This window comes from Coenobita brevimanus, chromosome 91, assembly GCF_032717465.1.
Source record: "Coenobita brevimanus isolate Jiangsu-jjx chromosome 91, ASM3271746v2, whole genome shotgun sequence".
Taxonomy (NCBI): Eukaryota; Metazoa; Arthropoda; class Malacostraca; order Decapoda; family Coenobitidae; genus Coenobita; species Coenobita brevimanus.
This window is the reverse complement of record NC_137044.1, coordinates 34,274,395-34,346,483: the sequence shown is the minus strand read 5'-3', so window position 1 is coordinate 34,346,483 and position 72,089 is coordinate 34,274,395.

Below are 72,089 nucleotides of genomic sequence, written 5' to 3'. Positions count from 1 at the left end.
TGATGTAAGATTTTAAAAACAACCTTTATCAATCCCTTGAGTATCAAAATGGTAAGAAGTCGACTAGTGCTAGGCTCAAGAATGAGATGGGGAGGCTGTGCACCCAAGCCTGGTAGCAGTGACGGAGAAAACAGCAGACTCTACAGTAGTTTGCAAATTCAGAATAAACGCCTGCAATTGGTGGTTAAGCAGCAAATGAATGAAAACTTCACGTACAGAGTAACCGAAATAATTATGTGAATGAGTGGTAGGAAACCTCCAACAGCAGCAGCACGTCTAAGAGAGCAAATGGAACTTTAAAACAAAAGTATGAAGAGGATCGTTAAGGGCTGGGAGATATTTCATTGAAGCAGTTCAAACTATCAAGAGAATATCTGAACACAACCAATAGTTCAACGTAAGAGAAACTGAAAAGACTTTAAGTAATGGCTGGCGCCTGAAGACTACCAAGCAGAGGCTTCATATAGGAAGAAACCAAATGTTTTCTGTGAGAGATTTTAATAAATAACGCACGTGAAATATGAAGGAATTACGGAAACTATCATACCAAGTACTGCACTAAAGGAAGCAAAGGAGGCTCTGAGGGGAATGGAGTGTGGTAAGCTGTTGGAGCAGTAGGGAGGAACACGATGCAGGTGGCTATGCATTAAGAACGACCAAAGCTATGTACAGAAATTTACACGTCAAAGAAATAGGCATTTCATAGAAAAAAACACTTCTACTTTTCACTTATGCAAGAAATAAAACATGGAGGTTTACTTAAATATCATCCATTCAGTGTTCTTGCTATGTACTAAATTTTTACACAAATTCTCCGTCCATCTGTTTATAGCCAGACGCCTAAATGCCGTAAGAGGTGGCAACAAGCAGATCATCTCATGTTACCCTGCCCTCATTCATCACGCTACCCTCTCTCTAACTCACATTCCTTTCTCTCATGCATCAGTCCACCCCACCCCTCCATCACGTCCTTGGACTCACCCTTTCCCCTCGCCTCTCCACCTCACTCACATGCAATTTTCTACCCAGTCTCTCAATCTCAGTCCTCTCCAGATGCTCAAACCATCTCATAGTATTTCTCTTAACACTTTTAGTCACATTCACATCAACATCACAGTCTCTTCACCTGACTCCACACTCTCGTTTCAAATAATTCATATTCATTGCTCTCACTCTTGACTTATGTCCTTCCAACAGGGTCCAAACTTCACTCTCATACGTTAGTGTAGGTATCACAGTGCTGTCATGAGGCAAGTCTTTAACTTTCATGTTCACGTCCCTATTACTTTTCACTGATTTCAGAGGTGCTGAATAGGAGTAAACACGTGGTAGCGCTGTGCATTCTTGCTGCAGTAGTTGTGGTTTCCATCTGGAAGCCAAACCTCCTCCTATTTTCCTGCATGTTACGGTGGAAAGGACCCTGGTCCGATCCTGGTGAGACGCTGTCTACCACAAGGGGGCACAGGTTCCCTACACGGTGCTATGCACTGCATTGTACTTATAGGACGGCCACACAATAATTCTTTACATGTGCTCGATGGCCCTGCTCGGCCACCCAGGCCGGGGTTTAAGCAACAACAACAACTGGCTTCAGTGAACGAGTAATCTTTTTTCCCTGCTCATGGTTACCTAAATTGGTACGGTCTGGCCTAAGTCATACCTTGTGATGTCACGGGAGCGGGTGGATGAAGTCCAGCTACCGCTTGTTTCTTTCTCTTGCTTGTGTGTCTTATAATATCAGTACAAAAGTTATCTAATTAAATCGTTCAGTCACCCGGTACCACTAGTCCATCTCAAAAATATTACTGTCACCAAGTGTAAGTGCCAGATATCATATTGTAAACAATGCTAAGTTAATCATGGTTGCATCATTTTCTCTTAGCCAGGGTCGTCACTATACATATGAATGAACTGTACACAGTATAAACGTATTTAGGTGCTATTTTACTGCTTTGGTGTATGAATATAGTACTTTAATATGATTTAAATATTAGTGTATTGGGTTCTCGGTAATTTTCACTCCGAGCGCGTATTTTTAATTCAGAAATTCTCCCATACCCAAAATTCCTGTCCTACCCTCTCCCATGCATTCAGTTATCCCTATGCTCTCGCCTTCTCCGCGGCTTAAATGTTCCAGATATCCACTCCCTTAATAGACGTTTTTTCCTGGGGTTTTGGTCTGACGGGGCAAAACTTGTAAAGAGATAGATCGGGGGAAAATAGTGCAAAAAGAACCCAACGAACCTGTCGCCTACGTACTGTACTTTGAGAGTTGTAGAGAGAACTGGCCTGAGGGCAAGAAATTTAAGGTTAAAATCAAAGATAAAAAAGATAATATGTTGATTACGATAAAAAAAAGAAAAGAAAAAGGAGAATGACGAGGAGTACAGCAGACAGCGACAATGGTCACACCAGAGCTGTAGGATTCAGCTGATTTTCCATTAAACGTTTCTCTCTCTCTCTCTCTCTCTCTCTCTCTCTCTCTCTCTCTCTCTCTCTCTCAATAGCCAAACACCTTCACCAGGTGGGGGTGGCCATGAATAAACCGATTCCATGTTACCTTAGCTGACATATGTCACTCCACAGCATTTCTCCACCTCATCCTCCGCGTCCTCCTCCCACTCTCTGCTTCCACCTCACTTTCGTATGGTCTCCTTGTCAGTGCCATATTCTCCATTACCTATAAATGGAAAACATCTTAATGTACTTCGAGTCCTTTCTAACACGTCCACATCTGTGTCCTTCCAAAAGAGCCGAAGCTTCCCTTCCATACGTTAGCTAGAGCTCACAGTACTATCGTTCAAAGACTTATTTACTTCTTTGCCCACATCCCTCGTCCTTGTCTTTTCCTGTGTACCTGTAGCCTTCCTTTCCTGCTGTGTCCTTTCTTGTACTTCATTCTTTAACACCCGTACTTGTTTATCACACTACCTATCTGAAGACACGTTCTCCGGATCATAACCAGTCATCCCAACCACGTCCAGTGTGACTTAATTGCTCTCAAATATTTTATATCGTTACTCCTTCTGTTTTAACTTTGAAATTTCGTTTTTTACACCTACAGACTTATTCACAAAACCTTGCAAATCCCACTTACGTTCATTTAACATAACAGCATCATCAGCATATAACGGCATACGTTATTTACAGGCCGTGTACTCTCTCCCTAAAGAGTCTCCATCATCCACTGTTCTACCTTGTATATCTTTTGCAACACCATCCATGCATTAGCTTGACGCACGCTTGTCAGTTCCATTAAACAAATCGAAGAACTTAGTAAGTTCATTCGCCATATACATTTCCGTCCCTCCGCCCTTATAAAACTTCTTAATGTATGCAGTCATTTCTAAAGTTCTCCATATGCACTGACTCACTGTCTCCGCTTCATATCTCAACATTTCTCTACGTTCTCCATCAATTTCTGGTCATTCCATTGTTTTGACTGTATAACACCTCACACACTTGGATCGTACAGAGCCACACTTCTTTTCCTGTTTTCTTCCTTCGGTAATTTCTCAACCACCTATACTAGCACTACTTTAGTTCTTCCTATGCAACAAATCAATTAAGTACTCTTCCAGTCTTATCACTTTCCGTATCTTCTTCACCAGTATTCTGCCATTTTAATCTTTCAGTCCTGAACTATTTCCTTTATCACACTGTCTTACTCTCGTGAGTTCCTTCCAAATCATTTTCTTACATTCCCTCCATTTTGTAGTCAGGTTTCTTTTAAACTCTTCATTTACTCTTCTTGTTCACCGTCACTACTCTCTTCACCGTTTTCATCTCGACAAATAGCTCTCTCTTCCTTCTGTCCACATCCTCAAGCCATCTACTTCTCACCGAAACACTATTATATGATTTCTGCTTCTTTTCCACTGCTCGATTTACCTCTATCCACACACACCCTTACCTCTTCTCGTAAACCTTCCATACAGCACCCGCTATTCTTTATTATTATATCATTTTTTTAATATCTTACTCACACGTTGCACGTCATGCTACTCCAGATCATAAATTATCCACTTATCGTTTCTCCATTTCTCTCTTATAGTCTACCCTTTTTACCTTCTACCTTACAAAGTCAGAGGAAGGTGTTGTCATCACTGGGATCAATAAAAGTCCGCCCGTAGAATTCGGCAGCAGGGCGGCTGGCCGGATGTCGAGATTTCGTTTCCGGGCCAGAACTCAGAAAGTACTCACTAAAGAGTTATGAAATATCAAACAATTATGTGTCCTACAGTATAGTGGACTGGCAGAACGCTGTGTCTTAACTAGAATTTTTGGAAATAATGAAAAAGTAAAAAAATATATATATATATTTTTCGGGAATTTTCAATGCGACCTGCACTAGGAATCTGAAGGGCCCAGGTCATGTGTCCTCGAGGGGTTCTCCTTTCGCCCACCTTTAATAGAAAAGATTGGAGGGGTGAGGGTGAGGGCCGTTATGAGCTTGGTTAGGTGTGCAGGGGGGTGGGATGTATGTGCTTGGTCAGGCAGAGGGTTGCAGAAGCGTAGCATTGCCTATGTTTTATCATCTTTCAGCCTTTACACAGTCTTTATCAAAAACTGTTTCCGACTGTATTCCTCCATCTCTGCAAACTCGTCACTTATTCACGTGAATCTAGACACTACTGCATACTGATCAGACAGGCCACTCACTGGTCTCTGTAAACTAATATCAAGTTCAGTCTTCTCAACCATACATTCATAACTATTCGTTGTTAAGCCATATTGTCTCTCAACCTTCTCACCACCAACAACGTATACCTTTGCAAAAAAATTTCGTGAAGATCGTATTGCTGTTATCAAAGTCCTTCCAGAATTAAATTCCACCAGGGTACTACTATTCTCATCCACTTCAGTGGCTACGCCCCATTGTTCAATCACCCCATTAGCTCTAGCATTCCTCAAGTAACCATACCTTCAGTCAGAAACACTCTATATTCTTAAACTTCTCCAAGCACGCATCTACAGTCTCCCAGTGCTCCTTCGATAGAGTAACAGCTCAGTCCTTCGTAGGAACATGCGCATACACAAACCCAAGCATGTATTTTTGTCTACATTCTTATCCATGCGTTACTCAAGGAACCAAAAGTGGTGATGAGACTGAGAATACCTTGAATCACGATATTAGTGGTTCACAGCTTTGTCTAGAGTCTTTGGTTCAAAAATTGTGCGTATATTTTAACTCACAACTAAACTGCAAGGAACCAATTAATCACGTTGTCAAAAACTGTAGTGTGCACATAAAAACCTGTACGCCAAAAGGCAGTTTGTGGACAGAAGTTGCCTTTTAATAGTGCACACAATGTTTTGTCTTGTGTTCATTACTGTAATGCATTATGGATCGATCTTCCAAACGATATATAAAAACATTCTGTGCTAAAGAGAGCAGCAAGGCTTTTGTCTTCCGATGAGAAGCCCCACCATAATATTTATAACTGAGTTGCACTAGCTTGCAACACAACCTAGAACAGAATTTAAACTGGGTCGGAGTAATTTTCAAGATTCTTATGTTAGGTGCCTAATTGGTTATATGGTTACCACCCAGCGCAGTAAAAGGTTTCCTGGTGTACAGGAAACCATTTGGCTTGTCACTCATAGGCAGAAAGAAGAGGAAACGATGAAGGAAAGAAAGAAGGGGGAGCGTAAAGTCACCCATAAGCAGAAGGAAGAGGAAAGAATGAAGGGAAGAATGAGAGAAAAGGAAGGAAGAGAAGAAAGGGTAGACACCCAAAGCAACACTACATCGAGTGAGTGGATGGTGAGCGCGCCCATCTACCGCAATGTTTTAGCATGCGATCTCTTGTAACCAGTTAGTCCCAGGATATCAGTACTTCAAAGCTTTGCTGACTCTAGACGATTTTCATCCTTTTAGGAAAGACTTCGACTGGAGGGGCTGCATACAGCCTGCACTACTAAGTGTCCGTCCTGACCTGCATAGGATTACATGAAAGCAGCAAGACTAAACGACAACACATGATTATATTTAAGGCATAGATATGGCTACAGCTTTTTGTCTCGCCAGCAACGAAAACGGCAACAGAAATAGACAAAAGATCGAAATGAATAAATGGAATATATTTTGATAGGCAAATGGTAATCTCTCATCCTTTTTTAACTCAGCAGTCAACTGAATGTCTGTTTCATTCCAGTATGTGAAGGGCAACTATGAAGGCAAATCCCTATGTTTTATTCATTATTATCATCTCGCTTATTTTTTGTTTTTACCTAATTAAGGATGTGGTAAGGCAGGTTCCAGAAAGCTAGAAGAAAGGAACACAATGGGGGGAAAGCTAATTAACAGAATGCCCTTGAAATGGGCCCAGACATCCATTCATTCACTGATCAGTTCCCTCAAAATCCTGAGTCAACCACACAGGCTGGATCATCAGCAAGTAAGATTTTTACATCTGCTCTTGTTTCGTGAGTGATGATGTTTTGCCCTACTTGTGTGTGTGTGTGTGTGTGTGTGTGTGTGTGTGTGTGTGTGTGTGTGTGTGTGTGTGTGTGTGTGTGTGTGTGTGTGTGTGTGTGTGTGTGTTCTTACCTAATTGTTCTTACCTAATTGTATCTTTACACTTTACAGGAATGAGTCAAGCTCGTACTGTCCCGTGTCTTAAACCATATTTATCGTACATATCCTTAAATTTGTGAATTGTTTTGGCACACACTATTTCATTCGGTAGTGCATTCCATTGATCAATTGCTCTGTTTGGGAAACTGAATTTCCTTACGTCTTTATCACCTCTCTTCTTATGCAGTTTTTTGCAGTGTTCTCTTGCTGATGCTTCCCCATATGTTACGTAATCATTTATGTCTATTTTCTCCTTCCCTGATATGCATTTATATAGCATTATCATGTCACCTCTTTTCCTTCTCTCCTGTAGTGTTGGTAGATTCAGTTTATTTAGTCTTTCTTTGTAGCTTAGATCCCTTAAGCTTGGTATCCATCTTGTAGTGGCCCTTTGAACTTTTTCAATCTTTATGTGTTTTCTGAGATGAGGACTCCAGACTACTGATGCTTTCTCCAGGGTTGGTCTGATGAATGATGTTATTATCCTTTTTAGCATGTCTTCATTTATGTATGTGAATGCTATTCTCATATTTGCAAGCAGTGTATACATGTTCCGTACCTTCTCACTGATGTGGTCAGCCGGAGATAGTCTGTTATTGATAATCACACCTAGGTCCTTCTCTCTTTCTGATGTGTGTAGGGTTTTATTTCCTAACGTATAATCCCAATCAGGTCTTTTTCCACTTTTACCAAACTTGATTACATGACACTTGTCCACATTGAATTCCATTTGCCATGTATTACTCCACTCATGAAGTTTATTTAATTCTTCTTGTAGCTCTTTACAAGAGTCTGTGTTAGTAATTCTCCTTTGTATTTTTGCATCATCTGCAAACATATTTAGATAGCTTTCATTTCCTGTGTTACTGCTTATATCATTTATATACACTAAAAACATGATTGGTGCCAGCACTGAACCCTGTGGTACTCCACTAGTCACTTCTTTCCATGATGAGTAGTTTCCCCTTAGTACTGTTCTCATTTCTCTTTTTATGTGAAAATCTTGCATCCAACAAAACAGTTTGCCTCGAATTCCTCCTTGATGGTACAGTTTCCATAAAAGTCTTTGGTGTGGTACTGTGTCAAATGCTTTCTTGAAATCTAAATAGATACTGTCCACCCATCCTTCTCTTTCCTGTATTGTGTCTGTTACTCTGTCATAGTAGCTCAACAGATTAGTAACACATGATTTTCCTTTTCTGAAACCAAACTGTCTTTCTGTTATCATACTGTGTTCTTCTAGATGATTTACCCAAGCTTTTCTTATAAGTTTTCCTAATACCTTGCTTACAACACTGGTCAGTGATACTGGTCGGTAGTTGAGTGGATTTTGTCTATTCCCTTTCTTGAATAAAGGGACAATATTTGCTTTCTTCCAAATATCAGGTAGTTTACCTTGACTCAAGGATTTCTTGAAAATTAAAAATAATGGTTTACTTAACTCCTTTGCACATTCTCGTAGGACCCAACATGAAATTTCATCAGGACCACTTGCTTTTCCTCTGTCTAATATACTTAACTCCTCCTGTATTACTTTTTCTGATATTTGTGTATCTGGTAGTATGTGTGGACATGCATGTTCCACATAGTCCCTCTCAAAATTTTTTTCTGCTGTAAAAACTAATTGGAAATTCTTATTTAGTGCTTCACAAATATCTTTCTCTTGTGTATAGGTGATTCCCTCGTCCGTAATGGATTGTATTATATCTTTTACTTTGGTTTTGCTTCTGATGTAGCTGTAAAATAGCTTTGGTTGATCACTACTTTTATTTATTATATCCTCCTCAAACTGTTTCTGGGCTTCCCTCCTTATTCTTGTATAATCGTTTCTTGCCTGTTTGTAATTATTATATGCCCTTTCACTACTGTGTCTTCTGTATCTATTCCACAACAAATCTCTTCTTTATTTTGATTTTTTACATTCTTTATTGAACCATTTCTGTATTTTCTTATCTGCTTCTTTGTGCTTTGGGATGTACTTCTGGACTCCTATTTCATAAAATTCACAGAATTTTTTATATACAGCATTTAAATCTTGTCCTCTAAGCTCATTTTCCCAATCAACTTCTAAGAAATACTTCTTTAGGTCTTGATAATTTCCCTTTTTATAGTTTAGGCTCTTTTTGTAACTGTCATTGCTGTTAACTAGGTCATATGTTATCCTGAAGTTGTAATTTAGTACTGCATGATCGCTTTTGCCGAGTGGAGGGTGATATATTAAACTGTCAATATCATTTTCTTGCCTAGTAAATATGAGATCTAGCATTGAAGGTACATCGAGTCCTCTGTTTCTGGTGGTTTCCCTCACATGTTGCGTTAGGAAAAACTCTTGCACGAGATCCAGGAGCTTTTGGTCCCAACAGCTTTCTTGGCTAATTATATCTAGAGTATTCCAATATATATTTGTATTAAAATTTCCAGTTAGTATAATTCTTTCCGATTTCTCTTCCATTTTATGTAGTAATGCTCTTAAACTCTGAATTGTACTCTCTGCCAGGTCCTCATATTCGTCTCTTTCCCATGTGTTTGATCTGGGTGTCATGTACAAATTGGCTACAATTACTTTCCCTTCAGATGTGTTGATCTCTACTGCAATCAGTTCTACTTGTGAGGGTATATCTAGTTTTATTTCATTGATTTTTAGATTTTTCTTAGTTAATAGTATAATTCCTCCTCCTTTTTTTTTTAACTTTCTGTCTCTTCTCCATATATTGTATTCCTCTAAGTTTAGTATGTCATTGGATATCCTAGGTGTTAATTTTGTTTCAGTTAGGCATATTATATGTGGTTCATTTTCCCTGACATAATCATTCATCTCTAGTAATATAGATACCATTCCATCCACATTTGAGTACATCAACTTTATCATCTTGTTTATATACTTGTCATGGCATGGTTCTACTACCTTCCTCCTTTTTGTTCCCTCCTGTTTGTGTACCACTTTCGTACCTGCAATCCAATTACTTTGTAAAAAAATGTTTTCTTCTCCTCTTCTGATCTTCCCTCATTTTTGTTTTTGCTTCCTCCCTCTTCTCTTTCATTAATTCCAGTTCCTCTTGTGTTAGGCATCTTTTTATCCATACATTTTTGTGTTAGGAAGAATACTGCCACCGTATTCCCTGCGTGTCGTAAAAGGCGACTAAAAGGGGCGGGATGAGGGGACTAGGGACCCCCTCCTCTGTCTTTTAGTTCCTAAAAAGAGACAGGCCAGAGAAAGGGATGGGGGATGGAGTTATCCCCGTATCCTGAAGATTGGGTCTATGAATGTGCGTGGATGTAGTACGATTGAGGCTAAAAGGGAGGAGATTGGGAGAATGTTTGTGAGAAGAAAGTTGGATGTGTTAGCTCTGAGTGAAACGAAGATGAAAGGGAAGGGGGAATCTATGTTTGGAAGTGTGAATGGAAGATTGTCAGGTGTTGACAGAGGAAGGGCAAGAGAAGGTGTGGCCTTGTTAGTGAGTCCGGAAGTACAAAAATGTGTGATTGAATGGAAGGAGGTGTCATCGAGACTGATGTGGGTGAAAGCGAAATTTGAACGTGAGTTGTGGGTGTTTGTGAGTGCATATGGGCCTGGTAGTGAAAGGGATGAACAAGAGAGGGAGTCTTTCTGGAATTATGTTGATGAGTGTCTGCAGAGTTTTGGAGCGAATGTGAATGTGGTAATGATGGGAGATCTGAATGCTAGAGTGGGAAATGTAGCAGTTGAAGGCGTAGTTGGTATGCATGGTGTGCCTGGAAGAAATGAAAATGGGGAACGAATGATAGCGATGTGTGTTGAGCGAGAGATGGTGATCGGGAATACGCTGTTTGAGAAGAAAGATATTTATAAGTATACATGGGTGAGACAGGAGGGTGGAAGGGTTGTTGATAGAGCTTTGATGGACTATGTGGTTGTGTCTAGGAATGTAATAGGAAGATTGTTGGACGTGAGAGTTCTGAGAGGGGAGGGTGGAGGTATGTCTGACCACTACCTGGTGGAGGGAAAGTTAAGAGTAGGTAAGAAATGGGTGAGAGCTAGGAGGGTTAGGTGTGGCAGGGAGGTTTTGAAAGTGAGTGAGTTGGATAAAAGAGAGAAAAAGATAGAGTAACAGGAGAAATTGAAAGTTGAGTGGAACGCAGTGAAAGATCGGGAAAATGGCAGCGTGGAGGAGGAATGGCAGTTGTTTAAGAGTGCTATGGTGGGGCATGCAGAAGAGGTGTGTGGTGTGAGATGTGTGGGTGGTGGTGTAAGAAAAGGAAGTGAATGGTGGTTCGAGGAAGTAAGTATGGCTGTGGCTGAGAAGAGACGTGCATATGAAGTGTGGCTGCAGAGGAAGGATGAGATGTCATATGAAAGGTATAAGGAAAAGAGGAATAGAGCAAGAAGGGCTGTGCATGATGCTAAAGTGGCAGCAGATGAGAGGTGGGGTAGGCGGCTGACAGAGAATTTTCAACAGAATAAGAAAATGTTTTGGAAGGAGGTGAAAAGGGTGCGAAAGGGAGAGTCTGGGAAGGAAGAACGAGTAAAAGCAGAGGATGGAAGGATGTTAATTGAGATGGATGCAGTAAGGAAGAGATGGGCAGAGTATTTTGAAAGACTGTTAAATGTAGAGGAGGAAAGGGTGGCTGAGATTGTGGCGAATGGAAGGGTGCAAGGAATAAATGTGTTGGGAGAGTTGAATGATTCTTTGATCACGAAGGAGGAAGTGGAGAAGGCAGTAAAGGAGATGAAAACAGGGAAAGCTGCAGGTATGGATGGGTGTGCTGTGGAATGCCTGAAGGGTGGTGGAGTGACTATTGTTGACTGGTTAGTAAGATTGTTGAATGTGTGCTTTGAGAAAGGTATGGTGCCAATTGACTGGGCAAGTGCTTGTGTGGTCCCGTTGTATAAAGGCAAGGGTGATAAGTATGAATGTACTAGCTTTAGGGGCATAAGTCTATTGAGTGTTGTAGGTAAGGTGTATGGTAGAGTGTTAACTATGAGAGTTAGAGAGGGTACAGAGGGAGTGATTGGTGATGAGCAGTGTGGCTTTAGGAGAGGGAGGGGATGCGTTGATCAGGTGTTTGCTGTGAGACAAGTGTGTGAAAAGTATTTAGCGAAAGGCAAGGATGTGTTTTGGGCATTTATGGATTTAGAGAAAGCGTATGATAGAATTGATAGGGAGGCTTTGTGAACTGTTTTAAGATTGTATGGACTTGATGGTAGGTTACTAAAAGGGGTGAAAAGTTTTTATGTAAATAGTAGAGCGTGTGTAAGAGTGGGAAATGCTGTGAGTGATTGGTTTCCTGTGAGAGTGGGGCTGCGACAGGGATGTGTGATGTCTCCTTGGTTGTTTAATATTTACATGGATGGTGTTGTAAGGGAGGTGAATGCAAGAGTTTTAGGTGGAGGTCTGAGTCTAGTGAATGTTGATTGTGGAGAGTGGAATCTGAAGCAGCTGCTGTTTGCAGATGATACTGCACTGGTGACTGATTCAGAGGAGAAATTGAGACAGTTGGTAGAGGAGTTTGGAAGGGTGTGTGAAAGGAGGAAATTGAAAGTAAATGAGAATAAGAGTAAAGTAATGAAGTGTACGAGGTTGATAGATGGTAGGGGGATGAATATAGTTTTGAATGGTGAGTTGCTTGAGGAGGTAGATTGTTTTAAATATTTAGGGTCACATGTTGCTGTGGATGGAAGAATAGATGCAGAAGTGAAGTTTAGAATAAATGAAGTAGGACAGGTGCTGGGAGGAATGAAAAAAGTGTTTAAATGTCGTTCGCTTAGAATGGATGTAAAGAGAAGGCTGTATGAGGGTGTTGTGGTACCGACTGCGTTATATGGGGCTGAAACATGGAATATGGGTGTAGCAGAGAGGAAAAGTTTGAATGTAATGGAGATGAGGTGTCTGAGGAGTATGTGTGGAGTGACGCGTATGGATCGGGTGTGAAATGATGAAGTGCGAAGGAGAACTGGAGTTGTTCGGGAGATGGCTGGTAGAGTTGAGCAGAGGGTGTTGCGATGGGTTGGGCATATGGAGAGAATGGATAATGAGCGATTGGTGAAAAAGATAACTAGATCTGATGTGAGAGGTGTAAGGCTGAGAGGAAGACCACGAATAGGATGGATGGACAGTGTGAAGAGAGCTCTGGATGCGAGAGGGATGTCTGTTGAGCAAGGAAGAGTGGCTGTGCGTGACAGAAATAAATGGAGAGAAATTGTGAATGAATAAGTGATGACGCAGCCCTGAGGGGATATTCTCCCGCATTTAGTCTGATCAGCTAGTCAGGTCAGGTGCAGGTAAGGGGATGGGTCTGTTATGATGTGGCAGGTGTAAACCAGTTCTGCTGTTGAGCCCTGCTGCGGATGTCACTTATTGCATTGCGCAGTTGACCCTTGTGCGGTGTGGTGCGGTGAGGATCTGTCCGTTCTCCCCTTTGGGGCTAAGATGCGAATGAATGTGTTTGAATGAATGAGTAAATGGGGAGTGTGTCGTCCTGTCTCGGCTACCTCCCTTTCCTTGGGGGAAGCAGCCTAGGTATATAGATAGATAGATTTTTGAACTCCTCTTTTTCCATAAGATTCTTTGCATTTTTTAGTATCTCCTCCACAGTGTTTACACTCTGGAAAGTTACCTTTAGAGGTCTTGTCTTGCTTTTCTCGTATTTCCCTAACTTTTTGTGTTCCTCTATGTCTTTACTACAGATTTCCTCTGATACTTCTTTCAATAAGCTCATTACATTTGCCATCTCCTTTTTGTCTCTTGTGATCTTGTTTTTTACTTCTTTCTTTTCTATACCAGTGATTACTATAGATTTGTTGATATCTACTGAATCTCTGACTAACTTTGGATTGTTTTGGATTATTCTTTTCACTTCCTTTTTAATGCTTTTTTCCTCCACCCTTGTTTCTAAGTCTTTCTTTACTTTCACCATTTCAGCATACATGGTTTCCACATCATTTTTGTGGCTTTGCACAGCTTCATTCACCTGTGTTATCTTCTCAATATCACTGCTCTGGTCTATCAGACTGCTTACTTGCCTAATTGTCTCTGTATCATTTTTGAACTCTTCCATAATACTCTCGTGATTGACTACTGTACATGCCATTTCACTCATTTTCCTCCTAAGTGTTTGTGTGTGTGTGTGTGTGTGTGTGTGTGTGTGTGTGTGTGTGTGTGTGTGTGTGTGTGTGTGTGTAAAGACAATAACTAAAACACTTTTAATGCAATTTTAATTAAATTAGGTGGGACTTTCATCTGTTAAAATATATGGCCAATGCTCAAAGTCACAGAGTTAGGTCAATATTTGGCCTAATAAGGTCAGCTGAAGCAGTTTTATCCGACTTTGCTCATAGCGGGTGAAGCGCTTCGTTCATGCAATAACGAAAAGGTTCTACTTCGAGGAAAATATGTCAGAAGTCAATTTCGCAGGGCAGAGTTAAAATCTGACCAGTGTTGTGGGAAAGATCATAACGACTAAAGCAGTTTGTGCTGGTGTAGATCAGACTTGATGGAAGAGCTGAAGATATACCGGAGAGATAACTCACTTTTTTGTGAAACAATAAGTCAAAGCTTAAGGTCACATGGCAAGGTAAACTTAAGCAGTTTTTAATCAAGATGTACTAACTTGGTGGAAAGGTTCAGGGTAACTCATTGGTGGGGAGATGCGATTAGAAATGTCCGTGGAAGATCGAAGTCATAGGGAAAGGTCATATATTAAGGTTACAGAAAAGAGTAAACTCAAAGTATTTCCTTTTGATTTTTAAATTTGGTGGAACTGTAATGGGTCAGTTATGAAAAAAGTGATGAGATTTCTAGAACTACGGGCCTGAAGTCAAGGAAACAGCTAAGAGTCAAGTGTTCAGTCTTTAAACAAAATGGTGATCATGGGTATTGCACTCTCTGAGTGCTTCTTGTTTTTGCGTATTTATTACTTCAGAGATGTAATTCACATCCTCTGCCAGAAAAAGCTAATCCGATGATTTTCAAGTTGAAAATAGGCCCCAAGCCCTAGTTATGCGCTCTCCCGTAAAGAAAAGGAGTGCAGACAGTTTTGACAGAGAAGGAGCCACGATTTCAATGGCTTCAGTAATGTGTGAATAATTGTTCGGTCCATTTCAGTGAGTATGGTATTTAATAACACAAAAAATATAGAGCTCTTCCCTTGTTTCTATATCACACCTCACTCATCTTTTACATGAGTAAGGACAAGAATGATGCATATTACCATTCTCGTTTCAGTTTATCCCATATTTCAAGGTCTACTTGCTAAAAGGGTAATACAATATTAACTAAGAAAATAGATTATAGCATCGTAAAATACTTGTACATTACAATATTCCTTGCAATCAAACGATTATCACCGCAATACACAGTATGCATAGTGAAGAAACAACGAAGGGTTGCCTCGTTCGTTCTGTGTGATTATCAAGAAAACATTAAACCTCAGACTGGGTAGGGGAGCGACCTGACGACAATGGAAGATAATGAAAGCAAAGTATATGGGAAGAGGGGAGGAGGTGGTTATTGGCAAGGAATTCGTCTTACTTGAATTATCCTTGTTACCCTGCACCATTCTTCATCTTCATATTTCCTGCCATACTCATTTTCTTGTGCCATCACTTCATCATTTTCTTCCCTTGCAATTCCATCACCCTTCCTGGTTCAGTACTGTATGTATGATCTTAAAATAAGTAAAGTGAAGCACTGGGAATTGCCTTAGTTAGACAGTATATAGTGTGTTGTACCTATCTTTTACAATATTTTCATTCCCTCCCCATTTTTTTTTACCATGGACATCATTTCTAATAATCTCGAACGTTCCTCATCTTTCTTTCTTCTTGTTTATGTTGTTCATATTTTTCTTATTTCTCTTGACTCTGTCCTAACCTCCATTTCCTCCCCTTCTACCGTAGTCAAGCCTTTTATGCTTCTTTTACTTCACCTTCCTTCTTTGTTCTTCTTTGTCATCATTGTCCCATATTTCTTTAGTAAGTTTTTCTTACTTATCTTTCTTCTTTTCTTCTTCTTCCTCTTCTTCTCTCTCTCTCTCTCTCTCTCTCTCTCTCTCTCTCTCTCTCTCTCTCTCTCTCTCTCTCTTCGTTTTTCTATTCTCTCTCTGTCAGTCTCTGTCTGTCTGTCTCTCTCTCTCTCTCTCTCTCTCTCTCTCTCTCTCTCTCTCTGTTTTTCCATTTCGTAATCACATCCACCGTTTTCCATTTCTGTGGCTTTCATTCGTTTACGTTCTATTATTCTATACGTTCCATTCATTAATTTCCCCTCTCCCGCCTATCCTGCTCTCAAATTCTCTCTTACATTATCTCTTTCTTCTTCTTTCATATATGCATTATCCTTCTTTCTTTATTATCTTTCCTTATTACTTTCCTCCTAATTTTCCTTTCCTGTCTTCTCAAATTATTGCTCTCCATCTTTCTCTTGCCTTATCTCCAACCCTCCACTCCTCCTCTGCCCCTTGATTCAGTTCCATTAATGGCTTCTTTCTCCTTCTGTCGTCTGGTTTCCTCTCACATTTTACCCACATTGGCCTTTCCCTCCCACACACACCGCCTCTGCCGTATTCTCTTAGCAGGCCGTTTGGCACTTCATGCTTGCCAGATTATATCTTCACATAGCACGTATCCCAATGTTGTATGATACATGGAGGTAACAGGAACAAATTCTTAGCAATGTCATTGTACTGAAGGTGTAGGCTCATTGAATACCGTGACGTTGCATCCATTTTGCTTTTGTGACTGTTAGATGATTTTACTGAGCTTAAGAAACACCACTCAGACACTTAAAGAATTACAGACTGTGTCCATAAGACCAGAACGATGACGCCTTTTATATTTCAGTCTTGTAATCACAAGACAACCTCAGTCAGCTTACGGTAAACCTACCGTGGTGTTGGTGCCGGGAATAACAAACGTAGCCTATACCCGTGGGTGCGACAAGTCTTTATGAAGTATATTAAGACAGTTTTGTGGTGTGGGAATCGGGACTTGGTTTGCACATACATCCAGCAACTTGAAGAATCTGAGTTCCATTTTTGAGCCGGTCAGACTCTTGGACATTTACTTTAGTTTGCCTCAGTTCACCCAACAGTACAACCGAACGCCAGTATATTACATCGACTGCTGCAGGTCGTAGTCAAGGGGAAGACCCGGACTTAGCAAAAATTGTGTCCCTTAATGACCCTCATATACCAATAGGCATTACTTTGTGCCTTCTTTGTGATGAAGTTCGAACCTTCTACCTGACTTTCAACCTGACCGGCATCTTGGACCACTAGACCACCCGCCAGTCATCACATTACTCCTACCAGGACCAGCAGCACGAGGACATAGATTGTATTTTATTCAGGATAACGCAATGCGGTGTTTTTCAGCTCGGGAAAGACCCGCTCCAAAATATGACTAAGTATTGCAGGCTCTGTTAATTGTCGTTTTTTTCCTTTTCACGCAGTTTTTTCTTTCTTCATTTAATTTCGATCTTAGGTTCTATTTCTACAACCGAATTTCTCCCCCTCGCCAAATTTCCGTCATTCCTCTCCCTTACATTCATTTAGCCTCTTTCGTTCCCCTTCTATTCAACTTAAAGCTTCCAGATCCCCACTCCCTCCTCACACGTTTTTCCTGAGGCATTGATCCCACGGGGTAAAGATGGTAAGGAAGGGATCGCTGCCAAATAGCACAAAAAGAACTCCGTAAAGCTGTAGTCTATGTACAGTACTTTAACAGATGTCGTAGAGGGAACTGGTCTGACCGCAAAAAAATTTTCGTAAACATTAAAGGTATAAAAGATGACGTGTTCAACTGGATTCTTTAAAAATGCCTTAATACGAATGGCGAGGGGGAAGACAGGCGATGATAATGGTCACACCACAAATCTTAACTGTGCTACTAAGTCTCCCTCTCTCTCTCTCTCTCTCTCTCTCTCTCTCTCTCTCTCTCTCTCTCTCTCTCTCTCTCTCTCCCCTTCACCAGACGCCTTGCCCCTCCGTGGAGGGGAGTGGATGAACAAACCTCCTCCATGTTATCGTATCCTCCGTCAGGTTGCTTTTCCTATAACTCACACCATCGTTATTTATATACTTCTCTGCACCATTTCTCTACCTCATCCTTCGTCTCCCCTTCCCACTCTCTTCTTCCACGTCACTTTCACATGCTCTGCTTGTCAGTCTTTCATTCTTCATTCTCTTTCAGTGGACAAACAAACTTAGGGTACTTCTAGCCCTCTCCAGCACGTCCACATTTGTGTCCTAACAGAATAAAAGCTTCCCATCCATACGTTAGATGGAACTCACAGTTTTACTTCTATGTTCACATCCTTCTTCCTTGTCACTGCCTGTTTAGCCAACCTGTAACCTTCTCTTCCTGTTGCGCCTTTTCTTGCTTTTCATCCTCAAACGAGTACTAATCAACGAAACAGCGACAGTAGAGGGAAAGAGTTGCAACACTGCGGCCAAAAGAGGGAGGTTAAAGATAGTAAGTACGAGGACGCCACCTTATTTACAATATTTGCATGAGATTAGCTACACTATGTTTGAGAGTAGTTTTCCACACGAGGGGAGACCAGGGAAAGGAATCCAATGGTTAAAGTCAGCTACTGAGGGGAGTTAACTAGTTCCCTCACACCAAACCGCTGCGAATGTGTTCTTTCCGCGAGAAATGGCAAGAATAGCTGCATCTGAAGGATTTTAAAAGTTGATGAAGATGTGAGTTGCGTTTGGACTATTGTGCCAGCAGAGAAATGCATCAGAAAGGATGTTATCCAATTCCCTACGATGACGTCTTTCGTATTATATTTTTCGTGTCCTTCAGACGACTTACTTTACCGTAAGGGAGACTTTTCGCAATGGAGGGGTTAGATATCGCGTGCATTAACCCCATCCATACTCTAGGCCCTTCCAAAGAAAGGGAAAAAAATGTCGTGTGGTTTATACTTGGGAAAACTTGGAGAGAAGGTGTAAAGCATAATTTAACTCTCCATAATTATAGAGAGAGAAAAAAACACACAAACAGATTCATTTAAGGTAATGAACAAAGAATAAAAATGCTATGGTACTTTAAATCTCCACTTCTACTATATTGCAGAAAATAATTATTTTACAATAACTTTAAAAGGATCAGAGATACGCATCAGTATTAAAGAGGACACACTATTTCCTCTCAACCTCTTCCAACTTTTCACGAGAGACTTCAACAGAATAACAAAACACATTTACCAGTAAGTCATTCACTACATAAATGTTCAGCTTAGTTTTGTTACCGTCAAATAATATGTTTCCAGCATGAAAGGATAAATCTTAGTGAAACGGATTTATCGTTTCATTACCGTCTTAGGTAACATGATGACCCTATTTATATTAATACTGTATTTGTATAGCCAAGCGATTTACGTTTAGCCAACAATGTCTTTTCCTGGCAGTGTTGCTAAAACTATTCAGAATACAGACTTGTCTTTCTTACATCTGTGTGTTACTAAAATTACACTAAATTGGTCTGATAGAAATTCTTCTCTCTCTCTCTCTCTCTCTCTCTCTCACATACACACACACACACACACACACACACAATCGTACCTTGAAAAATTCGGATATTAGACAAACAAGTACCCTATTCATTCTGGGTAAGGTCGGTTCAGGGAAGATGAAAGCCACTGACCTACATGGGTTAGTTCCGGGTCACCCTTGGCCAGGGTGAGGCACCCGATAGCTCACCAAGAGGCAGAACATGGATGGTTATCATCGTCCTTGGAGGGACCATCATGGGAGTGACGTGGGTCCAAGGCCAAGTAAGCTGGCCTAGATCAACACTTTCAAATGGGGAAGTCAAACACATTTACCAAGTTCTCAAAGTCCTAGCTGAGACTGCTACTCATACATGTCTCCTATACACAGCTCACCCTCTTAGCAGGTATGCTTCTCCATTTTCCCCTGCACTTCGCCAGAAGGACTTGTTCTGACCTTGGCAAGGTGCTGTCTGCCATAAGAAGGCATTGAAAGCTTCTGTAAATGGGTCTGCATAGCCAAAGAGAATGGGTTGGGATAACAGCAACTAGGCAGAGTCCAAGTAACATGATCACTGGCCAGTGGGAGATTTAACCCACTCCGTGCCAGTGCCGTTTTAAAACAGCGTTACACAACTGTGCGCTCAGTGCCAGTGCCATTTTAAAACGTCATTTTTTTTTTTTTTAAATCATGGAGAGCACAATTTTCAAACTAGGCGCGCAAAACTTGGTGAGGATGTACGTCAACTCTTCCATCACCTTGTCTCAGGTGCTCAGGCCTATACACCCACGCACTGAGTCATCACCCTTGCTCAGCCTCACTCTGCTTGTACCACCCATACCGTTCAGTCATGTCTCGCTGCAGTCTCACAGACGACAAGATGCAGGAGCTCCTGAATGTGCCCTACACTGGCGAAAGCGACGTTGACGACGATGTGCAAGACAAGGATTATGTGCAACCTGAAGAGGAAAGAATTAGTGAGCAGGAAATACCCAAACCAAGGAAATCCAGGTATATGGGGTATTCTAGTACCCGAGGGATGAGGCCATCAGCTTGTCGTCACCTTGCCCTACGTGATGAGGAGGAGAATTCAGATGAGCAAGATGAGGCTTCCAGTATTCCTGGGTGGCTGGGGAAGCCAAAGATTTCCCCATGTGGGGTTGGAAGTGTTAGGAGGAAGAGAGGGAGATTTGGGAATATTCCACTGGCCGGGGACATGGGTTAGTCATCTTACCCATGCTATTCCTCACACCCACATGACCCAGCCTGCCCTATCACCTCAGGGCAAAGTATTCCCCCATTCCCCGCACCCAGCACATCCACAGAAAGTGTTCCCCAATTCCCCACACCCAGCACATCTCGTGAAAGTGTTCCTCCTTTTGCTACATTTCCCAGCACATCGTGGGAAAGTGTTCCCCTATCCCCCACGCTTCCAGCACCTCCAGTGAGACTTTCCCTCCCTCCCCACACTTTCCCATGCTTCCCCACGGCCCTTGGATGAGGGAGGTGATGATTGTGATGAGGAGGAACTGATGTGGGAGTGGGAGGATTGAAGTGACATTGTTCCAGAAATACACCCATTCACATACGAGCATGTTGCTGGGTGTACTGTACCTGAACTAACCCCAGCTTCAAGTAGGCTGGATTTCTTTAGAAATTTCTTTACTGTGGACTTTGTATTGAGAATAGTAGCCCTTACAAACTCCTTTGCTGCCTTTGAGTGTGCAGGGGCAAAACAGACGCCACATAGCCGATTATTTGAGGTGGACGTGAGCCTAGGCCTTGTACTTTTGATGGGGATTTTGAAAAAGAACCAGCTCCCCTCCTACTGGACCATAGATCCACTAATGGAAACACCAATCTTTGAAAGTAATGGGGAGGAATCGGTTCCAATACACCCTGAGCCGACTGCATTTCATTAATCAACTTGACCCTGCAAATGCAAACAACACGGACAGGATGAGGAGGATGTGTGTAGTTCTCGATCACCTACGTGAGAAATTTTGTACCTCCTTTTCTCCATACAGAGACCTCGTCATAGACGAAAGTCTTGTGCTATGGAGAGGTTATTGCCTTCAGGCAATATATCCCCAGCAAAAGACACAGGTTTCGTTTCAAAATCTTCGTGATGTGTGACTGTAAGACTGGGTACTTGCAGGACATAGTCCTGTATACAGGTATTCAGACGGACATCGTCGAAGATTGAACCTTGGGACTGTCTGGGGCTGTGGTGAAGACGATGATTGATGAGTCCCTTCATCGTGGGCATGTCCTGTACCTGGAGAACTGGTATACAAGCCCCCTTCTGGCCAATTACCTTCACCTTCAGGAGACAGGTCTGTGTGGCACTGTGAAAAAGAGCCGCAAGCACATGGTGATGGTGGGGAGGAAGCTGCAAAGGAACGAAGTTGTGTTTTACAAGGCCAACAACATCCTTGCAACAGCCTGGTATCACAACAGAGAAGTCTTCCTCCTCTCGTCTGTACACAGGCCACTTGTACACTGCACCAACAGCATCGACTACAGGACAGAAGGGCAGCGCCACGTTTGGAAACCAGAACCTGTCCTGGGCTATAATATAAGGTAGATCAGTCGGACGCAATGATTTCCAGCGTGGATTGTGCCAGGCCTACGATGAAGTGGTGCAAGAAAGTATTCTTCCACCTCCTCGACATCACAGTCCTAAATGTTCACCTGCTCCACACTCAGGTAACTGGCTTAAAGGAGACCTTTGAGGGCTATATTCGTGAGCTGGTGCAGGAAATACTGAGGGAATACTGAGAGGAAAGGACTGCCACTTGCCACCGCCACACCCCTGCAACACCTATCTGCCTCACTGGTCGCCACTTCCTCACGATCATCTCTCCCACTGAGACTCATTAGAATCCGCAGTGAAGGTGTCGTGTGTGAGCAAATAGCACCACATGCCCACGTACTCAGTGGAAGGACTCTAGGTACATGTGTGCACAATGCGACCTTGGTCTGTGCATCTCTCCTTGCTTTGAGGAGTACAACACTCTTCAAAACTATTGAGTAAGACAGTGAAAGTCAATTGTAAATATTTTCTTATAAGTGTAGGGACTGTATGTAGTGATGTAATGTTGGTATCGGAAGTGTAAGGCGATGTATTCACAGTGAGACACTCAAAAATACTCTTACAATGTCTGCGTATACTGAAGGCATAATGTTAATAATTTACCGTAAGTGTAAGTGCATTACATAGTGAAGTAAAGTTGTACGTAACTTATCATAAATGTAAGACGAAGGATGCACAGTGAGAGAGGTACATGACAGGTGACAGGTGTTGCAGTACTAAGTGATTTATATGGGAAAAAAAAGATGTTTTCTGTATGAAATCAAGTGAAAAAAAAAATATGCCTATGAAGTGAACTGAAAAGTGTAAAAAAACCATTCGTAGACCTTCCCAGAGTAACGTTGGCCAGAATACCTTCGTTTACCGTCACAGAAAACGAGGTTTTCTTTCACCTTCGCTGCAGGCCATCTGCGAAACTACACCTGAGGGGCAGACCAGGAACTTCCAGAAAATGCACTTGAAGCCTCCAGTGGGTCTGTTAATGGTCATTTTTGTTTTTTTCCTCATCAAAATCTATCATTTTAGCCAAAAAAAAAAAAAAAAAGGAAAATTGGCCGGCACTGGCATGCCATTTTATGTCTGGGGTGTCCGGCATGCTTCGGGTTAAGCCAGGTAAACGCAAGGGTAACAGGTTGATTGTCCTTTTTAATATTTTCTTCACGGTTGCAATCCCCCCTCCACTTTTTTTTGACTAAATCATATGATATTGTTTAGATAATCATTTACATTGTCATGGCACATAAAAGAATAATATTCTAGTGGATAGTAGTTGAGTTCGTTTAGCAGAAATCCGCCATAACAGTGCCAACGTTTAATATATGGAGGTCAGAGAAAGAGGAGACAGATGATTTGGGGGAAAGGTCGTTACTTGTTGATGGCATTGCCTTTATAACAAAATCATTGTACTTTCAAGAGAGGCTGCCTGTTCTTATGAGCATGGATAAAGAATGGAAACCTAGGCCAAAAATTATGCAACAAAAGGATAGTAAATATGAAATAGTATCCTATCTATTTATTGCCAGACGCCTTAATCCAATACGGGGTGGCTTCAAACAAATTGTCTCCAGGTCGCCCTGTCCCGCGCCATTTCACTGCTCTGCTCCCAGCTCACACCCTCTCTCTCATTTACCTCTCCACTCCATCCCTCCATCTCATCCTTGGCTTACCCCTTCCCTTCTCCCCCTCCACCTCAGTCACATACACTCTCCTCGTCAGTCTCTCATTCTCCATTCTCTCCGCATGGGCAAACCACCGCAGTGTGTTTCTCCAAACACTTCCTATCACATCCACATCCACACCACAACACTTCTTTACATCCTCATTTGTCAGTCTGTCTCTCCATGTGACTCCACATGCTCCTCTCAAATAACTTATTCCACTGCTCTTGCTCTTGACTTGTGTCTCTTCAACAAGGTCCACACTTCATTCCCATACATTAGAGTTGGTACGACAATACTGTCATGTAGTAACTTTTTCACTTCCATGCTCACTTCCCTGTTTCTTACCACAGCTTTCAAGGAACCAGTAACCTTTCTTCCTTGTTGTACCCTTTCAAGTACTTCACCCTCCAAACTTCCACCATTACTCCTCACACTACCCAAGTACTTAAATTTACTGCACTCACATTTTACATTTCCTCCTCATCCAACCTCACTGTACAGTCCCTGCTTTCACTTCTCCCGAAGACCATACCTTTACTCTTCCCTAATTTCACCTTTAGATACCGTTTCTTACACACTCTCCCAAACTCATCCACCAAGCCTTGCAGCTCCCCTTCGTCTTCACTTAACATTACAATATCATCTGAAAACAACAGTACAGGGAGTTTCCAAACACTTTCCTCTCTCATTAGGGCCACTTCAACATTCACTGCCCTACCTTGTATCTCTTTTATAAGATTGAAAGTTGGAATACAAATGTGGGCAATTGTGAGCGTGTATGCGCCAACGCAAGATCGTGCAAGCAAAGAGAGAGACGAGTTCTGGACAAATATGGAAGTGTGCATGGAAAAGTTTGGAAGGAATGAGAGAGTGTTTTTGATTGGTGATATGAATGGTAAAGTAGGGAATGTGAAGGTGGATGGAATAGTTGGCGAATAGGATGAGCCTGCTGAGGTAAATGAGAATGGCAGTGCGTTAGTGAACATTTGTGCTGGGAGGGGATTGGTGATAGCCAATACCCTCCTCAGGCATAAAATGATCCACAGGGATACATGGCGAGTGATGAGAAGGGTGGGTGGTGAACTGAATGAAAGGAAGGCAATGATTGATTATGTGTGTGTGGATGAAAGGATGTGAAGATGTGTAATGGATGCAAGAGCTTATAGAAGTTGGGGGAGTGGACTTACTGACCACTACTTGGTGGTGGCCAGAATCAAGATCCAAATAAGATGGAGAAATAGAAGAAGGGAAGGACGGGAAGAAAGAGTAAATGCAAGAAGAGTGGAAAGGTTACAAGAGGATAAGAAAAAAGGCAGAATATAAGAGAGAAGTGGAGGAATGATTGGGCAAATATGAATTGGTGCAGATAGGGAACGTGGAAGGTGTGTGCAGGATATTCACGGAAGAAATATGTGCAGCAAGTGATGTGGTGTGTGGGATGAAGAGAAGACGGAGGGGTGTGCAAGGAACAGCGTGGTGGAATGAATAGGTGAGATAGGCTGTGGGACAAAAGAAGAAAGCATACAATGAATGGATGAGAAATAGGGACATGGAAGAAGTTGAGAGACGGAAGAGAGAGTTATATGTAGAAAGAAAGAGAGAGGTGAAAAGATTAGAACGAGAGAGTATGAAGAAAATGGATGAAAAATTTGGAAGGAATTTGAGTGTAAAGTGGAGGGACTGTAAGAAAATGTTCTGGAAAGAGGTGAAGAGAGTAAGACAGGGTGGAAGTGAAGTTAGCAGGGGAGTGAATGATAAAAATGGTAGATAACTTGTGGGGAAGGGAGAAAAATTGAGCAGATGGAGAGAACAGTTTAAGGAATTGTTGAACATAGAGGATGGAAGTACTGCGATTATAAGTAGCTGGGGAATGGCTGGGAGAATGAGGGAGGTGAGAAGACAGGAAGAAATCAGTAGGATAGAAGTTGTGGAAGCAATGAAGAAAGTTAAATTGGGGAAAGCCCCAGGAATTGATGGAGTGTGTGGTGAAATGCTGAAGCATGGGGGAGAGATGGTAGTAGAATGGATGTGGATGATGTGCAGATTGGCCTGAGAAGAAGGTAGAGTCTCGGAGGCTGGAAGATAGGTATAGTTATTCCCTTGTACAAAGGGAAAGGGGAAAAAGAAGTGTGTGGTAATCATAGGGGCAATTGGCTTCTTAGTATAATAGGAAAAGTGTACGGTAGGATACTTATTGACAGAGTTAGAGAAAGAACAGAAGAATTAGTTGGAGAAGGACAGGAAGACTTTAGGAAGGGAAGAGGTTGTGTAGATCAGATGTTCATTCTTAGATCTTTAGTGGAAAAGTTTCTAGAGAAGGAAAAGAAGTTGTATGCGGCTTTCATGGATTTGGAGAAAGCATATGACAGGGTGGATAGACAAGGATTGTGGAAAGTATTAAGAATATGTGGAGTAGATGGGAAGTTCTTGAATGCTGTGTAAGAGTATGTATGAGGGTGCCAAGGCTGCAATGTGTGTGGATGGTGAACTGGGTGAATTTTTCTCTTTGAAGGTTGGTTTGAAACAGGGATGTGTCATGTCTCCATGGTTGTTCAATCTGTACATGGATGGGGTAATAAAAGAGGTTCAATGTAGAGTAGTGGATGTTGGAGTGGCCCTGTTGAGAGGGAAGTGTTTGGAAATTCCCTGTACTGTTGTTTGCAGATGATACTGTGTTGTTGAGTGAAGACTGAGGGGAGCTGCAGGGCTTGGTGGATGAGTTTGTGAGAGTGTGTAAGAAACGCAGTCTAAAGGTGAATGTAGGGAAGAAAAAAGTGATGGTCCTTGAGAGAGGTGAAGTCAGTGAATGTACAGCGAGGTTGGATGGTGTGGAATTGGACAGTGTGAGTACGTTTAAGTACTTGGGTAGTGTGATGAGTAAGAATGGAGGTTTGGAAGGTGAAGTGCTTGAAAGGGTACAGCAGGGAAGAAAGGTTGCTGGTACCTTGAAAGCAGTGATAAGAAACAGGGAAGTGAGCATGGAAGTGAAAAAGTTACTGCATGACAGTATTGTGATACCAGCTCTAACGTATGGAAATGAAGCTTGGACGTTGTTGGAAGGACACAAGTCAAGAGTGAGAGCAGTGGAAATGAATTATTTAAGAGGAGCCTGTGGAGTCACATGGAGAGACAGGCTGACAAATGAGGATATAAAGGAACATTGTGGTGTGGATGTGGATGTGATAGGAAGCTTTAGAAGGAATACACTGAGGTGGTTTGGCCATGTGGAGAGGATGGAGAGTGAAAAACTGACGAAGAGAGTGTATGTGAGTGAGATGGAGTGGGGGAGAGAAAGGGGGAGGGCGAGGATGAAATGGAGGGATGGGGTGGAGAGGTATATGGGAGAGGGGTGTGTGAGTTGGGAGCAGGGCAGTGAAATGGCGGGGGACAGGGCGACGTGGAGGCGATTTGTTTGTGGCAACCCCGAACTGGATTGAGGCTTCTGGCAATAGATAGATAAATAGATATGGAAACTTACAGAGAATTCATCATTTCCAAAGAAATCAATTAAATGAATCCCGAAATTAAAATATTCTTTTGAAAACTGATTACAATATGCTTACACGACTAATTGTCGGGAGTCATAGAAGAGTTATTATAAATGGGACTCTTCCAGAAATGTTCACTTATTCATATGATCGACCGAGATGGATGCTTAAATCCCGGGTTAACTAGAACAAAAATTATATTCTAAAATGAATCTTTAGATGTTGAGATGAAGAAAGTGCAGACAGAAGACAACATTTTGGATGAGAGGTGTTTCAGAGTTCTATATCCATTACTACTGTACATTCCACACTGTACTCACAAAACGTTTATAGCTACTGTAATATAGCAATGAGTGTAAAGATTCTCCTCCCATCCCAAATGTCCGCTTCTGTCTGTGCTTTATTATTATATTGTTTTCACTCGGTTTAACTATTTGTTTGTTTGTTTGTTTGTCTGTCAGTCTGTTAACAACTGCACGAGAAAAATACTGGTGCGATTTCGATTAAAATTACAGGTTGTGACCTTTTGATCACCTGGTTAAATTTTGGGCCAAACTGCGCCAAGGCTGAGGCTGTAGGACCCAAATAATGTGATAAAAAGGGACGGGTAAACAGTTTTTTTTTTTTTTTTCCGCCATAACTCCTTTCAAATTCATCATGTCGACATGAAACCAAAACCTAAAAGTGCATCTTTCAAATCAGCACCCTATAACATGCCTCATTACATCAGGGGGGTCACTCCCCAGTTTGCGTAGGGGGGGTGGGTCAGTGTCAGGTAGGTCGGGCCTAAAATTTCAAATGGGCACAAAATCTAAAATTTTCACCCGATTTACTCGAGATTTAGTATGTGACATACTACATATCCTGTCGTGTTTATACGTCAGCACTAAAATGACTGCCGGGGACGGGTTTGCTGTGACGTCATCACTTGTTGTTGTTGTTATTATTATTATTATTATTATTATTATTATTATTATATAAAGTAATACAAGCATAAGTGCCTGGGGAATGGCTGGGAGAAGGAGGGAGGTGAGAAGACAGGAATTAATCCGTAGCATGAAAGTTCTGGAACCAATGGAGAAAGTTGTGTGATGAAATGCTAAAGCATTGGGGAGAGATAGTAGCAGAATGGATGTGGAAGATGTGCAGATTGGCCTGGGAGGAAGGTAGAATCCCGGTGGATTGGAAGTCAGGTGTAATTATTCCCCGTTACAAATGAAAAGGGGAAAAGGGAGTTTGTGGTAATCATAGTGGCATTTTCTTCTTCGTGTAATAGGAAAATAGGAAAATATGTGGTAGGATACTTACTGACAGAGTTAGGGAAATAACAGAAGAATTACTTGGAGAAGAACAGAGAGGTTTTAGGAAGGGAAGAGGTTGTGTAGATCAGGTATTCATTCGAAGATCTTTAGTGGAAAAGTCTCTAGAGAAGGGAAAGAAGCTGTATGTGGCCTTCATGGATTTGGAGAAAGCATATGACAGGATGGATAGACAAGGATTGTGGAAAGTATTAAGAATATATGGAGTAGATGGCAAGTCGTTGAAGGCCGTGAAGAGTTTGTATGAGGGTGCTAAGGATGCTGTGCGTGTGGATAGTGAACTGAGTGAATGTTTCTTTTTGAAGGTTGGATTGAAACAAGGATGTGTCATGTTTCCATGGTTGTTCAATATGTATATGGATGAGGTTATAAAAGAGATACAAGGTAGGGCAGTGGATGTTGGAGTGGCCCTAGTGAGAGAGGGCAGTGTTTGGAAACTCCCTGTACTTTTGCTAGCAGATGATACTGTGTTAAGTGAAGACGAATGGGAGCTGCAAGGCTTGGTGAATGAGTTTGGGAGAGTGTGTAAGAAACAGAATCTAAAGTGAATGTAGGGAGGAGTAAAGTTATGGCCTTGGAAAAAAGTGAAGTCAGTGAATGTACAGTGAGGTTGGATGAGGAAATGGAAAATGTAAGTACGTTTAAGTACTTGGGTAGTGTGATGAGTAAGGATGGAAGTTTGGAGGGAGAAGTGCTTGAAAGGGTACAACAGGGAATAAAGGTTGCCGGTACCTTGAAAGCAGTGATAAGAAACAGGGAAGTGAACATGGAAGTGAAAAAGTTTCTACATGACAGTATTGTGATACCAACTGTAACATAAGGAAGTGAAGCTTGGACCTTGTTGGACGGACAAAGGTCAAGAGTGAGAGCAGTGGAAATGAGTTATTTGAGAGGAGCATGCGGAGTCACATGGAGAGATATGAGGAAATGAAGGAGCGTTGTGGTGTGGATGTGATAGGAAGCGTTAGGAGAAACGCAGTGAAGTGGTTTGGCCATGTGAAGAGTGAGATACTGACAAGGAGAGTGTATGAGAATGAGGGGAGAGGGAAGGGGGAGGCCAAGGATGAGATGAATGGTTGGAGTGGAGAGGTATATGCGAGAGGGGAGTGTGAGCTGGGAGCAGGACAATGAAATGGAGGGGGACAGGGCGACATGGAGGCGATTTGTTTGTGGCCACCCCTTACGGGATTAAAGTGTCTGGCAATAGATAGATAGACAGATAGATTTGTATTATTATTATTATTGTTGTTGTTGTTGTTCTTCTTCTTCTTCTTATTATTATTATTATTATTATCATCATTATTAATATTATCATTATTATTCGGGGACGGATATTAATTTCACTCGCTTTGTCTGTTTGTTTGTTTGTTTGTCTGTCTGTCTAACAGTCTGTCTGTCTGTTTGTAACTCTACGCTAAAACTACTGGTTCGATTTGGACTACAGTTACAGGGATGATGGACTATGACCTATGGGCTATCATCTGATAAAATTCCCGTTTTTTCAGGAGCGTTCTGGTGTGTAACACGCTCGGGTAAGCTTTTTATGCTTTTTAATATTAACTGATGTGAGAGAGAGAGAGAGAGAGAGAGAGAGAGAGAGAGAGAGAGAGAGAGCAAACTCGGTAGTTTTGTTGCCTGATTGCACGACTCCTAGGAGAGTTATCTGCGAGTATATATATATATATATATATATATATATATATATATATATATATATATATATATATATATATATATATATATATATATATATATATATATATATATCTGAGAGTTGGTGGCAATAAGGCTGAATAAGTTCAGTGGCTGGCCACACAACAGTGACTAATGCACTGCCGCGAAATGCTTTTCGCTGGTTCGAATTTATCTCGGTCTTTGAATCGCGGCAAATAATATATAGAGATCATTTACTCCCTCAGCCTTACAATGGAAAACACTTTAGATAGTGAAATAAATGGGTATCCACGTAGCCCAGGTGATGGAATTCATGGCGGCCGAATCAGAGGGAGACGTTAAAAGGAAAGTAATGAGGAAGGGTTTGTGTGTGTGTGTGTGTGTGTGTGTGTGTGTGTGTGTGTGTGTGTGTGTGTGTGTGTGTGTGTGATACGTTCACATTCTTACAGTTCCAATCAGGTCTCCAATCTAAGTTATTTCATTATAATCTCAATGTCAGGGTCGGTGAAGAAACAAAGGGGTAACAGTTCCCTTCACAACATCCACAGAAGAGGCCTAATATAAACCAATACCCTCTTCTACAGTGTTGCTGTTAAAATCTTGTCCTTCAAGGCAAATGCCATAAAAGATTTCCAACGATATGTTCAGAGTTCTATTAGATGTGTATGCCACGAAAAATCTAAATTTAAAAGACAGCAAAAATGCTGTTTCACTGAGAAGAAAAAGAAGAAGGAAATTGTATGAAATTCAGCCATAAACATGTTACATTTCCCAGCCAGCACTGGTGTGGTCCTGTGATGCCCTGGAGAGCAGTCACATGGGATCCTGATGACACGGCCTGACCCAAATCTCACCTTCCTTGGAGAAAAATCAATGCCTGTATATCACGTGATACCTCGCGGCGTGTCGTGGTTTCTCAGATATATTAGCGTCTGTGAGGCCTACATCATCATTCCCTTCCAACTCTCCGTCATTAGGATTATTAGTTTTGCATTAGTTTGTGAGTCCTCCTGATCCCTGTAGTCATCTTGTTTCTCCAGCACATAAGCATCTATTATGCGTGTTAGGGTAACGTAAGCAGTGAGTCTGGTTCAGTTTTGTTAGGTGTTCTTTATAATTTGTTCATATGCTTACTAAGTATTGGTCACTGCTCAGTTAGTATAAGATCATCGTTCCTTTGCATATATCTGGTACGTATGTATAAATAATTAACTGTGAGTAAAATAAGTGTTTTTACCAGTTTTTCTCTTAACTTATTTTGCAATATATATATATATATATATATATATATATATATATATATATATATATATATATATATATATATATATATATATATATATATATATATATATATAACAAGAACAATTATTACCCCATTTCAGAGATGGATGCGATAATCAATAAAAAAAAAATGGCAAATTGTATAGGCAACCAAACACTAGCACATATAAATGAAGATGAGGAAATTTTTAAGTATAATCAGGACAAGAGTTAGAAATAAGAAAAAAAAATCGCTCAGAAATGTATAGAATCTTGCGAAAAACTGGCTAAGCAGAATCACACATCAATTCATGTAAAAATTAGCCTGGAACCTACATTACCTCTGGCAGATGTTTACACAAGCTGCAAGGTTTTCATGGGCAAGTACTGTAATTAAAGAATGGTAAGGAAAGAGTTAACTGCAAGCGAGAGAGAGAGAGAGAGAGAGAGAGAATATGAACTTGAACACCAAAAGAATCTTGAATACTTCTTTACATTATGCAAATCGAGAAACAGAACTTCCTTCTCTCGGGCTCACAGATAATAAACTCTCCCAGTCTTTGTCTTACAACTTTTTATCTCTCTAAGTTCCGGTAACAGCCAAGGGAAATAAAGGTTTCTCAACAATGTAGTTAAAAAATGTGGTGCCGCCACAACCATGCTGCCAGTCTCCCTGCCTCACCCATGCTGCCAGTCTCCCTGACTCCCTCATGCTGCCAGTCTCCCTGCCTCCCCCATGCTGCCAGTCTCCCTGACTCCCCCATGCTGCCAGTCTCCCTGACTCCCCCATGCTGCCAGTCTCCCTGTCTCACCCATGCTGCCAGTCTCCCTGCCTCACCCATGCTGCCAGTCTCCCTGTCTCACCCATGCTGCCAGTCTCCCTGCCTCCCCCATGCTGCCAGTCTCCCTGCCTCCCCCATGCTGCCAGTCTCCTTGCCGCCCCCATGCTGCCAGTCTCCCTGCCTCACCCATGCTGCCAGTCTCCCTGTCTCACCCATGCTGCCAGTCTCCCTGCCTCACCCATGCTGCCAGTCTCCCTGTCTCACCCATGCTGCCAGTCTCCCTGCCTCACCCATGCTGCCAGTCTCCCTGCCTCACCCATGCTCCCAGTCTCCCTGCCCCACAATCACGCTGCCAGTCTCGCTGCCTCACAATCAGGCTGCCAGTCTCCCTGCAGAACAATCATGCTGCCAGTCTCCCTGCCTCACCCATACTGCCAGTCTCCCTGCCGCACAATCAGGCTGCCAGTCTCCCTGCCTCACAGTCAGGCTGCCAGTCTCCCGGCCTCCCACATGCTGCCAGTCTCCCTGCCTACCCCATGCTACCAGTCTCCCTGCCTCCCCCATGCTGCCAGTCTCTCTGCCTCACAGTCAGGTTGCCAGTCTCCTTTCCTCACAGTCAGGCTGCCAGTCTCCCTGCCCCACAATCAGGCTGTCAGTCTCTCTTCCTCACAATCAGGCTGTCAGTCTCCCTGCCGCACAGTCAGGGTGCCAGTCTCCCTGCCTCAAAGTCAGGCTGACAGTCTCCCTGCCTCACAGGCAGGCTGCAGTCACCCTGCCTCACAGGTAGGCTGGCAGCCTCCCTGCCTCACAATCAGCCTACTAGTCCCCCTGCCACACAATCAGGCCACCAGGCTCCCTGGCTTACACTCAGGCTGTCAACATTCAGGGACGTCTCTCTGCTTGCCATCACACTGGCTCAACCGCGTAATGCATGTGTCACTCTGAGGATCAGTGGAAATTAAATGAGTGTCAAGTGGGCGAGAGGAAAGTGTGGGTGCATGTGGAAGGTACTGGGTGACAGAATGTGGTGAATGAATGCAATAACAATAAACTCCTTCACAGTCTGAAACCCCACCTAAAGCTATTGTAGCACCAGTCGAGCAGGGCAATACTCCCGAAGTGGATGGAATGCTGATGACGGAGAGCTGGAGCTCCCTTTTCATCAGGCCTCAGGACTAGTTCCTGACCATCCCCCTTTGCTGAACTTTTTCAGTGTCTCAGTAACACAGAGAGTAGGCCAGCATTCTCTCCAATACAAGTTTCTCTAACTATCTACACCAAACTACTGTACATGCACAGTTGACATTACACTTCCTTTTCCAAAATGCGAAAAAAAAAAAAAATCATGGCTACTCAACACTCACCCTCGGAGTCAACGGGGGGGGGGGAAATGCCCCCACCTTCCACCCCTCTCCCGGTGACAACTTGAGCTGCCTGGAACCACTGTCCGACTCCTTCACTTCTGCAACATTTGCGGTCTTTCCTCTAACTGTCACTCTGCTGTGCACCACTTCTCCTCCTCTAAACCTCACCTACTCTTTCTAACTGAGACTCAGCTGTCTGAGACAACTGACAGCAAACCCTTTTCTGTATCCTCCTACTTTCTCTATACTCATTTCAAAGCCAAAGGTGGCTGTTGTGTATAAATACACAACGACTTATCTTGCTCTCGTGTTCCTGAACTCGATTCTTCTGTATTCTCTACTCTCTGGCTTCGGCTTTCCTGTCATTCTCTGACTAAATACATCCGTGCTGTTTACTTATCCCCTAATTCTACTGACTATCAAAAATTCTTCGACTATCTTACTTCTACGATGGAACACATTCTATCCATTTCTCCTTTCTCTGAAATCTCCATTCTAGGAGATTTCAATGTTCACCACCACCTTTGGCTTTCCGCTCCTTTCACTGAGCCACCTGGTGAACAAGCCTTCATCTTTTCTATCCCTAATGACCTAGAGCAGCTTGTACAGCACCCTACCCATATCCCTGACCTCCTTGGAGAGAGCTCCAACATACTTGACCATCTGTTTACACTGTTAATCTTTCCTCTCCATTGGGCTCCTCCGATCACAACCTTATCACCTTAACCTGTCCTATCGCTCCGGTACGGCCTGTGGACCCACCAAAGAAACGTCGACTGTGGCACTTTGGAGCTGCAGATTGGGAGGCCCTCAGGCAGTACTTCTTTGATTTTCTCTGGAATGATTATTGCTTCCATGGCGGGGAGCCATCTGAGTGTGGCTTGCGCATTACGGAGGTTATTCTCTCGGCCAAGGAAGCATACATTTCTTTCTCCAATCCTTTGTCTAATGCAATAAAGCCTTGGTTTAATCACGCTTGTTCTAATGCTGTCTGCAACAAGGAGAGGGCCTATAAAAGGTACCGGAGCTGACCCATCCCTGAATCACATCTTTTCATTTCTGCACGGAATTGTGCTAGGTTTATTCTTCTCTCTGCTAAAAATAATTTCATCCCTACTAAATGCCCTCAACTCTCCAACTTGAATTCTTCCTGCTCCTTCTGGCACCTTGCCAAAAACCTTCTAACAACTTTACCTCATCATCCTTCCCTCCTCTTTTCTACTCTGATGGTTCTGTAGCTATTTCTTCTACTGATAAAGCAGATCTCTTCGCTCAGACTTTCTCTTCCAATTCCACCTTAGACGATTCCGGTGCTGTTCCTCCATCACTTCCGCCTTGTGACTTCCTAATGGTTGACATTAAAATTTCTTCAGCTGATGTATTTTCTGCCATCACAGGCCTCAACACTAACAAGGCATATGGGCCTGATGGAGTCCCTCCTGTTGTTCTGAAGAACTGTGCTTCTGTGCTTACACCCTGCCTAGGCAAACCCTTCCGCCTTTGTCTGTCAACTTGTACCTTTCCTTCTTACTGTAAGTTTGCTCTCATTCAGCCAGTCCCAAAGAAGGGTGACCATTCCCAACCCTCTAACTATCGTCCAATTGCTTTAACATCCTGTATCTCAAAAGTTTTCGAGTCAATTCTTAATAGAAAAATTATAACTCGTCTTTCCTATTAGAACCTTCTTTCTGATGGTCAGTATGGTTTCTGTCAGGGACGCTCCACTGGCGATCTTCTCACCTATCTTTCAGACTCCTGGTCATCCTCCTTTCGGGACTTTGGCGAAAGCTTTGCCATTGCACTTGGCATCTCAAAGGCTTTCGATCGAGTCTGGCATAAATCTCTAATTTTCAAACTGCCCACTTACGGTTTCTATCCTTCTATCTGTGCCTTTATCTATAGCTTCCTTTCTGCTCATTCTATAGCCGCTGTTGTAGACGGCCATCATTCTTCTCCTAGATCTATTAACAGTGGTGTTCCTCAAGGATCTGTCCTATCACCAACTCTCTTCTTTTTATTCATCATTGACCATCTGAGCTGTACATCTAATCCTATCCACTCATACGCTAATGACTCCATCCATCACCTTTCTGTTCGGTTCCCACAACATCCATCTCAGCAGTTACTTCAGCAAACAAGGGATGAGGCTATGGTACACCCAATGTATGATTTGGCTCATATCTCTGACTGGCATAAAAGTAATCTTGTTGTTTTTAATGCATCGAAGACTCAGTTCTTACACCTATCAACCCAGTAATATCTTCCACAGGTGTACCCACTAATGTTTCAATATTCAGCTTAATCCTGCATCATCCTTGAACATGCTTGGGGTTTCATTCACTCGAGACTTATCTTGAAAAGATCATATTATATCTCTTGTAAAATCTGCTTCCAAGAAATTAGGTGTGCTAAGCCGACTCCATTCCTTCTTTTCCCCTGCACAGTTGTTGACTCTATACACGAGTTTTATCCGCACCTGTGTGGAGTACAACTCGCATGTGTGGGGAGGTTCCCCACATTCAGCTCTTTTCAATAGGGTGGAGTCAAATGCTTTTCGTCTCATTAACTCTCCTCTTCTTACTGGCTTCCTTGAACCTCTGTCTCTTCACCGCACTATTGCATCTTTACCTCTTATATTGTTACTTCAATGGTCACTGCTCCCCTGAACTGTTTGCTTGCTTTCCTCCACCTCTAGGACTGGCGCGTAGCACCCGTCTAGAAGCAAACTCTTATCCCTTTTCTGTCCAACTCTCTAATGCAAGAGTTAACCGTTACTCCCAGTCCTTCATTTATGCAACAGGTCAGCTCTGGAACTGTCTCCCTCTGTCTGTATTTCCTGCTAACTATGATATCCAGTCTTTCAAACGCAATGTGCCCAGGCATCTCGAAATGACTGAATCTTGAATTTGGCTCTCTCTTGTATTTTGTTTTTCTCTTGGAGGGAACAGTACTATTGCGGGTTCGTGGCCTTTGGTTCCTTCTTCCTAGCATAAAAAGAAAATAGCGACTGGTAGCAAGAAAGGAATATGAAATATATGAAGGATTTGGTAGGAAACTAATATAGGATTTAGTAGGATACAATTACTCAGTGGGAGCAGTGAGTGTTTAAAGGTGTCAAGTAATTAAACTGTGAATGTGTGGACTGCATATGAAAGGTTGTTGTGAAAGAAAAATTACATACGTAAGATTCATGTACTAGAAACAGACTAAAACAGGTGGCATTATTTATTGTGACGATGAACTAAGACCAAATGTTTATTAACTCATTCATTACTATAATGCAGTTGTTATTTCCCCCCGATACCCTGTCAGGAACTCGACAGAAGAAAATAATGATGGCATTCTCGGGATACAAGAGCAGTTATCAGTCTTTATTTTACAATGAAATTTAACAAAAATGTTTTTCAACATTTCAGATTGTGTCCCCCTGTGGCGGGGGGGACACAATCTGGCCGCACTATGGGGTCGTACTACTACTCTGCGGCCAGGTTGTGTTAGGAAGAATACTGCCACCGTATTCCCTGCGTGTCGTAAAAGGCGACTAAAAGGGACGGGATGAGGGGACTAGGGACCCCCTCCTCTGTTTTTTAGTTCCTAAAAAGAGACAGGCCAGAGAAAGGGATGGGGGACTGGAGTTATCCCCGTACCCTGAAGATTGGGTCAATGAATGTGCGTGGATGTAGTACGATTGAGGCTAAAAGGGAGGAGATTGGGAGAATGTTTTTGAGAAGAAAGTTGGATGTGTTAGCTTTGAGTGAAACGAAGATGAAAGGGAAGGGTGAGTCTATGTTTGGAAGTGTGAATGGAAGATTGTCAGGTGTTGATAGAGGAAGGGCAAGAGAAGGTGTGGCCCTGTTAGTGAGTCCGGAAGTACAGCAGTGTGTGATTGAATGGAAGGAGGTGTCATCGAGACTGATGTGGGTGAAAGCGAAATTTGAAAGTGAGTTGTGGGTGTTTGTGAGTGCATATGGGCCTGGTAGTGAAAGGGATGAAGAAGAGAGGGAGTCTTTCTAGAATGATGTTGATGAATGTCTGCAGAGTTTTGGAGCGAATGTGAATGTGGTAATGATGGGAGATCTGAATGCTAGAGTGGGAAATGTAGCAGTTGAAGGTGTAATTGGTATGCATGGTGTGCCTGGAAGAAATGAAAATGAGGAACGAATGATAGGGGTGTGTGTTGAGCGAGAGATGGTGATTGGAAATACGCTGTTTGAGAAGAAAGATATTTATAAGTATACATGGGTGAGACAGGAGGGTGGAAGGGTTGTTAATAGAGCTTTGATGGACTATGTGGTTGTGTCTAGGAATGTAATAGGAAGATTGCTGGATGTGAGAGTTCTGAGAGGGGAGGGTGGAGGTATGTCTGACCACTACCTGGTGGAGGGAAAGTTAAGAGTAGGCAAGAGATGGGTGAGAGCTAGGAGGGTTAGGTGTGGCAGGGAGGTTTTGAAAGTGAGTGAGTTGGATAAAAGAGAGAAAAAGATAGCGTATCAGGAGAAATTGAAAGATGAGTGGAACGAAGTGAAAGATAGGGAAAATGGCAGTGTGGAGGAGGAATGGCAGTTGTTTAAGAGTGCTGTGGTGGTGCATGCAGAAGAGGTGTGTGGTGTGAGACGTGTGGGTGGTGGTGTAAGAAAAGGAAGTGAATGGTGGTGTGAGGAAGTAAGTATGGCTGTGGCTGAAAAGAGACATGCATATGAAGTGTGGCTGCAGAGGAAGGATGAGATGTCATATGAAAGGTATAAGGAAAAGAGGACTAGGGCGAGAAGGGCTGTGCGTGATGCTAAAGTGGCAGCAGATGAGAGGTGGGGTAGGCGGATGACAGAGAATTTTCAACAGAATAAGAAAATGTTTTGGAAGGAGGTGAAAAGGGTGCGAAGGGAGAGTCTGGGAAGGAAGAGCGAGTAAAAGCAGAGGATGGAAGGATGTTAACTGAGATGGATGCAGTAAGGAAGAGATGGGAAGAGTATTTTGAAAGATTGTTAAACGTAGAGGAGGAGAGGGTGGCTGAGATTGTGGCGGATGGTAGGGTGCAAGCAATAACTGTGTTCGGAGAGTTGAATGATTCTTTGATCACGAAGGAGGAAGTGGAGAAGGCAGTAAAGGAGATGAAAACAGGGAAAGCTGCAGGTATGGATGGGTGTGCTGTGGAATGCTTGAAGGGTGGTGGAGTGACTATTGTTGACTGGTTAGTAAGATTGTTGAATGTGTGCTTCGTGAAAGGTATGGTGCCAGTTGACTGGGCAAGTGCTTGTGTGGTCCCATTGTATAAAGGCAAGGGTGATAAGTATGAATGTACTAGCTTTAGAGGAATAAGTCTCTTGAGTGTTGTAGGTAAGGTGTATGGTAGAGTGTTAATTATGAGAGTTAGAGAGGGTACAGAGGGAGTGATTGGTGAGGAGCAGTGTGGTTTTAGGAGAGGGAGGGGATGCGTGGATCAGGTGTTTGCTGTGAGACAAGTATGTGAAAAGTATTTAGCGAAAGGTAAGGATGTGTTTTGGGCATTTATGGATTTAGAGAAAGCATATGATAGAACTGATAGGGAGGCTTTGTGGACTGTTTTAAGTTTGTATGGACTTGATGGTAGGTTACTAAAAGGAGTGAAAAGTTTTATGTAAATAGTAGAGCATGTGTAAGAGTGGGAAATGCTGTGAGTGATTGGTTTCCCGTGAGAGTGGGGTTGCGACAGGGATGTGTGATGTCGCCTTGGTTGTTTAATATTTACATGGATGGTGTTGTAAGGGAGGTGAATGCAAGAGTTTTAGGTGGAGGTCTGAGTCTGGTGAATGTTGATGGTGGAGAGTGGAATCTGAAGCAGCTGCTGTTTGCAGATGTTACCGCACTGGTGGCTGATTCAGAGGAGAGATTGAGACAGTCGGTAGAGGAGTTTGGAAGGGTGTATGAAAGGAGGAAATTGAAAGTAAATGAGAATAAGAGTAAAGTGATGAAGTGTACGAGGTTGGTAGATGGTAGGGGGATGAATATAGTTTTGAATGGCGAGTTGCTTGAGGAGGTAGAGTGTTTTAAATATCTCGGATCACATGTTGCTGTGGATGGAAGAATAGATGCAGAAGTGAAGTTTAGAATAAATGAAGTAGGAAAGGTGCTGGGAGGAATGAAAAAGTGTTTAGATGTCGTTCGCTTAGAATGGATGTAGAGAGAAGGCTGTATGAGGGTGTTGTGGTACCGACTGCATTATATGGGGCTGAAACATGGAATATGGGTGTAACAGAGAGGAAAAGCTTGAATGTAATGGAGATGAGGTGTCTGAGGAGTATGTGTGGAGTGACGCGTATGGATCGAGTGCGAAATGATGAAGTGCGAAGGAGAACCGGAGTTGTTCGGGAGATGGCTGGTAGAGTTGAGCAGAGGGTGTTGCGATGGTTTGGGCATATGGAGAGAATGGATAATGAGCGATTGGTGAAAAAGATAACTAGATCTGATGTGAGAGGTGTAAGGCTGAGAGGAAGACCACAAATAGGATGGATGGACAGTGTGAAGAGAGCGCTGGATGCGAGAGGGATGTCTGTTGAGCAAGGAAGAGTGGCTGTGCGTGACAGAAATAAATGGAGAGAAATTGTGAATGAATAAGTGATGACGCAGCCCTGAGGGGATATTCTCCCGCATTTGGTCTGATCAGCTAGTCAGGTCAGGTGCGGGTAAGGGGATGGGCCTGTTAAGATGTGGCAGGGGTAAACCAGCTCTGCTGTCGGGCCCTGCTGCGGATGTCACTGATTGCATTGCGCAGTTGACCCTTGTGTGGTGTGGTGCGGTGAGGATCTGTCCGTTCTCCCCTTTGGGGCTAAGATGTGAATGAATGTGTTTAAATGGATGAGTAAATGGCGAGTGTGTCGTCCTGTCTCGGCTACCTCCCTTTCCTTGGGGGAAGCAGCCTAAGTACATAGATAGATAGATACTTTTTCAAAATCATTACTACCATGCACAATTCATATGATATTTAATTTCGAATTAGCAAAATATATTTACCATTGCCGAATAGTGTACTTGCAATGCAAATACTATGTTCAAGGTGAATTTGATAAGCTGTTAGGATATGGTTATGTTTGGAATTTTATTTTTCTGATATCCTCATGAGGAGAGTCTTGCCAGCTAATCATCTTGATATTTTTTCATGGAAAACCAAGGATGTCTCTCAGTAGCCCAGCGTGGATTTACAAGCTAGGACGTACCAAGCAGTAATAGCTCAAGTGTTCCCTCTTGTGACAAGATTCATTGCGCAGAAATCACACTGAACAGTAGAAATTACGTTCCATCCTGGCAACTACCTACGTGTGTCTCATTCACATATTGGAGACCGACACGTCGGAAGTGCATAACCTCATCCACCCTCCAATTCTACCTGTAGACTAACTACACGGCCTTCTCATGCAAGCATGAAGGCAGCAACTCTTCCCATCCAAAGTAAATGCTGACACAGCCAATCGACTCGTTTCAGCCATTAGTACTGCGGCCTTCCGTTTATAGTATCTGGTCTGGATTGTCTCATTCAGATACAAGCCTATACATATGTTCACCCTCAGTGGGACGTGCAATGTACGCACATAGCCACAGTTGGGACTGAAGTATTAGGCAGGTAATATGCTTAAAATCAGTCTCACTGAGTAATCGCTAATCACACACTAGTTTTTACACTCGTGGGTAAAACCTCTTGACCAGGGGATGAACCAAGATGATGCGCATCAAGAGAAAAGCGTCTGAACAGGTTATGTCCTTGGCCCAACTGGTCATTGTTCAATGAGTATTGGAGAGCCCAAACTCCATGGTTCAGTTCACTTGAGAATATGTCAGACATAGAATGATTTATCAACTTTTATAGAGTAGTACACTGTAATGCAGTTAATTCTTAAGCCTTGTGTCTGCATAAACGAACAGGTACACAGACACTCACAATTAGAGTTTAATTTAAGACTTGTTATTAACATCATATTCTAAACAATATAACATCCTCATGGTGCTCTTGAATTTAAACAAAAACTGGTTTATGGTATACACATCACGTAGGGGCGGATAAAGGAATATATATATATATATATATATATATATATATATATATATATATATATATATATATATATATATATATATATATATATATATATATATATATATATATATATATATATATATATATATGTATATATATATATATATATATATATATATATATATATATATATATATATATGTATATATATATATGTATATATATATATATATATATATATATAAATATACATATATATATATACATATATATATATATACATATATATATATATATATATATATATATATATATATATATATGAAATCCCTCTAATATCCGAACGCCCAATATCCGAACATCCCCACTAACCGGACATAATCGTCCCAGGATCCAATATTCCCAAAATGGTCCAAAAACCGCAAAAAAAAAAAAAAAAAAAAGGATTTCTTCTGCCAATAATTTGAACTTGGTGCACGGGGCACAGGACAGCTTTGTTGTGGCACGTCATTCCTCTGACATCCGATAGAGCGCCCCTGCATCCTCCCCACTTTCCGCCTGTCTCTCATCGCGAGTGCACGCTCGTCATCATGGCTGCCCACATGCTCACTTTTGTGGTTGTGCCTTACCTGCTGCAGGTACTCCTGCTGCTCTCGTGCCTCTTACTAGTGTGTGTGATGATGGCCCTGCCGCCTGAGAAGAGGAAGAGAGTGGTGTTGACTCTGAAGAAGAATCGGGAGATATTGGAGAAAGTAGATGCAGGGTGGTGTTTCTTCCCGCATCCTCTGCTAGTTCAACCTGACCCGATCTACTTTGTTTGATATCAAGAGATCCCGAGACAAATTCATGCGGTACCCAGCTGACTTCTCATCGAGAAGCAAACGCAACGTGGAGAGGAAGGTGATGTTTACTCCCAAGTTTGCTGAAGTCGACTGCTCCACGATGGTTTGGTATTGACAGCAACGTGCTGCTGGTGTGATGGTACGTGTTACGGAGCTGAAGGCTGCAGCTGAGAAGTTCGCCAGGCTTCACGACGCCCTAGACTTCAAGGCATCCGAGAGTTGGCTCATCGCGTTCAAGTTACGGCATGGCCTTACCAACCATAAAGCTCATGGAGAAGCTTTGGATGCTAACGAGGATGGAGTTGACGAGTTTCAGCACAAGGTGAAGGGCTTGATCAACAGGGAGGGCCTCACTCTCGGTCAAGTCTACAATGCTGACAAAACTGGTTTATTCTATCGCTCTTTGCCAACGAACACTCTAGCCGAGGAGACGGAGAAGCGTGTACCTGGCCACAAGCTCTCCAAGCAATGGATATCTGCTTTGTGTTGTGCCAATGCTAACGGCATGCACCGGCTTAAGCCCGTTATTGTTGGCCATGCAAAGCAGCCTTGGTGTCTTCATGGGGTGATGGATGTCCTTCCTGTCGTCTGGTACAATTCTTTGAAGGCATGGTTTACAGCCCGGATCTTCGAAGACTGGTTCCACTGCCACTTCATCAAGGAGGTCATACATTACCAGACGAAGACACTGGGAATCCCGAGCGACCAGGTAAAGGCCTTCCTTCTCCTCGACAATGCACCTGCCCACCCGTGTGACAAGGACTTGGTGGCTGAGAATGGCCAGATTAGGTGCATGTTTCTGCCACCTAATACGACTGTTCTCGTCCAACCAATGGACCAAGGAGTGATCGTGGCAACAAAGCGCCTATACCGAAGGAAGTTCCTGGACGAGGTGATGGTTGTTCTCGAGGATGAGGACGAGCGCAGGGAGGGACGGGACATGCTAGGCCAGCGGATTTTGGAAAACCTTTGCCGCTACAACATCAAGTCTGCAATCTACAACTGGGCCAGTGCATGGAAGGAAATCCCTGTCAAGACTCTAGAAAATGGTTGGTCTCATCTGCTTCTCGGAACGGATGTGGAGTATGATTTCCTAGGTTTTGACGTGGATGACTTCCATGCACGTCTACATACGCATGGCGATGATGTTGATGTGGACGATGTGTGTGAGTGGTTGGATGACTACGAGGTCGATCCTGGGTATCAGACCCTGTCTGATATCGAGATCGCATCTTCAGTTGCAGGTGTCAGTACCCAGCTTGAAGATTCCGACGAGGACGGCGACAATGATGCGGACTCCTCTCAGCATGACACTACTCCAGCCATCTCCAAGCTGGGCACACTCCAGGGACACCTAGAGTTCGTTCTTGACTACCTGGAACACCCGGACTGCGACAGGGAGATGGGGCCCTTGGGACTTGTGGAGGAAGTGCGTGCTTTCAGGCAGCGCATCATCAATTGTCAGAATCGTCGTTCCTTGCGTCAATCAACGATTGACAGTTTTTTCAGGCCCGTGACTCCCGCTGTGCCCAGCCCTGGCTCCACTCCGTTGCCTCCCCAAGACAGGCCTTCAAGCTCCGAGCCAGAGCCCAGCACATCAGCCACGGTGGAGTCACCACTCGATGTGAGTTTGCGTCTATCTTCTGAGTCGTCTGCAGTGGGTACGCCATCACCACGACCCAGCGACGCACCCCTAGGTCACCTGCCAGTGATACTCTCGGACTCTGACAGTGATTAAACAGCAAGAACTTCTCCACTAGACCACACGGGAATTTACAGTGTTGTGCAGTGAAAAAAACAGTGCGTTGTGTTAAGGATTTACAGTTGTGAGTGAAAAGACAATTTTTGAACTAAGTTTAACGTAAATAGACTTGTTTCTTTTTGCTTTAGAAAATGGTTAGAAGAGTGGGAAAAGTTAAAGTGCAGAGTGCAACACTTAGTAAGTTACAATGGAGCATAAGTTAGACAAGAGTGCTCACTGTGAAGAGAACGGACTTCTGAGTGCGATTGACTAAGTTCAGTGCAAGACTTCATGAACAGTGTACTGCAAGTGCTTCAGGAAATCCTTCTTACTGTAAGAGTCCAAGAGGAGGCGGCTATTCATCGAGCTGGCCATGGACTTGTTGTAAGTAGGCAGAATGTTTCATACTGTACTTTTTTCCATACTATATTTACCTCAAACACCTCATTTCACTCTTTAATGTCCTTTATTGGTGTGAATTGGGTGTTAGGAGCTATGTATGTGCAGTAGGAAGGTGTTTTCTGAGTTAGGCTAGGTTAGGGTCCATAAGTACCAGTCCAGGAGCCAGGGACTTGTAAATACACAGAATGTTGAATATTGTATGAACCTACCTCAGAAACCTCATTTTATGCTTCTTTTGCATTTATTTCAGTCTTTTATGTGCCTTATTGGTGTGATTTGGGTCTTAAATAGGTGCTATGCATGTCCAGAGGGAGTTGTATAGGTGTTTCTCTGAGTTAGGGTCCATAAGTACAAGTCCATAAGCTGGGGCCCAATATCTTGACAGGACCACTATCCAGACCTGCCTATGGTTCTATTACATCGGATATTGGAGGGATTACTTATATATATATATATATATATATATATATTTCTAAGGGCGCATCCACATGTGTGCTCGAACAAGTTCTGGCAAAATGTAGGCAACAAAATTACGAAGATGCTGGAAACATGATGGGAACAGCAGCGTCCAAATCATGTATCAACATCATCATGAAGACTCAGTTGCCTGGTATGGACACACTTATCCCATCGCCTCTGCTGCCAGTGTTCGAAGCTGCACTACAACATGTTTGCATACATCTGTCCAAATACTGTTGCATAAATCTACCCAAACATGTTGCCACCTGTGTTGCCAACATATGTTAGAGGACAAGTGTGTACGCGCCCTTACTGTTCGGTAAATCCTTGCACATACAGTTGTATACTACGAGTATAATGTATATACCCAGGCTAGTATTTGGTTCGCTTGCTTTCGGCTTCCTCCACAGTAATATGACTGTGATATAACGAGTTGATACTTAAATCCATGTGACTCCAGGATCTTCTGATCATCACCTAGTAATTCTGTGTAACTATCATTGTTTAGTTATTTTCACCCAGGGAAGCGTATTTTATGCATGAAATTATAATGCATAAAATATATGTTTCCCAATACTTTCATGAAATAATAATGAAAAACAAAAGCCAGTCACTGATCGTCAATATTTGAAGCAAACACTCATAAATTACTGAGCACCTGAGCTGACGGTGTATTTACTTCGAACTCTCTGTCCATTGTGGTCATGTCTTTGTTCACCTTTTGGGCATGGAGTATTAGCTGTCAGTGTGCTAGCAAAACACTAATGTTCTGCTTATTGACTGCATCTCACATTATAAGAAAGGAGCACCACCCCCTTGGAGATGCAAGTCTACCGATATACACAATTAAAGACAAAGTCCATAAGATACCAGACCAATGCGACTGATAACCTCTCCAAGACCTGTATGTCCTCACCACATGCATGAACATACTGCACTGCTTCATACAATAAGCTACCAAATGCCTGGACCTTGGCACTAGCCCAGGAAAACTTTAGATCTGGCGGTTTTTTCTCCAGAAAAAAAAAAAAAAAAAGTGTATTATGGGTCCTTAGGAGTCCCTCCAATGACTGCTAGGGTAACACTCATCAGTAAACACAAGGTCAGGAACTCACAGCCCTACCCAGTACCCCATCCATTTATCTTCAAAACTGTAGCGGCAAAGACACATCTTCATACTTCACAACTTCAAGCAGAAGACATCATATGTTCCCTCTCCACATTATGCAGCTCTCTCAGGCCAACTGCAGACTTCGTCTACGTGTGCCGAGATTGTTCAGGCCTCTGTAACACCAGCAAATACCCCGAATTTCACATCAAGCAAGTGATAACTAATCTATCAATTGTTTTCAGGTCCACATGCATTTCCTGAATCATGGATCCACTCCAAGCTTTAATCAGATGTGCACGGAGGCCACAAACATAGTCATCCTTCTGGAGAGTGCTTTCCTGACTTCATCAAAAGAAAGCACTGCACTGTTAGCTGCATGTACGGCAACTAGTGTTGGCACACCAGCCATAGGAAACTTTCCACCAGAGGGCTCTGCTGCATACAGCTGCTCAGAGTACTCAGTCCAACGAGTTCTGTGCTTAACTACCTCCTCCATGATTCGTCCATATGCTATTTCGAAGAGATTTAACCGAGGAGATGTACTCTGAGTAGAGTTTCTTTTGGGTTCAAAATGCACACTGAAGCTCATTTGCATGAAAGCGGCCTCTAACTCTTTTGTAATTTTACTGAGATACATATCTTTGTCCCTTCTTAGCAAAGCACATGTTCGAAGGGACAGAAGACTGTGCTCCTCCCAAACCCCAGATAGTCAGCAGCATAATATTCATCATTTATAGTCACACTTTTTGACCAGAAGCACCTCTCCCTTGGTCTCACGCAATCTTCCTGTCTGCTCCTAAAATCCTTCATCAGAGCCTTTTGCCAAGTGCACCTATAGCCAACCATTTTAACTCTTAGGCTGGGAAGGTGTTGTAACCCGCGTCCATGGTGCGTCAAATACGGAAAATATACTGTGTTTTCATTATCAGGTTTGACCCACGAAAGCCTAAACAGTAATGTTTTAATTTTAGTCACAGAATGTGCGATCTATCCACAAACCTTTGAAGAAAGACTGGATGTCTATAGGTGTTCTAAAGAGGAAGGGAATACGAATTAAGGAAGTGTTGTTTTGCGGTCGGCGAGTGTGAGGCGCCAAGGCGAGTGCAAGGCAGTACTGCAAGTAGTCACCAAATCACTTCTGGGAAAGAAGTTTGCGAGATGACTTCCGTGGTTGATAGCACCAGAAATGAAGTTATTCACTAACTTTCAGTGATAGAAACACTCGTTACAATGCACTGTGGATTTGGGCAAAATCACAAGCGCTTCACCTACCTGTAAGCATGTCATGTGAAAGTAATTGTAATGAAGGTGAAAACACATCATATAGGCTAGTTTTTCTAACACTTATTACCAAATCGGCCCCAACAAGATTATTATCGGCAAGGCAGGGCAGGGAAAGACAGGGTATGGTTGGGAAATGCTAGGCATGGCAACACTACACTTACGGCTAAACAAGCCACGTGGACGTTACTTTAGTGAAGGTGGAACCACACTGTCTTCCTTATATATATATATATATATATATATATATATATATATATATATATATATATATATATATATATATATATATATATATTCTCACTCATGCATCACTTATTGTCTTCACATTCTACTACTGTGTCACTTATAACGTAATGAAGTGGCATAATTATGCAGAGATGTCAAGTATAGAAAAAAATGTTACAGTTCACAGTACCAAAATAATCGTCCATGTACTCATTTTTCTATGATCAGTTATGAAAATGATTCAATTTCTTCCTCTACAATACGTCTCCTTGGTCATAAAGTGCCACTTAGGACGTGTCGAAGTAGCATAATTATGCTGAGATGCTTCTTGAGGGATAAATCTAACAATTGATAATACTTATATAGTCATTTAATTACTCATTTTTCCGGCATCGTTAATGAATGTAATTCATTATTTTTCTCTGTCAGAAAACATCGTTCGTCGTATAATTATAACCAACCAGAACATCTTCATAGCGAGCGTAATTTTCACTGTTGCTAGTGTGCAGCGCACTGTTGTCACACGCCATTGACTCCAACAGTGTCTTTACACATATTTACGTAATTTCACAAAGCGTTCTCTTGTTCCCTGTGTGAGGAAAGGCAGAGTAGAGTGGAGAAATTCATGGCATGGCAGGAAAGGGCATGATGGTTTAAGGAAAGAAATGGCATGGCAGGAAAAGTTAGGGTAGAGTAGGGAAATGAAGTGATGGTAGAGAAAGGCGACGTAGAACAGGGAGATGCAGGTAAGGGAAGTAAAACATGGCAGGGAAAGGCAGGGTAGAGTAGGATAAACTAGGGTAGGATGGGGAAAGGGTAAGGCAGTAGATGAAGGCGACGTAAAACAGGGAGATGCAGGTAAGGGAAGTAAAATGTGGCAGGGAAAGACAGGGTAGTGTATGAAAAAGTAGGGTAGGACGGAGAAAGGGTAAGACAAGGTAGAAAAGGAGAAGGCAGGATATGGCAGGGAGAGACAGGGCAGAGTAGGGTGATCCAGGGTAGGATAAGTAAATGCAGGGTCGGGCAGGGAAAGCCAAAGCATGGCAGGGAGAGGCAGGGTAGTCTAAGGAAAGGCAGGGTAGAGTAGAGAGATGAGGGTTAATGTAGGAAAGGCAGGGTAGAGTAGGAAGATGCAGAGTTGGGTAAGATGCAGGTAGAGACAGGCAAGGCATGGCAGGGAAATGCAGGGTAGGGTAGGAAATGGCAGGGTAGAGTAGCGAGATTCAGGTAAAGGTGATGGGATGCAGAGTTTAGTAGGAAAAACCGTTGCATAGCTAAGAAAGGCAGGGTAGAGTAGGGAATGGCCAGGTAAAATGAGGAGATGCAGGGTATGCATGGGGAAGGCGAGACATGATAAGGAAGACAGGGTAGAGTAGGGAGATGCAGGGTAGAATAAGGAGATGCAGGTAGGGTAAGGACATGCAGGTTAGGTAAGAAAAGCCAAAGCACGGCAGAAAAGGGCAGGGTAGGGTAGACAATGGCAAGGTAGAGCAAGAAGATGCAGGGGAGGGCAAAAAAAGGTGAGTGGAGTAGGGAGATGCAGGGTAGGGTGAAGAATGTCAGGGTGGAGTAGGGAGATGCAGGGTAGGGTGAAGAATGTCAGGGTGGGGTAGGGAGATGCAGGGTAGGGTAAAGAATAACAGGGTGGAGTAGGGAGATGCAGGGTAGGGTAGGGAAAGACCAGGTACAATAGGATGATAATTAGTTGGATGAGGAGAAGCGAGTTGGGAAAGGCAAAACATGGGAGGGAAAGGCAGGGTAGGACAGGGTAGGGTAGGGGTACGGAAAAGTAGGGTAGGGTATGGAATGACAGGGAATAGTAGGAGGATAGTGGGGGAGGAGGCGGCTCAGTCGGTAGAGAGGTGGTCTGCAGTCCTACCGGACCCAGGTTCAAATCCCCGCTGGGGCAGAGAACAGTTTAAGAATTTGCATATAATAAAAAACAGACTTTACTGATCTACCAGAAGAATCGCCGACATGTCGTAAAAATACCCCCGCTAATACCAATACACCAGCCCCTTCATGAAACAGCCATAGCATTTATTCAATATGGACGGTGGGTGTTAGAGCCGAGGTGGTGACATGTAGAGGTGTATGGTATGTAGGAGGACTACTGGGCCTTGGGAGCAGGCTGTGAATCCTATGCCCAGAGTCAGACACATTTAAAAAAAAAAAAAAAAAAAATAGAGAGATGCAGGGTAGGGTAAGGGGATGCAGGGTTGGGTAGGAAAAGCCAAAGCATGACAAGGAAAGCAGGGAAGGTAGGAAAAGGCAGGGTGGGGTAGGAAGGTGCAGGTTACAGTAGAGAGATGCAGGGTAGAGTGACGAGATTAATTGCTGGTTAGGAAAAGCCAAAGGATGGCAGGGAGAGGCAGGGTAGGGCAGGGAAAGGTATGGTGAGTTAGGGAAAGGTGGGGTTCTGTAGGGAAAGGCAGGGTAGTCTGGGGGGAAGCAGGGTAGGATAAGGAGTTGCAGGGTTGGATAGGAAAAACCAGAGCATGACAAGGAAGGACAGGGTAGGGAAGGAAAAGGCAGGTTAGAGTAGGGAGATGCAAGGCAGGCTAGGGAAAGGGAGAGTAGGTTAAGGAAAGGCAGGGTAAAGTTGGGTGATACAGGGTAAGGTAAGTAGATGAAGTGTTTGGAAGGAAAAGCCAAAAAAGAGTAGGGGAAGGTATGATAGGTTAGGGAAAGGCAGGGCTGAGTAGTGAGATGCAGGGAAAGGTAAGGATAAACAGGGTAGACTAGGGAGATGCAAGGTTAAGCAATGAAATATAGGTAGGGAAAGACAAAGGACGGAAGGGAAATGTAGGGTAGAGGAGGGAAAAGTAGGGTAGGGAAAGGCAGGATAGGGTAAGGAAAAAGGAAGGTAGGGTACAGAGAGGCAGGATCATGTGTTTCATTAGAGTATAGTAATTTTCTCCTCATTGCCACCTTCCCTTCTTTGGCAGTGCTCTCAGAATTGTCACTAAGCAATATGTGGCGCCACTCAGATGGCTGGACTTGCTTCCTGCCCAGTTGGGTGATGGTGGAAAGGGAGGCGGTTCGAGAGAAGCGAGGCACTATCCACACTCTATGAAGGCCAGGATCAGACTGACTGGTGCAATACATTCTGCAGGCTGGATTGTGCAGGAGTACTTGAGCGTGAATAATATAATAATTCCCGTCGTCTATCGGAAGGTCTATCGCAGCTGTATGCACAGACCGTCAGCACCATCCCTGGTGATGGATTAGGCATCTTTTTCAGAAATCCCTGCAATAAGAAGCTACAGCTTGAGTCCACTGTTGGATGCAGTGACACCTTCTGTATAAAAAATTCCACCTGAAATGGCTAGTACCCTTGAGAGACAAACTCTGTGAGCTCTCACTTGCTGGAACCACACAGCGCTCCACTGTATTGCTGCACTCTGGTTATTGAGTAAACCAAGTCCCAAAATGTTAACAATAGATTGAAACAGGTGTGTGCTATCCTCAACTGGGATCACTTAAAATGAATAAAACTTAACACGTCATGAAGCACATCAAAAGCGCTTGCATACATCTGGAGATGTAGGTCTACCAAGGCGTGAATCACAGACCTGCCAGAAGGGTACTGTAGATATGCCACACATTTACCTTCTTGTGACAAGGAACATGAAATATGTGTTTTGCTCAACTCAGGGAGAAGAACATTCATAATGAACAAGGACTGAAAGTTATAGTCTTGTACTTTTCTTTTTTTTCCTATGCTTTCGATGCCCTACAGCTATTCACCAATGTCATAGCACACAGAATAATGTGTCTCACCCACCTAAGCTACAGGCCTGAAAAAAAGGCCCATCTTACACAGAAAACAGAGTAATGGCCTTGTATTTTTCCTCTTACACACTGGGCATAAGACCGCTAGTGTGCAATATCATTGCTATGTCCTGGGCCTCAAGGTGATATAAGAAACTTCACTAATAAGATGTGGAATGTCCCACAATGAACCAATTACCCACAAATTCCGAATGTCCATATAACATCCAGTAAATAGCTGCTCTGCTTTGCATGAGGTTTCGTAGATACAGTGTGACATTCTGGGCAGTTTCTAGTAATATAATTTATAACATGATTGCCTACAGGACAAATGTGGAAGCGTGCACAGTAAACATTTGAGAGGAATGAAAGTGATTTTGGTTGGAGCTATGATTGGAAAAATAGGAAATGTGAAGGTGGGTGGAGTAGTTGGTGAGTGGGGTGTGCCTGCAGAAATGGATGAGAATGGCAGTGCTCTAGTGGAGATTTGTGCGGGAAGGGGGGTGGTCATAGCCAACACCCCTCTTTAGGCACAAAATGATCCACAAGTATATGTGGTGAGTGATGAGAAGGGTGTGTGGTGAACTGAATGAACGGCAGGCAATAATTGATTATGTGAGTATGTGGATAAGAGAATAAGAAGGAATGTAATAGATGCAAGGGCATACGGAAGTTAGGGAAGTGGAATTGCCGACCACCACTTCGTGGTGGTAAAAGTCAAGGTACAAATGTAATGGATGAATAGAAGGAGAGGACAGGAGGAAGAAGGCCATACAAGGGAGGTAGAAAGGTTGCAAGAGGATGAAAATGAGGCAAGATATAAGAGAGAAGTGGAGTAGCAATTGGGTAAGTATGACCTGGAGCAGATGGGAGAGGTGTAAGATATTCACAGAAGTCTGCGCAGCATGTGAGGTGATGTGTGGGGTGAAGAGAAGACGAAAGGGGATGCAAAGAGCAGCATGTTGCATTGAAGAGGTGAGACAAGCTGTGGCACAGAAAAAGAAAGCATATAGTGAGTGGATGGGAAGCAGAGGCATGAAGGAAGTTGAAAGACAGGAGGGACAGTTATATGTAGAGAAGAAATGAGAGGGGAAACGATTAGTAAGAAAAAGTAAGAAGAGAGTGGATGAGGAATTTGGAAGGAATTTGAGTGGAAAGTGAAGGGAATGTAAAAACAAAAATATTCTGGAAGGAAGTAAAGCTAGTCAGATTGATAGATGAAGATGTTATAAGGTGAGTGAAAGATAAAAATGGAAGATTATTAGTGGAGAAAGGAGAAAAAGTGAGCAAATGGAGAGAACAATTTAAGGAACTGTTAAACATAGAAAATGAAAGTAATGCAAGTGTAAGTGGTTGGGGAAGAGCTGGGAGAAGGAAGGAGGTGAGAAGGGAGGAGGTGGTCTGTAGGATGGAAGTAGTGGAAGCAATGAAAAATGTCAATAACGGGGAAGTTCCATGGAGAGACAGATTAACAAATGAGGAAGTGTAGGAGCATTGTGGTGTGGATGTGGGCGACAGAAAGCGTTTGGATAAATACATTGAGGTGGTCTCGCCACGTGGAGGCGATGGAGAGTGAAAGACTAACTAGAAGAATGTATGTGAGTGAGGTGGAGGGGAGGGAGAGGGAGGGGGAGGCCAAGGATGGGATGGAGGGATGATGTGGATGGATATATGAGAGAGGGGTGTGTGAGCTGCGGGGGAGGGCAACAAAATGGGGACAGGCGACATGGAGGCGATTTGTTTGTGGACACCAACAACGGGATTAAGGCATCTGGCAATACACAGATAGACTATCTTCCTTTGAAATACCCTTTTATATTTGGTGATTAGGGTGTTCACCATTCCGCAGCATATAAAAGAAATTTAAGCTATACGCAGCTGAGTGAATAATCAGTGTTCAGAGCAGCGCACCACTGCATCAGGAGGTAAGTAATGTTCAGCGTTGCCTTGTAACACATGTGACTCATGTACTATGTTGTGTATATGTTTTGTGTTGTTTATCTGTGTTATTATATCCATGTTGGATTAGATTTTGAGGCTGCCTTTGCGACAATTCTTTACTCCAATATAAATGTGTATTGGTTCTTATTGTATAAAAAAAAAAAAAGTGTTTTCTTTCCAGTCTGACGTTCTGCATGGTACTGTACTATCACGATCCAAAGTTTCTTTACCCCCCTGAGTGGAGGAAGGTCGAAGCCATTGTTGAAGAAATGACGGGCCACCGAACACAGGCCAGTTCATGATGGAGGGGTTCACTAACCTGAAGCTTAGGATAATAAGAATCACCCGGATGAAACACACGAGCCTAGTTATGAATCACGGTATCATGAACCATTATTAGTCTTGTATACTGGCAGTGTCCGATCATCTGGTCTTGCTACAGCCTTGGCTTCGGCCTTCTTCCACTCAGGGGGGTAAAGAAACTTTGGATCGTGATAGTACATTAATACTTATTGAAGCGTTTTACCGGATGTGATGAAAATTTGTGCTTGTTGCTTATCATGCACTGCAAGGTCAGTCTTAAACAGCATTGTTGAGAACATTATTGAATAATTACACGTATTATTGATGCATGATGTCTGAGCATACGATTCCTGTAGATGCTGCCAAGACTTGTTCTTAAACGCCACCCCAATGTAATATGAGAGTTTCTGGTTACCTACATTTTTGCTAAAATTACGGTCAAACGCTATGACATGACATCAGTTATATTATTCTGCTCAAAAAGAAAGAAAAAAGATGTACCATAATTCATGTGCAGACGATAGTGTAACCTAATCGCCATTTTCTGTTTTAGCCTGTCCCATCAAATCCCAGCGAATCTCAGAATCTCAACTCGCCATCATCTTATTTGTTTCGTCCTCTCACTTTACTGCTGGGATACTTTTCAGTCACTTTGGTTTTGCAAATGATATCCGTTCTGCTAAAGATGTGACTTGTCCATGTTTATGTATTATTTATGACTGTAGATAATATAGGCTACTGTATTGTCATTTGTTCGCATATCCATTCAACTTTGCTTTTTATCTCTCCATTGTCACCTATTTCATTCTTGTTTGATAATTCCTAGGTTCACGTTCCAACGAGTATGACAGATTTCACGTTTTCAACAGCAACAAAAAAATAAATAAATAAAGGAGGAACGAATGAGTAAATAACTGTCTCGTTTAACATAATGAAAGTCATCATTCTCTGCCGTAGTTAATTATAATTACTCAACCCAGTCCATCGCAGTCTTAACCCTCGCTAAATTGGATTGTTCTGATCTAAATATGTCTGAACTGCCTATTCTAGGTGTTTTTATTTTCTAGTTCTTTATCTTCATTTTTCACAGGATGGGACTTAAATGATCTGGTAAGCAAAATTTTTGACACCTTTGATTCCATCTTTTATTGAGAAGAACTGTCAGTGCAAATCGAAGGCTGTTCAGCCGCTTACCTTCAATTTTAACTGTCAAATCTAAATTACACAAACCAACCTCTAAGCATGCTATGAATAAACTGAGTGAAATTATATTTCCTCATTCAATTACTACCTCTGTTGCTATTTCTTTGCTATCCTTATCGATCTTATGATGTCAGTACTACGTTAATTTGGTAGAAAACAAGTGTGGCCGTCCTCTTTCAACCACCATATTACATCTTTCTGCTGTGCTATGCCCCAGTAAATATTGTTTTATATAGAAGTGTGCTCACAACACACTATACTTCACACCAAATTCCTCTTGGAGTAATTGAAATACAGAATAGGTAAATAAATTCCTGTATCTAAATACATTCAGCTTAATTTTAACAAATTGCACCTCACTAACTGACTATGTAGAATCGTGTCTTTACAACATGCGATCAAAAGCATGGCAGTGTTACCTCAAAGCCAATTACTGAGTACTGCTGCAATGTGTAGTAGGCTTGTTGGAAACGTGGAAGACATTCAGGGCTGTGTTTAGAGATGTTTAATATTAACGACTATTTTTCAATGGTTCATTATAAACTTTAGTTAAAAATACTGTTATGAAGGGAGATTTGCCAGATAGGTAGTCTCGTACCTTCGAGACTTTCTCGTACCTTAAGTTCCTGTACGAGTCATCAGAGTTGCCAGTTTGCTTGCTGTTTGATAGCGTAGTTATTTCGTAAGTTGTACATTAATTTTTGTGCTTTTTTTCTCTATAATGTTTTATTTCAGTGATTGCTTGTTAAATTATGTAGTTTAAATTCGTATGGTTAATGATTTTAGAGTGTTATGTATGTTAGACAATTCTAGCATGTTTTGGTTGTCTCTGAATTGGCAACTGTTGCCTGTCGAGAGTATACTCGTAAAGTGTAGACGTTTCTCGAACAATGCAAGTTTATATAAGGATCGGGAAGAGATTAGTTAGTTAGTCAGTCAGTTTGGAGTTCAGTCGGGTTTCAGTTCAGTGCGAGTGAAGTGCAGTCGGTTTTGGTGTAGTGTCAGTGCAGTGTTGTTAGTGAAGTTTGTGAAGAGTTGCTTTGCAAGCATTAAGTGTAATTACTGTCAGTGAAGACTGTATATTTTTGGTACTTGTGCAAACAGTGGCAAACAGTGACAGGTTATTGAAGTTTCTATTTCATTGGTACTTGAGAAAACAGTGAAGTGTCAAGCATTAAGTGTAATAATTTTGAAGTGTTGTTAAGCATTAAGTGTAATAGCAGTTAGTAAAGGGTGTATACCTCCAGTGCTTGTGAGAACAGTGAAGTTGAAAGGCATTAAGTGGAATTACTTGGAAAATAAACACAGTGAACATTAAGGAGCTGGCGTTTATGTTCGCCTCAGCTGATCTTGTGTACTGCACACCTAAAGGCTGACCATAGGAAGAACAACTCACTGGGCAACGTCCTTCCTGTACTGTACTACTGCTGTTGGAGCCTGTGGCAGTGTGGGGACTAGGACGTAACAATATACTAAATGTAAAACCTTTAATTGGAAGGAAACTGAAAATCAACATGTTGGATTTACGTGAGTTTTTAGAACAAGAAAATGTTGCTAACATTTAAAACCTTTAACATATAGAATAATGGTTTTTATATATCATACTGTAAAATCACAAGGCTGAAAAAACTAGTAACATATCTAAAGCACAAAAAGCCCAGACATCCAACCCCAACACACTATAACAGGAGACTCACTGGCACCAGTCTACACTTTGACACAGCTGACCTGACAGATTTGTTATTTTGACCTGCCAGATTTGTCCTTTTTTACAGTGTATGATATTTTTGGCTCTCATGGAAAATGCCTAACCCTTTCTTAGCATTGGACAATATTATTTTTTAGCCTTTGTGCAGCTGTGACCTCAGTGATGACTGCCAGATGCGGCTGCCAGTTCTGTTTGTGTGAGACATGGTGAAGAATGTGTGAAAGCTTCTCCTGATGGCCCTATTTGCCTCTAATAAGTTCCTTTAGCAGTTACTACAACATATGATTCAGATACAGACCTTTACCAATGAGAAATTTTTGTTTATCTATCTATCTACCTAATATATATATATATATATATATATATATATATATATATATATATATATATATATATATATATATATATATATATATATATATATATATATATATATATATATATATATATATATATATATATATATATATATATATATATATTCTTAGATTTTTAGTGGAAAAGTTTCTAGAGAAGGGAAAGAAGTTGTATGCGGCTTTCATGGATTTGGAGAAAGCATATGACAGGGTGGATAGACAAGGATTGTGGAAAGTATTAAGAATATATGGAGTAGATGGAAAGTTGTTGAATGCTGTGAAGAGTATGTATGATGGTGCTAAGGCTGCAGTGCGTGTGGATGGTGAACTAAGTGAATTTTTCTCTTTGGAGGTTGGGTTGAAACAGGGATGTGTCATGTCTCCATGGTTGTTCAATCTGTTCATGGATGGGGTAATAAAAGAGGTACAAGGTAGAGTAGTGGATGTTGGAATGGCCCTGGTGAGAGAGGATACTGTTTGGAAACTCCCTGTACTGTTGTTTGCAGATGATACTGTGTTGTTGAGTGAAGACGAAGGGGAGCTGCAAGGCTTGGTGGATGAGTTTGGGAGAGTGTTTAAGAAACGGAATCTAAAGGTGAATGTAGGGAAGAGTAAAGTGATGGTCTTTGAGAGAGGTGAAATCAGTGAATGTACAGCGAGGTTGGATGGTGAGGAATTGGTAAATGTAAGTACGTTTAAGTACTTGGGTAGTGTGATGAGTAAGGATGGAGGTTTGGAGGGTGAAGTGCTTGAAAGGGTACAGCAGGGAAGAAAGGTTGCTGGTTCTTTGAAAGCAGTGATAAGAAACAGGGAAGTGAGCATGGAAGTAAAAAAGTTACTACATGACAGTATTGTGATACCAACTCTAACGTATGGAAGTGAAGCTTGGACGTTGCTGGAAGGACACAAGTCAAGAGTGAGAGCAGTGGAAATGAGTTATTTGAGAGGAGCCTGTGGAGTCACAGAGAGACAGGCTGACGAATGAGGATATAAAGGAGCGTTGTGGTGTGGATGTGGATGTGATAGGAAGTGTTATGAGGAACACACTGAGGTGGTTTGGCCATGTGGAGAGGATGGAGGGTGAGAGACTGACGAAGAGGTGTATGTGAGTGAGGTGGAGGGGGGAAGAGGGAGGGGGAGACCGAGGATGAGATGGAGGGATGGGGTGGAGAGGTATATGGGAGAGTGGGGTGTGAGTTGGGAGAAGGGCAGTGAAATGGCGGGGGACAGGACGACGTGGAGGAGATTTGTTTATGGCCACCTCAAACGGGATTGAGGCGTCTGGCAATAGATATATATATATATATATATATATATATATATATATACTGTAAAATGTTTTATACTACTGTTCGTGTAAATGACAGATGTGCGAAAGTAAGAGTATTACACATGTCGTAGGTACTAGAGTACAGCACAGTACCAAAACAGTTACTACGGAAGCTAAAGCTGTAGGGGAGCTATCAAAAATCTGTAGAAAAATTTATGAAAGAACGGAATTTCTCAAGACTCGTCGTCATATTTTTGAAAACGACCAAGTATTGCTAAACTGAGCACCGCCTAATTCTATTTTGTAAACTTAAAGGAATAGCAGAATTCAATTTCGTTACACAGCTCAGAGATAAAAAGTAGGTGTTACTTGCTTGGCCTCTCAATATTCACCACCATTATGCTGAAAAAAACTTTAAGGGAAAAAAAAAACGAATTGCACTATATATATATATATATATATATATATATATATATATATATATATATATATATATATATATATATATATATATATATACAAGTATGTAACTGCCCAAGTTTTGGCATGAGGGTCCAAATCAACTCAATTGATATTATGAACAATCTGAAACAAGAAGCGGTGCTAAGGCACACCAAACCCGTCCCCGGCAGTCATGTTAGTGCTGACGTATAAACACGACAGGATATCTAGTCAAAGATGTCACATACCAACTCTTGAGCAAATCGGGCGAAAACTGACGATTTTATGCCCATTTGAAATTTTTGGCCCAACCCACCTGACATTGACTCCCCCTACCCCTAACTGGAGGGACCCTCCTGAAGTAATGAGCCTAGGATGCAGATTTGAATGATGCACCTTTAGGTTTTTGTTTCATGTCGATATGACGAATGCGAATGGAGTTATGGCGAAAAAAAAAAAAAAACTTTTCATTTACATTTTTGGGGCCTAAAGCCTGGGCCTAGCCCAATTTGGCCCAAGATTTAATCAGGTGATAAGAAAGTCATAGCCCATCATCTCTGTAAGTTTAGTCAAAATCACACCAGGAGTTTTCACGTACAGTTGTTAACAGACAGACAGACGGACAACCAGACAGACAAACAGACAAACCGAGTGAAAACAATACCCGTCCCCGAACGCCTCCAGGGCGGGGACGGGTAATAAGGTGTTTGTCACGGGAGTTTAAACATGATTCTGTAATCATATATAACAGGATTTTTCTCATTAGCATAAGTAATTTTCACTATGAAATAATAATTTTCTGCATTCACAATATTCATTGTATGCTTGGATCTAGTAGTGCTGTCAGACCAAAAAAAAAAAAAAAAAAGCCTTGTTTAATGGTTCAGATCCTCAGTGAAGGCTGCAATATTCCTACGAGCCACTGATGTAATGCAACTGACGTGTTACTCCCATGAAAGGACCAACAGCACTGTTGCTGTGGACTTTCTCTTGTAATCCTTTCTACGCGCTGCCCAGAAACCCCACAATTGTCTACCTGTATCATAGGTGAAATCAGAGCTACATGTGTTCCCTGTCAATATGATATCACTTCACTTTCCCTGTCACCATTGGCCTCATACACTGGACTGTTAACAGCTATGCCATCAACTGTCCTTCAACCATTTCTCAATTATTACTTACAGCATGGTCAATTAGAGCAATTTTTTAGAAAGGCCTTTATTTTCTGGTGTGCAACGTTTCGCCCTGTTTCTAGTGTCTTCGGACAATGAATCAGGACCAAACATTACACATCAGAAAATAAAGGTCTAACCTCCAAATGCTGAGTGATCACTTGGTCAGGTAAACTGGCCACATCAATATGTTTTACTTACAACATGCCTTACTATGATTTCCAGAACCCAACCTAACCTAGCTTTTCCTACCCTGTTGAGGTGAATGCCGCCTCTTCTATGCATGACGTTGCTCCTGTTATGGTTAAACACTCAAATGTGTTACCGCACGGCCACTGAAGGTTAAACTAACCCAAACAACAACATTCATACCCTCCATTCTGCCCAGACCCTCTAGCCTAGAGTTGATTCTTATCTTTCTACTGAGGATCATAGAACCAACTTCAAACTTTGGTAACAGACCACAATTAACTACCTTACTATAGCTCTTCTTGAACTTCCTTGTACGGCCCCTATACTTTCTAAGTGTCTCCTCTGATCTACCCGAAGCTACAGTATTAGTTACTACCACAGTTACAAAGATGAGTCCTCTGAGCTGTTGCTATTACAGTCTTCATCTCTGTCGCATCCTTTATCCAGTATCCTACACCCTCCAAGAACCCTTAACACAAAACTCCATTCCTTTGATGCCTCAAGTATGAGGCTAGGCTAATCTTACAATGCATCTTCTAGAAACTGAATCCTATTCCTAATAGATACACTCCCATCAGTGTTATCCTCGCCTTGCACCCGCACATGACTGGCTGGTAATCATCACTATCATCTAGCCTGGTCTCAGTCTTAACCAGCGTAGTTTCTACGTTATCTACCTTGCCTAATACTTCTGCTTCCACTTCCAGCCTAGTTTCTAAGTTATCTACCTTGCTTAAAACTTCTGCTTCCACTTCCTCTACATATTTTGCCTTAGTGCTCACCATTCCAGCCCCAGTTTACAACGTAATAAGTTGTCAGTTATCACGTTAATTGCCTCGTCGCTCTTGCTTGTGACTCGCTAACTTGCAAAACAAACAACACAAATGCACACCTTCTTTCACCATGAAATCTCTTGCAAACGCATTTGAACACATGGAGCAGGAAAATCGTTGGGCAGGCGCCATCTTACTGGGGGTTTGGGACGAGCTACGAAAATACGTCTTCATGTGAGCAAGTCAGAAGTCATACTGTGTACCACTTGCTAGTAGCTACCTGTTAGTCTTCTCCTACACTGTGCCCTTTTTTAATACAACTCTGTCAGACAGCTTCAGTAAATCAGACGGCTTTCAAGTATGGCAGGGTGATGTAGTTTACCAAGGCTAATAAAATTAATAGGAGTCACGAGTAGGTCAAATTTTGTGACATGCTAATTTTTTATTAGTTGTTCATCAAGCAGGACAGTCCTTTACTAAAATGCTGTTACAGGAAAATAGGAATCAAATGCTGAAGAAACACCTCAAGTGTTCGTACAGTCATACAGTGAAAGGCTCTTGATCAAATGAAAACTCTAAGTATAAGGCAAGAACTGTATTATAATTTAAAATCTATACCTGTAGCTACAAGACATCATACCGGAAGGGATGGTTGTAAATAAAACACCTCCAAGTCACACTATTCTCCTCCCTTAGGCTGCCCTCTCTCCATCTCACACCTCTTCATTCATATACCTCTATATCCTGTCTCATCTCATCTTCAGTCTCCCTCTTTCCTTCCCACCTCCACCTCATTCACATACACTCTCCTAGTCAGTATTTCAATCTCCATTTTGTCCACATGGCCAAACCATCTGAATCCACTTCTAATGCTTTTCATCACAACCTCATCAACACCACAGGTGATAATATTTTATTTTGAGCCCTTTTCAGTATATGAAAAATCTTAACATGATCGTTGTGCCACCAGAAAATTTCATATAGATGAGGAATACATCGTTTCGAAGCAATAATACCATCTCTGCAAAACTGAATGTGAGGCATCCCTAAACTGCATAATTTTTAGCGTCTTGAACTGAATTTTCTCATAATTTTCCTTACAGTATCTTGTTCTCACAATACCCTCATGATGATCCCCTCCCCACCCCTTCCCACCCACCTCCATGAGGCACCTCCCTGGCAATATATTTCCCTTCGCAGCTCTGACTGTTAATACGTCTCGTGTGAAAGGAGTGGCAGACTCAATCTTCTGCTTCTCAAACTGGTGCAGTTAGGGGATGGGTGAGGGAGCCTGCAGTGGTAGTGAGTGGGTGGGGAGTGGGGGTGCTAGGATGAAGCAAGACACAATCGCAGAACCTCCTGGCTCACCATTGCAATTTACTCAAAGCCGTTTAAAAAAACAATGAGACGGGTCACCCATTTAAGAAATACCGAACACAAAACAAGAGTACAGTCGTACTGGAGACAGTGAAAGAGGACGCTGTTAAAACCTCAGACTAGTGAATTCACCTTCTTCAGTTCATTACAACTCCTAGAAACACATTCAGAGCAGAATACCTGTATAATGTTAGACTTCGTCTTCGAAAATATCTCGTCAAGATCTCTATACATATATCACAAACATGAAGAAACAAATGGTGAGGGATGCTGGACGATGGCTCTGAGTAATAATACTATCTCTATCTATCTATAGCCCGACGCCCTAATCCCGCAAAGGGTGGCCGCAGACAAAACGCCTCCAAGTCACTGTCACCCACCATTTGACTCCCCTCCCCCCAACTCACCCCCCCTCCCTCATATACCTCTCAACTCCATCCCTCCACCTCATCCTCGGTCTACCCCTCCCTCTCCCTCCCTCCACCTCACCCACATACACCCTCTTAGTCAGTCTTTCACTCTCCATCCTCTCCACATGTCCAAACCACCTCAGTGTATTTCTCCTAATCTTTTCAACCACATCCACATCTACCCCACAACGTTCCTTCACTTCTTCATTCGTCAACCTGTCCCTCCATGTCACTCCACATGCTCCTCTCAAGTAACTCATTTCCACTGCTCTCACTCTTGACTTGTTCCCCTCTTGCAAGGTCCACGCCTCGCTTCCATACGTCAGGGTAGGGATCACAATACCATCATGCAGAGACTTCTTAACTTCCATACTCACCTCCCTATTTCTCATCACTGCTTTCAGTGTGCCAACATTCCCTGCTGTACCCTTTCACGTACTTCATCCCCCAAAGTTCCATCCTTACTCATCACACTACCCAAGTACTTGAATGCACTCACATTCTCCATATCCTCACCATCCAACCTCACTGCACACTCTGTGACTTCATTCCTCTCAAACACCATAACTTTACTTTTGTTTACATTAACTTTCAGCTTCCTCCTCCTACACACTGTTCCAAATTCATTCACCAAACCTTGCAACTCCCATTCATCTTCACTCAACAATACTGTATCATCAGCAAACAGCAACACCGGAAGCTTCCAAATCTCACCCTCATTCATTAGGGCCACCCCCACATCCACTGCCCTACCTTGTACCTCCTTTACGACCCCATCCATATATATATTAAACAGCCATGGAGACATTACACAACCCTGTTTCAGTCCCACATTGAGATCAAAGAACTCACTCAGCTCACCATCCACTCGCACCGTAGCCCTAGCTCCCTCGTACATACTCTTCACAGCACTCAACAATTTCCCCTCCACTCCATATATTCTTAATACCTTCCACATACCTTTCCTATCTATTCTGTCATAAGCTTTCTCCAAGTCCATGAAGGCAGCATACACTTTCCTTCCCTTCTCTAGATACTTCTCCACTAAACATCTTAGAACAAATATCTGATCTACACACCCTTTTCCCTTCCTAAATCCCCCCCTTGTTCTTCTCCAACTAGCTCCTCTGTCATATGCCTAACCCTATCAATGAGTATTCTACCATATATTTTATCAGTCACACTAAGAAGGCAAATACCCCTATGGTTACCACATACTTCTCTCTCCCCTTTTCCTTTGTACAGAGGAACAATTATACCTGATTTCCAGTCCTCTGGAACCCTTCCCTCTTCCCAAGCCAATCTACACAACTTCCATATCCACTCCACAACAATCTCACCCCCATACCTAAGCATTTCACCACACACTCCATCAATTCCTGGGGCCTTTCCCAGCTTAATCTTCTTCATCGCTTCCACTACTTCCGACCTACTGATCTCTTCCTCCCTCCTCTCATCTCTTCTTCTCCCACTCATGACAAATTTACGAAAAGCTTCTTCATTGTTCGAGCGAGCAAAGCCAGCGAAAACACTATACTTCCATCAGACTTTGGTGCGTAAAACTTTTACCCCATGTGTATTTTTTTCCCCCTGCTTGAGAAGCACCAAAACCTTGTCTTCTCATCTATTGCACTAATTGTGACATGCCAAACCATTTTTAAATATCCATGAAAATTGTCTTCCAGTGATACCAGTTTTTCTCCCAAAGAGCCAAATATAGCTGATAACGTTAAATACGTTTCCACTATGATACTGTCAGTCATGGCATGTCGTACCAAAACTGTCATGAAAGTTGCCATCAAATGCTAGCCTACCAGTTACTTTCCAAAGTGTGTCAAATATACAGCCTTCATCGCTCAGACATGTATGTTTCTTGATATTCTGTTTAACACAAATTTTCACTGGAGTTGTTAAAACTTACGGTTACTTGTCAAGCATCTTCGTTTTGTACACGAGCAAAAAGGTAAATGCTATACACTACATATTCTCTAGACAAAACTCTCATCTGGATGTTGCCCAGAAGGAAATTTAATAGGTTTCTCCGTAAAATGTATTTTTTTTTTAAATTTCAGCCTGTTAGTTTGTAACTTTCCTCCTTGAATTTTTTTTTTCTCACAACAAACTGTTCAGTTTCACCTGACCCAGACAGAGAAGATCCCCAACCCCTTCAGCACGAGGAGTTACATTATATTCAACTGTCAAAATGACCAGCTCATTTTACTTAGTACTGGAGAGATGTTTGGGCTGGGAGGATGTGATATAGCCTTAATTAGCCTCATCACCGCTCATGTCCTTCCTGAAGTGAATATAACGGTTTGGTGGCGGGCTGGGTAAAATGAAGAGTATGTCATTGATTTCAACTGTCAAAGATGTAAATACACTACAGGTATAAACACAACATTAGGACAAGAAAGAGCCAAACTACGACCAACCATTGCACGAGGAGGAATATAGTGATGTGATGTGAGCCAGCACTTAATATTCACCACTGACCGTTCCAGCGTTTAGCAGGCCTTCTTTATATTTCTGTACTACATTGCGGGTAACAGCGTACTTAATGAAGAGACAAATATCCTGTTGGAATCTTGGGGGAAAAATTAAGTTTAGCACTCTCCTGATGAGAGTCGCATGTGCTGTAAGAGTAAGGTGGGCAGGGACGGGTGGGGGAGAGGGTGTGAGCACTAATGAGGGTAAGTAGTTTGGTATGACAAAGGAAATATATCTTTTGATATTGAGGGTCTGATGCATTTCAGCCGGCAGGCGAAGTAAATAGTATCATGATATTCATCACATCACTCACGCATACCTAGTCATTTCTAAACACACATTTCTTGTCACAATCGGTCGCAGTCTCTGTTTCTCACTCACTGTCTATTATTCACCCCCCACTCAAGTATCTTTATCTAGTGACCTGTTTTTCATTTTCATCAAGCTATCATCAGACGATTTTATTCAACACCTATTAAACTAATCTAGCCTATCAAACTGTGAAAAAATAAAATCGCCAGGAAACAGAAAAGGAAAAAAAAAATCCGGCGTGCTTGGATTCAATAGGTTAATTGGCTATCACACTCACTCTCTTAGTGCTCACTGTCCCACAGTCACTCATTCCACACGCATTTGGTCTCACTAAATCTTTCCGTTGATCAGTATCAACCCATTACTTACATACAGTACTAATAGTAGTATCAGTATGTAAGTAATGGGTTGTTTTTATCATAAACATCAATACATTGCTGAGGGCTAGTCCTGTAATTACATGTGCGTGGTGGAGGTGATCTCATCGGAGAAGAATGGACTGTTGTTGTCTCCCATCACCTTATCTTTAATACTGCTGAAAGACTGAACTGGTGTAGTCCGTCTCACTGTTCCCTCTTGTTTCTTTACAACCATCGAGGACGTCACCATCTTAATGGGTCATGTACTTCTGGACTGAACGCTTTCCAAATGGCTTTTAGCGTTGTCATTTAAAAGAAAAATCAATAAGCCCTAAATGGATCCTGTACACCTTTAGGTGAAGATGTTTTCTGAAGTGCAAGATAAAAAATGTAGTATTAGTGTTGTACAACAAATGCCTGTAAGGATAATAGAGAGAACCTTTCAGGGATGGGAATATGCCATACAAAATGAAAGGACACAGTACGCGACCTACTCAGATATTTGCCTCATGCATCGGAACGCATTATTTAACTATCATAAGACGTGATTAGTAACTGGAATCCATTCCTTCAGTAAGTTTTACTTGCAGTTTATCGTGGTAGGTGAGGACGCACATCATCCACTCACTTGCTGTCGTGCTGCCTACCTCTTCCTTCAACTTTATTGTTCTGTTTTCTGTTGCTCCCCTCTTCCGGTTTTCTCCCATCCTTCCTTTTACGTCTTACTACTATTCTTTCCACTTCAAGTAAGTAAGTGAAAAGCGAAATGATTTCCTGGAATCCAGGAAGCTATTACAAAGCTGGGTGGTATCCACATAATCAGACTAGAAAGCACCCAGAGATCGCATACCTCCGCCAATGCCGGATCCCCATCCGGATCCGCCCCTATATTTAGTGAATTCACTCTTAGTTCATGGCCCACCCTTCCACAAAATTTCATTGAAATTCGGTGAGAACTTCTGGAGATTTTGTTTAGACAAGCAAACAAACAGACAACCATAGGTGAATACCGGTACATAACCTCTTCCAACTTCGCTGGCGGAGGTGACAAGGGGGTGAACTAGAGCCTACTATAATGCTCCTGTTAACTGGGTGGAGAGACGCAAATGCGTAGTCCATCCGGGAATTAAACGTCCACATTGGAAACTTGGATTCACTACACAGGACGACCTTGCTTGAGCGATTGCTTGCCTGTGGTATATGGGTCTACTCGACTGGACAGACCAGTGTTAACAACTTGCAATTGAACATGGTTGGTTGATATGCTGTACTGCAAAATTACAGTGGATAGTCGTATAATCACAATGGATAATCGCAGAGCTGATATGTACTGAAATAACCATGTAGTAAAGCGGTACCCACTGGCGTATAGGTAGTGATGCACAGCTAAAAATGTTGTGGCTTATGCAGGTCGGAAGTCAGAGCAACGGTCAGAATGAAATGGTTCTTTACGAACGAAAGGAGTGGCTCGGATACAGAGTGAGAAGGATATTTTCGTAAAAATATCACAGAGTATTATTGGACAAAGGTAGGAAAAATGAAGATAACTGAAAAGCAGATTGGGTTATGAAGCAGTTTGGGAAAGAAGAAGAACGAAAAAAGCGACAATAAATCCATATGAACGTGAGGGAAAGATTGAGTAAAATATAGCAAGATAAAACTGCTATATCAGGCAAAGGTAGGATACAGAATAAGAGTTTGAAATGATGAAGGAAATTCTAATTATCCAAGGAGCAGAGTCGTATAGATTCAGAGGAGAGACATAGTTTTAACAATATAATGAAAATATTCGTGTGTAAGTTACCAAACGCGTCATTTATGAAAAAAAAATATATATTTTCTATTTCCACTGCATTCTACAAATTTCCCCATGCATGTCACTTATCTCACACTTCTCGACCACTCAGTTCTCTCACCTGATTTGCCCCTTCCAACCAACCCTCCGTTGCTCATGAAGGATCCAGCTATATTACGACTGAGGTGCGATGCGACCCTCACAACCTTCGCAGTAAGTTACCTAAATATTGAGCTTTCCAGGATTCTTGGTTGCCAAGTGGCTGATGAGTTGGAACAGGCGCGAAAGGGAGACTCAGGGGTCACAGTTAAAGGGGTTAGACACACTTTTGTTATTCCTAGCATTGCATTCATTGTTCTGTCTTTGGCTGGCATTGTACCTAAATGCCAATAGATTGTAGTTACAACGAATACTGTGAGCATGAATTCATGAAAAAGATGCAGAAATGACTGGACATTATTAATAAGTTCATTTTGCTGAATATTTTTGTTGACACTTCTTACCAATATTGCACATTCTGTTTCAAGCTGCTTCCCACCCTACAAATATGATGATGATAATGATGATGAGAGCAAGTTTTTGAAACTTGGAACTGCTACCACTCTGGAGCCTAGCAAGCTTAGGGAGGAGGAAACAATTGCTGCGACTGCTTTGATTCATGAAAGGCTAAAGAATTGTGAAACTGCTAGAAGAACTGGAGGATTAAAGTCGACCACTAGTGAAGACAATCGACAAAACACATTACGCATATCTTACAAACTGTTTGGCAACATGAATTAAAAATAGTGGTGCTGGAAAACAAGGGTAATATGACCATGACATAATGCCCATAAATAATTAGTCAGACTGTGGTACTTTTGGTTTGGTCTTTCTATAATTATATTTCTGTATACATTATATATATCCATATAAATATATACAATTTCACAGGTATAATCAGCATGTTATTTTATTTAAATATTTGTTTTTGCTGCCACCAAAGAAAAGTAAAGTAAAAGCAACATTGCTGGCCTAATAACAGGAAAACCCAATTCCTTAGTGCCGAATGTCCGTTGTTACGAAATAACCTTCCATATCTACCCAGTCAAGGATAAAATCAGACCCATATATTTCTCATTGTCATTTAGGCTTTCAAAATAATTTTAAAATCATATGCAAAACAATGAAATACATAAAACGATTATTATTATTATTATTATTATTATTATTATTACTGACTAAAAGAAATTGAAATCCACCTGCGCTATGCAGATTGGCCACGAACGTAAACATAATGGCCACGTCAGATTTTCTAGGGTCCTCATATCCAAATTTAAAAAAAAAAGGAAAAAGATCTTTCAACGTATGAACAGTAGAAATTAAAATTATATAGAGAGATAGATAGATATACTGTAGATATAGATATAGATATAGATACATTGACATGACTGGTTTTATAAGAGGACAACATTGAAATGTTGTGGAAATGGGGACTGTAAGTCCAGTTTTGGTACTATGGAGGGGTGGAAATTGCGGTACTGGTTTTGCTGTCTGAATTTTATTTTACCGTGTGGACAAGTATAAAATTACATTTTATTTAATCTAGTTAATGAGAGCTGTTACCTATATTTGAAATCCGTTGACTCTTATATTCTTAACTACACTAGACTGTACTCGGCTTGGCTGTAGCCTCCCTTCGTCAAGAAATTGTTATTTGAGTAAGAAACTGTACAGGAAAAACACATAATCAAGATAACAAATGACACCAAAGAAGGGAATGCCAACGTTTACAACCCTGCTGAGGATTAACGTTACGGTGACTACTTGAATTCTGATTATGAGGGTATTGTATATGTTGGTCAAATACAAATCAGCAATGGTCCTGAGCCACAGTTAATTGTTTGAAAATCCACTGTAACTAGCAAAATTAGTACATATGATATTAACCCCCATCGATGGATGACCTTGATGTTCGACATTATTCTTCTCAGAGCGATGGAAATATTATAAATTTTATGCAACCGAAAGAGCCGAAATATAAAAGTTGTGAATGTTTTGAGGTGTTAGTAAAAAAATATAAAAAATGGGGGAAGAATGGTGGATGTAAAACGCAGGCGGAGGGAAACCCGATACAGAGAGGAAGATGCTAAAAAAAAAAAAAAAAAAAAAAAAAAAAAAAAAAGGGACGGTTGTGTACTGGAAGGCGAAACAAAAAAAAGAACGAAAAAATAATGTTGAAGAAGAAACGAAGGAGGGCGGGGTGTGATAGCATTGTGACTCCAGTAACATAAAAATGCTTCAAGAGGGAAAACGCATCAAACGATACGGGAAAAACTATCATGAGAAAAACATGGAAAACTGAACGCAACCCCAATGCTGCGAAAGGTAAGGATAAAGTTTAAAGCAAAACCAAAAGAATCGTGTAACTGTTAGAAGTAGATGAGAGAGGTATCCATAGGGCCAGAACGGTTGTTAAATCAAATGGGAGAGAAAAAAACAAAAAAATCTGAAAGGCGTGGGAGATCTGTTAAAATTTAGGGTTAAATGTAAGGGAAGTGTGTTCCTGGGTACGAACAGTCTTATTTTCCCCCTTTTTTGTAATATTTGCGTAGGATACTATTTGATATTGTTTCATTAACTTTTCCATTTTGTTTTCATAATTTTATGATAATGTTACGTCCCTGTCCCACACTGCCACAGGCTCCAATAGCAGTGGTACAGTAAAGGAAGGACTTTGCCCAGTGAGTTGTAAGATCTTCCTATGGTCAGCCATTTCGAGTGCATCAACAAGATCAGCTGAGGTGCAGCAAATACACACTGGCTTCTTAAGTTCACTGTCTTTATTTTCCAAATAATTAAATTTAATGCATGCCAACTTCATTGTGTTCAGAAGTACAGGAGCTATACAATCTACAATTACATTGCACTGACACGGAACTAAACTCAAACTGAACTGAAACTGCTCTAGTGTCTTCTCCATTTTTATATAAGCTGTCCATATTATAGAATAATCGACTACATTTTCGGGGAAGCAACAGTTACAACAGTTATTAACTCAGAGACATCCAAAATATCCCAGAGTTTTCTTACACAGCATAACACTTTAAATTATTTAGCATACAAAGTGAGATAAAATTACATAATTTAACAATCAAGTAAATGAAACATTTTAGAGAAAAAGTGCACAAATATTAATGTACAACTTACAAAATACCACCGCTCACCAATAGCAGGCTATCTGGCAATGCTGACAACTTTAGAATAAGAGAAGCACTGAGAACCCTCCAGTATTTCCAATCTAGCAAATCCCACCTCTCAAAACTATCCCCTCCCTAGTCCTTTTGTCGTCCAAACAAAACTGTGCAATGTTTAGACATAATCCTTAATCCATAATAAACATTTAATTATACACAGAATTATCCTTCAAATTATCAGGTCTTCTCCTATGCCACTTCCGACGACGTCCCTACTCTTCCACACAATCCACTCCTCTTGGAAGGTCTTGATCCTCTTCCTGATGCGCTTCTTCCCTTGAGAAACTGTCACCGTCCTCACGTACTTCAGCTCTGTGGTCCTCAATATTCTCGGCTGAGGGTGAGCACGATTCCTTGGAGATGTCCCAGCTGTAATGTCCTGGCCCCATGGTATTGCCACAGACGATTCACGTGTACCACCTTTGGACGAGATTTCCTGCATCCCCGAATCCTGTACGTTATGTCTGACAGGCTGGCCAACACAGTGTAAAGCCCGTCCCACGGGCTTCTGTGACTGTCCGTTCTTCCGTTGAGGATTGTATAACCAAACTTTGTCACCATCCTTGAAGCTCACCTCACTTGCTTTGGCATCATACTTGCACTTCATCACTTCTGATAATTTAGAGCTTCTTGAACGTGATGATGTACCTCAGCCAGCCTTCCCTGAAGGCGCTTCGAATAGCTGGAGGTGGCTGTAGGCAGCTTTTCACTAGGTGGTCTTCCCATTAACAAGTCAACGGGTAAGCGTAAATCGTGACCCAGCAACAGTTCTGTAAAGGAGTAGCTGGTAAACTCATGGGATTCAGACTGATATAACTTCAACGACACAGGTAAAATCTGGTCCCATTCCGTTTGTCCATCTACGCAGTACTTGGCCAGTTCTTGTCCCAGAGACCAGTTGAATTTCTCCACCATCCCATCTGACTGTGACCTTAGTGGGGTCGTCCTGGTCTTCTTGATCCCAGTAACCTGCAGCACCCACGGAAACAGCAGACTCGAAGTTTCTCCCCTAGTCTGAGTGTGGCTTTCGTGGCATCCAAAAAACAACAGAAAAACTGGTCAATTAACACCTAAGCAACAGTCACTAAAATAAATGCTAACTGGTGTGTGCAGCTGGCACTATTCGACACAGGTGTCCATCGAACCATCGTGGCTTGATTGGATACTGTCGTAACCTTAATGATGCAGTGGCTTTGTATTGCAAGTTACTGGGTTAATAATCCATCAGTCTCAATGGTCTAAATTACGTATATGAACACAACGGCTTAGTGCCTCATGGAGCCTACCCACTTCAGTAGCTTTGCATTTTATGAGTACATACTTTCTCCAAGCACTGGATATAGGTCTGTATTTGCTTCAGATACGTGTATATCATTGTATTATAGAACTACGTGTCAGCTGTGTTCACAGTTTTAATTCTGTTTTCATTATATATTGGGTAACATTGTGACGTTCATACAGTGTAACATTATCATACAACGAAGGATGAAGAAACATGGCAGGAGATATAACCACATGCGGATAAAAGCCACACGACATGTAAAGCCATTTCTTATGAAGGGCATGAACTGTTCTAATGATTAATGACTGATCCTTTGAAACTTTTCTTGATTTAAAATCTCTATTTATCACTGCTGAAGAAAATTTTTATTTAGGCTCGGATGTATCATATCCCTGAAAAAATCATAAAGCAGCATCCATGGAAACATTAAGCATTTC